The 71,497-nt window shown below is 44.0% G+C and overlaps 1 protein-coding gene across 2 annotated transcripts; it reads left to right on the forward strand.

Moving 5' to 3' along the window:
• The first annotated feature begins 19,156 nt into the window (after positions 1 to 19,156).
• Positions 19,157 to 36,740, forward strand: SUCLG1 (succinate-CoA ligase GDP/ADP-forming subunit alpha). 2 transcript variants are annotated; one of them, XM_075708975.1, is made up of 9 exons: positions 19,157 to 19,208; positions 27,626 to 27,729; positions 28,634 to 28,750; positions 29,274 to 29,486; positions 29,575 to 29,632; positions 31,958 to 32,041; positions 32,687 to 32,838; positions 33,350 to 33,538; positions 34,538 to 36,740. In XM_075708975.1, exons 1-9 carry the CDS (start codon positions 19,157 to 19,159, stop codon positions 34,562 to 34,564), a joined length of 996 nt encoding a protein of 331 aa, XP_075565090.1. In that variant the 3' UTR covers positions 34,565 to 36,740. The 2 variants fall into 2 exon arrangements, with proteins under 2 accessions (XP_075565090.1, XP_075565091.1); XM_075708976.1 differs by having other exon boundaries at positions 19,157 to 19,193.
• The last annotated feature ends 34,757 nt before the right edge of the window (positions 36,741 to 71,497 follow it).

Genomic DNA, 71,497 nt, shown 5'->3' on the forward strand with positions numbered 1-71,497 from the left:
CCAAGGTTTGGGAGGGATACCTGGGCCGGAAGGATTCACCCCTGAACTACCCCTCCTTCTGTGCTCTCCTGCAATGACCTGGACAAATGTCCACCAGGGAACTGGTGGCATGAGCCTCTCCAGTGGCTTCTGTTGTATAGCCCATAGTTAACAGTGTTTCGCTATATGTGGTAGTGAAGTCAAAATGGCACAGGCTTCCCCATAAACAGCCTGAGGTCCCCAAGGATGGGGGTTTTGTATTTGGGTTGGTCTTCTGTAACCCAGCCCATCATGCCTTCAGCACGGTGATGAGCAGTAGCTGGAGGAAAACAAGCATGGCTGTGGCCAGCTGAGCCTACAATTGTATCTTTGGATGCAGGGGCTCATCCTAGGAGCCCAGGGCAGGATCTTCAACAAAATCATTGCCCTGATCCAGGATTTTGGCCGTGTTGCTTGTATACATCCGGATGCCATGCATATGTCCAGCTCTATGCGCTACGTTTGGAATAAGGCATTGGTCATTTTGCTAGGGACGGACCCCGTTCCTATTGGAGGGCAATGGATGGATTAAAGGAAGTGTAACATTGGTAGGTACCTGCAGAGAATCCATCTGAGTTTTACTTCACTGGAATATTTGAAACTCAAGGTGGCATTTGGGCATTTGCACTAGCTGGGAAAGCAGAGCAGTGCAGTCAGTGCAAAAGATGCTTCACAAATTATTTTCTTTTGAATGTCGTGTTATAAAACTGATTAATCCCTTCTTTACTTAGCCATATCTCTTGGGTATCGGAAGTGGAAAGGTATCAGACAGTTTTATGTGGGGCTGAAGAGATGACTTTTTACTAAAGAAGTTGCTTTTCAGCTTGAATAGAAATGAGTGTTTCAGAGGGACTAGATCCCTCTTATTATTGTGTTTCTTTGTAATAGCCATTGCTGTAATTCATACTCCATGAGGCTTTGGCTGCAGCAGTATTTTCTGCATGCATCCCTGGTAACTACAGAACCAGGATCCCAAAAAGGGTCTCCTCCCTCCTCCACCCCCTCGCAGTACCCCTTTCCTCCAGGATGGAAAAATTGCTGAAGACCATTAAAAAATTGACTTTTAATCCATAGGTTTGTCGTACGGGGTTGTGTGTTTTCCATCACAGATCTCCCCCATCCTGGTTATCCCGGGAGGGCAGGGAGCTGCACGCCCCCCAGCCCGGCTCCTTCCCCCTGTCAGCTCATGGGACAGGTTGGGTTGATGTGTTGGTACCTCCGATGCCCACAGGTGCCCATCGGGCTTCATCTCCAGTTCCTCGGATGCTCTGCCCGACAAACACCACTGCCTCAGCAGCTGCTAGGCTGGCCAAGGGCTGTCCCCTTTTTATCACTTTTAAAGCAAGTCAGCACAAAACTTTTAGCAGATTGAACACCCTCAGTTGTAGAAGAATCGTTCGAAAAATCTCTGCTCGCAGGATTGTACAACTGGAGGTGCCAGCAATGTTTTGCCACATGTGTTAGTCAAAATCACATCAAAACATTATTCACAGGTTTGGTATTTTTTAATCTATCCTGCCTGGGATATTTCTTCCCTTTACTGTTTTTCAACTAAATTAGTTATGGGTTCTGTAAAAAAGACAGAGAAGATACGATGTTTCTTTTCTGGAAGTCAGATGGACATGTTTTTAAGTTTCCAGGCAGGCAGCATTTCACGTGGGGGATCATATGCCATCTATATGCGTTTTGTGTTTTAACACAGCTCTCCTACTCAGCTTCATAAAAGTAGTGCAGTCACTAAGTGCTTAACTGTGAGTTCTTGTAGCTTATTTCAATCATTCAGATTGGGAACATTTTGGTTATAAAGGAACAAATAAGCTTTGTTCGGTCAATGCCCACTTAGAAAACTTGAACATTTCTGGATTAAATAATACTTGACAATCCAAACTGAATATTCAGTAAATGAGAGGGAAAAGAACCTGATATCTTTCTAGTCTTCATCTGACTATTTTAAGAGAAATATATAAGATACAACCACTGTGAGAGAGAGTCCACATTAGGCAGTTACTGTGCGGTGGATGGCTGCCTTTCCCAAGAAAAAATCAGTGGATAAGTTCATGCCCTAAAGCCTGTATTTACTGCTTGAGGAGTAAGTTAGATATTTTAGGGATGTGATTATTTACAGGATCAATATTGCTATTTAGCCAGACGACTGGCCAAGCACAGACAAATATTGTCTGCTATAATACATTTATCTGTCTATTGATCTCTCTCTGCACCCGTTTTGCTGATCAAACAGACAGCTATAGCAGGACCAGGAGCAACTTATTTCTAGTTTTACCACATCAGTAATAGGATTTGTCTCACATAACCTCCCCCTCAAAAGCTACGTAAGCAGTTAGCTTGAGCAAATGTGGAGCCCTATGGAAAGAGCCAAATGGATTCACCCCCTCTATTTCAGGCAGCACCCATCACCTCCTGGGAGTGCCTACCCCAGCAAAATGCCAGCCACGTCCCCTCCCGCCTCCCAGTCTCTCAACATCAGAGAACCACGATAACACTTTAGCAAAGTATTGCATTATTTAAAGCAGAAAAGGTAATTTCAGTAGAGATGGGTCAAAGTGAAAAGGGTAGACAAAAAATGTTCCTGAATTCAGAATACTCAGAATACTGCATCTGGAGGATGCAGAGAGACTTTTTCAGATCTGCTCCAGAAAATATACAGAGTACTTCATGCCAGTCCAAGCTGTTGCTTACTTGCTAGGAAAGTGCGATCTAGCAAAAGGCTTTTACTGACCAGAGGGTGATGACCCACAGCCTCCACACAAAGCAGGAGCAACTCCAGTGGGATGGGTGAAGCTAATGAACAAGAAATCAGTGTTAGCTGCAGATGGATCCAGAGACAGAGAAGGAAGAGGTTTTGAAATTTTGAGTGAGATGTGGTTTTAAAAATGTAGGTGATTCATAGAAACCCCCCTGACGTGACCCATTTACTGGACTTGTTCTACACTGAGGTGTGCTCAGGGGGAGGATATGGAGATTCACGAGCTGAAAGGTCTCATGAAACCTGGGTGGGAGCAGGGAATGCTTTCTGGGAACCTGCCAGGGCATGGCAGAAACGTGACAGCTGATTTTTGCGGAGTAAGACAGAGAGCAACACACTGAAATTTATGTTGTTTACCTCCCCATCAGATGGATGGTGAAACGTGGCTGCGCTGGGGATGGGGCTGCTTGCCAGGCAGCCAGTCACTTCCTGCATCCAGTGCGTGCCACCGTATCAGTCCTGCCATCGCCTTCACCACCCATGAAGATCTATCTGATTTAATGCACTCAGATGCCAGCAGCCAGGTGGATAAGGAGCATTGCTGGGTTGTGACCAAACCTGACCAGCCATGGGGTTGTTTTTTTGCAAGACAGTTCCAAGAAGACAAAAGATACAAGAGCTCTCAGTTTTCACCTGGCAATACTAGTTGTCACCCCTGTTGATAAACAGATGGTTTGAAACCATCCTGTTTTTTCTGAAAATGGGCAAAGACCCTCCAGACAAATATATGCAATGCTTGGGGAGTTCAGTCCTTGCACTGGAGGCAAAATACACAATGAACCTTTGGTGTCTTGAAGATGATCACCTAGGGCATCTCTGATACAGCTCCACCCCTCCATGCCCTGAGGACGGGCTGGTCCAAGTGGCACGGCTTGGGCCATACGCAGAAGGGAGGAAGCCTCCCTGGGTCTCACATGGTGCTTCTCCAGGCTGACGTGGGGCAGGAGATGGGCTATATCTATAGCTATGATTATGAATGTTTTAATCTAGGAATTGCTAGATTGACTTAGGGAAAGCTGGGCTACATATTGTACATACATGTACATATGTACACATACATACAACAAACACAAAAAAGTTTGGGTTTGGTTTTGGTTTTGCTTTTGTTTTTGTTTTTGGTTTTTTGTTTGTTTGTTTTCTTTTCTTTTCTTTTCTTTTCTTTTCTTTTCTTTTCTTTTCTTTTCTTTTCTTTTCTTTTCTTTTCTTTTCTATTCTTTTCTTTTCTATTCTATTCTATTCTATATATCCTACCTGGGCTAAATTACGGGCTGAGTTTCTTTTCCCTCCAGATGTGAAGGGCAGTTGGCACCAGGCTTGGGTGAGCTGTGATTTGGTATCTCAAAAGAAAGCATCACTGAGCCTAACAAAAATGCTCATTTACCAAAGCTTGTAAGCAAGGGTAGACCTATTGGCCACAGTTGGTTTTAGTCTGTGTCTGAAGTCAGACAGACAAAAAACCCATTGCTTTAAATTGCAGAAGAGGAATTTGACTAAAGCCGCTGTAATAAATAATCCTGTGACAGGCAAGTCATGCAAATTAGGGGAATGTAGACAAACAGGGTGGGAACCATGAGGCCAAGCTTCGAGATGGATGAGGCAGTTCAGACACCTTCGTGCCACTCTGGGTTCACGTTACAGTCCATCAGTAGAGAGCCATGGGCCACCTCCTCCTCTGCAGTCCACCCTAATGTGGAGGAAGCAGAGCCAGCATGGCAGAAGGGCAGTGTGGATGAGAGGGGGACACTGGGCTGACCTTGAAGGCAACAGGCAAGTGCACAGGAGATGGACATGGGAAACTAGAGACAAGGGGTATATAAGGGCACTGCTCCAGCTTGTGGGGATAAAGGTGTTGGATGGATATCCAGTGAGCAGACGACTTGGTCCCTGCAGCCGGCACCCTTGGTGGCTTTGCCCTCCTGCACTCTCAGATGATGCACTCAAGGTCTCCTGCATGGCTACCTGCGCCTTTTCACATGTTATAATTTCTTTGTCATCTTGGACTCATTAGGACTTTTAAGATGATGGCTATCTGAGATCAGATTACAACACTAGCTCTCCATTATACATTTCCTTAATTTGTCTGGTCATAAGGATGTTGTAAATAACTGGGAAACTGTCTGTTTTAAAACTTATCTTCTGAAAGTCTTTATGTGTATCACCGCAGAAGGTGCAATTTTTGTATTACTGCACAAAGTATATCCAACCAAAATCCTATTTTATCACCTGAAGATGTACGATGAGCAGCATTTCACTGTGGCCTTCTTTGGGACTTGGGCTCTTGTAATCCTAAACCTGTGAATAATCCCAGTGATTTTCAAGTGAATTCAGTATTGCAAATATTTCCGTTTGACGGTAAACATCTCCGGGTGTTTCAGTGAAGTGTGAGAGCAGGCAGCTAATAATCCTCTGCGGTACTCACTGAAGTGGTGTAACCAAGCGGAAACCCCACTGAGCCGAAAAATGCCTCTTGCTCAGGAAAAGGGCTCTGCGCCTGCGTGCTTCCGATGCCCTGTGGTGGGACATCTCCCAGAGAGGTGGGCTGTGGGTGGGAGAGCCTCCAGTGGGTTTCCTCTTACCCACTGGAGGTCTGATCCAAAGCTCATTCAAGGTAAAAGTGCCATTTATTTTTGTGGGATTTTTAATCCTTTTCCCATTAAAGGCACTCAGCTTTTAGAAAAGGACACTCAGGATATGAATGAAGTTAGCTGAAGAATTTAAGTGGCGGGACACAAAGTTCCTGGACTTTTCCATTTTATCTCCATTTTAGGGATGAAATTAAATCAGGTTTTTCCTTGGTTTAGTTCTTGCCTTGGATGCAGAGTAGCAGCAGCTGGATGAATCGAGCCCGAAAGACCATCCTGGTGTGTGTGCTAGGCTGGATGCTGATAGACGGTGTGTGAGAAGCAAAGTGGAAAGCTTACAGCGGGTCTGTATGGGTGGCAGCGTGGTGGCACTGCGCAGGTGTGAGCTGTGCACGTCTGGTTTGCACGAAAATTCATCAGCACTGGGCTGGAGAGGAGATGCCTGCAAATTATCCCGGTGGGTACTTGGGAGTTTCCCTGCTGTGTGTGGAAACAGCAAGGGGAACCAGCACTCCTCAGCACAGGGCTGCCTAAAATGAACTCAATAAAAAGCAGCCGGTTGGTGCTGGAAGCAACACATGCAGTGGTGCTGGGCAGGGATGCGAGGCTCCGGTCGGCTCCAGTTTGTCGAGAATGCAGATGTGATGCTGTGGAAACGACGGAAAGTTGAAGCTGTGCAAGGCTGGTGTATATTGTACAAATTCAGCACAGCGAGAACAACCCTACCCAGCACGTCCACTGCTTTTTGTAATGTGCAGTTCGTTCTGATGGTAACTTTTGTCTTCTTTTTTTCCTTTTTTTTTAAATTGTTTTTAGTCTTTATTTTTTAGCTTCAGGGAATGCTTTAATAGCAGTTTCACAGGAATTCAGTTTTGGTTTCATTAGTAATAAATGTTGTCATTGGAGTGAAAAAGGAATCCACAGGAGCAATTACTGGTCACAACAGAATGAATAAATGAATTAATTATCTTCAACTTTGTTATTATTTTCATGTGCATAATGATGACACAGGCCGGTGCACTGACTACAGTGTGTTTAGAGGAGGAAGAAAAATTCTCTGAAGGCCTGTGGGAGATAATTAGCTTGACCCTCCCTCCAAAAAAGGTGTATTTTTCTTTTGTGGTAACCTCAGTGCTAAGTCCTGAGGATGAACAGGTTCCTATGGATGACACCAGAGGAGACAGAAATCAGACTACCCTGGGAAGGGGGGAAGAACATTCTTCACTTGACCTTCTCGTGGGCTAAAGCAACTGTGCTTGCTCCTTCACGTTGCAACCATTTGTCTCTCTGCCACAAGCTGCTAAAATAGCACAGAGATACAGCCAACCTCTGTAGCAGTTTTGCACTGTCATTAGCTCCCTTCAAGAGAAAATGCCCTGAGTTTGGCCTAATTATGGTCAGTTAATGTTTTTGCTATTTCTTTACTATTTTAGGAGGAGGAGGAGGCAGGTGTTCATGAGTTCCAGGACCAGCAAGCATCAATAACCACAGCAACAACACAAATGCCATACGCTAACTCTAGGGAAAGTACAGAAAAGATACTTCCAACACCAAAATTATCAGAAAAAAGGAGAAAATAATATCCTTGTGGTCACTTTGCTTTCCTGCCTTCAGCAAAGTTTTTTGTGTCCCTCTTCAAACCTCTTGTCCTCCCTGAGTTTCTGCTGTAGCTTCAAAGAGCCAAGGAGGTCCTGCCAGTTTGGTAGTTTCCTTCAGACCGAACAAGCTGCAGTCTTTTTGCGCCTGCCTGGTCCAGCTGGAGGATTTTAGAAGTGTATGAATTCTTTGCTCAAGAAAGGGCTGTCCTAAAGCATCTTGCACTTCCTGAGGACAAAAGCCTGGTTTTGCTCAGTTGCGTGGTCCTTGGTTTTCACTCCCCAGCTAAACCTGCAAAAGTCCTTCTCCAGCCAAGGCTGTGCAGCAGCACAGACCTGGGAGAGAAGTCAAACAGTGAAGCAGCCGTGACATCTAGTGGTGCCTGTGGTTATTTCAGTACAGAGGAAAATACTATAAACATAACCATATATATGTATTTGACCACCCCGTGATCAAAAGGATAAGCCTTCATGACCAACCTGCACTTTTCCTCTACGATGGGGCTGCAGGAAAAAAACGTTCGTCGTTTTAGTCATGTGGTGACCATACTTCCCATGGAGGAGCAGGGATGGTCAGCCATCCATTGCTTTTCTCCACTGCAACAGAGTTTGAAAGGTTTCCCAGAATATAACAATAGAAGAAATTGCTTTAAAAATAGAGACTCGAATGTTATTATTTCTGTGGGTTTTCACCAGTGCCAAGGCAACTTTAGGGACGAATAGAAAAATACACTAAAAAACGTTAAAAAATGTAAAAGTAGGTATATATAGTGAAAGCTGATTCTGCGTGTATGTCTTTGTATGTGTGATATAATAGATGAAGATGTGACTGCAGCTTTTAAGGATATAGAGCCAGAGGGATCTCAGAGAGACCACAAGGTCTCAAGTGCTGCAACTGGAGTGACTTTGCTGGCGGTGCTCCAAATTTAACTGCAAGTATGTGAAACGAGGATTAGCCCCTGTGTACTTAGCTTAGACACTTGTCTACATTTTGCAGACATTCAATTTTAAGAACTGATCCTGAAGCCAAGAATTTCAGTAGAACATTAGCTTGGTCCTGCAGAGCTTTGCACAGTGAAATTGCTGGGTCAGCAAGATTTCAGTGAAAGGAAAAACCTCAAAGAAAAGTTTCCACTTTGCAAAGAAGCTGGGTACTTTTTATGTTGTCAGTTATTTTTGCAAGGACAAAGGTGACTTCAGCAGAAAATAACTCCAATTTGAGCAAAATACTTTTTTTTTACGTGCAAGATGAATTCTGCTATGGGATAAATCTATATTTATATTTTATTCTGGGGCTGTTAAGCCTCCAGAAAAATGGTGGACAGAACTTCTACTCTTCATCAATTCCACAACGCCTGAAAACAAAAGCAATTTTAGTACAAAGAAGTTGAACAGATGCATTTGTGAAGCTGCTGTAGCCAACACTGGGATTTCCAGACTCTGCAGATGACCTGTCCAACTACTGCAATGATCTGATGGCATCCAATAAAAGATAGTAAAAAGGCCTAATTTGTCAGCTCAGCATTTCTTAAGGCTTCAGCATATATTCAGAATTAAGTAAGAGTTGCAACTGAGCTTTGCCTTGTGCTTTTACACTGAAAGTGTGTCTCCAGGGGAGGCAGGTGAACATCACTGAAACTAAAGGATGTCCTGGTTTCGGCTGGGATAGAGTTAATTTTCTTCCTAGCAGCAGGCATAGTGCTGTGTTTTGGATTTAGTAGGAGAAGAATGTTGATAACACACTGATGTTTTTAGTTGTTGCTCAGTACTGCTTATGCCAGTCAAGGACTTCTCAGCTTCCCATGCTCTGCCAGGCGCACAAGAAACTGGGAGGGGGCACAGCCAGAATAGTTGATCCAAACTGGCCCAAGGGCTATTCCATACCATATGACGTCATGGGCAGTATAGAAACTGGGGGGGGTTGGCTGGGGAGCAGCGATCGCTGCTCGGGAACTGTCTGGGTATCAGTCGGCGGGTGGTGAGCAATTGCATTGGGCATCACTTGCTTTGTATATTCTTATTATCATTATTATATTGTTATTATTATCATTACCATTTAACTTTATTTCAATTATTAAACTGTTCTTATCTCAACCCAGGAGCCCATCCCACCGGGGCAGGGGGAGTGAGCGAGCGGCTGCGTGGTGCTGAGTTGCTGCCTGGGGCTAAACCACAACAAGGATTATTTCCTAGAGGGAGAGGTTTATCAGCTGGGGCTAATAAAAGCCACCAGTTCCTGCTCCGGGACCACACAGCCTAGCCCAGCCAAGTGGTCATCCTGGAGTTGTCCTAGTGATTTCCTCATGAAATAGCAGACGATGAAAATGGTGGGGGAATACAGGAAGATGGAAGTAGCTGATCTGCTGCTTTGCATAGTGAAGGAGATGTTTATGTGTCTTGCAACCTCTGGGGATGCAGGACCAGACCTGATCTGCTGTAGGCTGTGCTAGATTTAACTAGGTCGAGACCTTCTTCTTTGATGTGTCTTTTGGGTGCACCGAAGGAGGTTGTTCCCCCTCCTTACCACTCTCATTTACTGATGCTGATTTTCAAAAGTATGGCTTTCTTAAACCCCACAGGGATAAAAAAATAAAGTTGCTCCATGCCTAATTATGCAGAGACAGAGGAACCAAAGTGTTTCAGGGCTGCTGAGGTCAAAGAAGAGGTGCTGATTTCTGCAGCTCTGGCCCTTAGACATCAGGGTTGCATCAGCTTTCAGCTTAGCTCATGCTGAGCTGCACCCCACAATCTTGAAGCCTTAAAAACCAGCATGGCCTCCAGGGAAGGAGACTTCAGGTCATTACACAGGGATTCGTTGTTATTCAGTGGAAGTCTCTTTCTGGGCAACGAATTAACAGCCAAACCCAATTCCTTACAAGAGGTGGACAAGCCATGAGGAGAGGCTTTTCTAGTGTATGCATTTTGAGGAACCTACATCCCATTTTGCTCCTGCTGCTTCCTGGGTGGCAGAGGCTCCGCAGGATCCTATATCTTGCTCCAACACCAGAAGAACCCCATGCAAGGTCATTGAGAGCAGAATTTGCCCCAAACTGCTGTTTTCCTTTTGTGAACCCCTCCCATCTTCAGATCTGCTCCATTCCTCATGACCAGCAGCGCAACCTGATCATCTGGAAGAGCAGGTCTCCAAGACGTGAACATTTCCCAGCATCGTGGGGCAGCCCCAGGTCTGACACCTGTGTTTTTAATAAACTGGATCGTTGTGCTCGGCTGCTCTGTCTCCAGGAGGGAGAAAGGCAGCGGGATGTGTACGACTGCTCCGGCTGCAGCCCAGTGAACTGCTACAAAAGTCCATCAAATGTCAAGCTTTTCTTTAAGACCTGGAGCTGCTGAAGCATTTCTGGCGAAATTTACTGAATAAAATGAGTAAGCTCCGATAAGCCCCTGATACGTGACAGAGCTAGACTTGCTTCAGGTCACATAGCAAAGGGGGAAAAAAAGTATTTAGATGAAGCTGACCACAGCTCATCAGCAACATCTTCCTTCCTGGAGAAATCCAAGCCATGATGGACCTGAAAGGGTCAGTCTGGGCTTGGCAGGCTGTGGGTACCGGTTCGGTGTCCGTCCTTGGGGACTTCCCCCCAAAGTGCTTCTGGTGTTGATGTTGTGGCCCCGACTGGTGCCAAGCTGAAATTTGACCACCTGTTTGTGAAGCACCATAGAAAAGTCAGGCTCTTTTGCACTGGGTTTGCGTGGCAAGGGTTTGGTAACGGGGGGGCTACAGGGGTGGCTTCTGTGAGAAGCTGCTAGAAGCTTCCCCTGTGTCCAACAGAGCCAATGCCAGCTGGCTCCAAGATGGACCTGCTGCTGGCCAAGGCTGAGCCCATCAGTGATGGTGGTAGCCCCTCTGGGATAACATATTTAAGAAGGGAAAAAAACAAAACAAAACAAAACACTGGGACACAAACTGCAGCTGGAGTGAGGAGTTGGAATATGTGAGAGGAATGGCTCTGCAGCCCCCAGGTCAGTGCAGGAGGGCAGGAGGGGCTCCAGGCACGGAGCAGAGATTCCCCTGCAGCCCTGGTGCAGCCCATGGCGAGGCAGCTGTGCCCTGCACCCATGGGGGCCCCCGGGGAGCAGAGATCCCCCTGCACCCGGGGAGGAGCCCAACCGGAGCAGGGGATGTGCCCCAAGGAGGCTGGGACCCCGCGGGAAGCCCGTGCTGGAGCAGGCTCCTGGCAGGAGCTGTGGCCCCGTGGGGAGAGGAGCCCAGGCTGGGGCGGGTTTGGTGGCAGGGCTGGGGACCCCGCGGGGGACCCACGCTGGAGCAGGCTGCTCCTGAGGGGCTGCACCCGTGGGAGGGACCCACGCTGGAGCAGTTGGTGAAGAGCTGCAGCCCCTGGGAAGGACCCACGCTGGAGAAGTCCATGGAGGACTGTCTGCCGTGGGAGGGACCCCACGCTGGAGCAGGGGAGGAGTGTGAGGAGTCCTCCCCTGAGGAGGAAGGAGCGGCAGAGACAGCGTGTGATGGACTGACCGCAACCCCCATTCCCTGTCCCCCTGTGCCGCTCAGGGGGAGGAGGGAGAGAAATCAGGAGTGGAGTTGAGCCCAGGAAGAAGGGAGGGATGGGGGGAAGGTGTTTTAAGATTTGGGTTTATTTCTCATTACCCTACTCTGATTTGACTGGTAATAAATTAAAGTGATTTTTCCCCAAGTCGAGTCTGTTTTGCCCGAAACAGCAGTTGCTGAGTGATCTCTCCCTGTCCTTATCTCGACCCAGGAGCCTTTCATTGTATTTTCTCTCCCCTGTCCAGCTGAGGAGGGCAGTGATAGAGCAGCTTTGGTGGGCAGCTGGCGTCCAGCCAGGGTCAACCCACCACGCTTTAGAAATACCAAGCCGCGGCACTGCTTAGGGAAGAAGGGGTTAATGTTTGTGTGCTTATTTATTTTCATTTGGCACTACTAATAGTGAGAAAAAAAATTAAAATAACTATACTAATAGCAATACCACAAAAGTTTGCATGTTGTTTCAGAAGCAGAGAACAGAATATAAAATCTCTTTGCTGAAAGCAGTGTGGGGACTGCACAGAAAAGGAGCAAGCGAGATGACACCACCAACACCCGCCCTTCCCTCCCCAATGTAAACTCTCAAGTGGTCCTTATCCCTGCTATCTGGAGTTACACCAGAAGTCCCAGAAAGCCCATTTGTAACTAATTCCTTAGCAGATGCTCTCAGCTGTAGCTCTGACTGCAAAATCACGGGCTGTAGGGAAAACATAAAGCAGGTTAAAGCACAAGTATGGCTAATCCCTCCAGAGGGAACCCTCACCTCTGATTTTCTCTGTGATCCACCTCCTCCTGGTGACTCTCTCAGGGCTGAGATGCTGGGACTATTTGTGCCTACAACCTGTAAATTGAGCTATAGAAAACCGCAAACTAGCCTGTTTGTAGAAGGGTCAGCACTCTCAGCTGCTGGAACCTGGATACAGGTGAGGCCAGGGTTTAGCATCACGCTTGGGTCCCTGCCTTGATCCCAGGGAGATGGGGGGGAACGACCGATTCTTTTGCACATTCTTAACTTCCAGTGACAGGAGGTGACGATGCCACTAAAGCTGACAATGATGCATGAGGATTTCAAGCTGCAGGGTTGTTTCAGTGAGGGTAAGAACGGGAGACAGTGCTCAAACATCAGCTGGTGCCAGGAGCGTAGCTACGGAGCCATCGCTGATGTGAGGACTAAGCCAGCTGAAGAGCTTGTCCCTGCTTTAGCAGTCCCCTAAACACAGGCTTTCCCTTGAAGGATGGCCTTCCAGCTAAACCATCCCTATTCATCAAAGGGATGTCTTTTAGCTCTGGCCAGCACCAAGAGACAAACCTGTTCCGACTCTGAGTAGGAAGTCTATGCTGTTAAATATCTGCCCACAAAGTCCATTTTGTGGCTCTACCAACCGTGTTGTTTGTACAGCTGCTGGGCTGAATACAACCATAAGTTTATTAATATGTCTGAGTTTACCGTACGGATCAAGTGTGTGACTCCCGCTGTCATCCCACAAGGTTTCTGCCTGGCGTGAAGTTCACCACAAAGTTTGTGGCACAAGGGGCTGCAGTCCTAGGGCAGTGAGCAGCTGGGAAGGAAATGATGGAGCAGGTCTCTTGCTGGCACCAAAACACCCTTGAACAGAGCTCCAAGCAGACCTTTTATCCTTGCTACACAGAAGGGAAATGCCACTTCTTATTTTCCATTTAATATGCAATCACAATTTGGAAGACTTTGAGGTTTGCTGTCTTTATGCCACAAGCAGGGCGCGTGTCCTGTTACGGAGAGGTCTGCAGAAGCGTGACGCTCCCGAGCAGCCTTTACTTCAGCTCAGAGGTAAGTGCTGACGTCCAGGCACTTCATGTTCCCAGGAAGTTGTGCTGTAGTGAACGCTGAAGACCTTGGGGCGAAAGAAGCTTGTTTCAGTTTTGAGCTTCCTTTTCTGGAAGTGGCAAGAGGTTGACGCACCCACACCAATCAATGTTACAGAAAAAGATGGTGGGAGGAACTACTGGACTGGAGAAAAGAAGGTGGCATCCCGCTTCCTACCGCTGTCTTACAATAACATTTAACAGACGTGAATGTATTTACGTGAAACAGCGTCTACTGGAGCTGTCAGTCAAAGGCAAGGCTCAAATCCCGAAGAAACTGGTGGCAGCATTCAACCTCTGGCTGTGCAAAGGTACATGTGAGCAGCAAGCGCCCTGTGATACATGCTGGCAGCGGGGTTCCCCTGGTGATCATTTTACATCGTCGCTTGCTGGCAAAGCAGTAACAGGGCTCCAAGTCATTTGTCATGACTGCGGGGTAGAAAAAAGTCTTAAAGGCTTTATTCAAGAAAAGCAACCGCACTTCCAGTTTCGTGCTATAACAGACCACGCCGCGTAGTCTGCAGGTCCCGTTATTTCACAAGCTCGGAACTGAACCTTTCCCCGACCACCGCATTAGCCTGCCTGTCCCTGCCTCTCTTGTTTAGCAACATGTGTCACTGCGTTCAAAATACTTTTGGGTGGGAGTCAGCTCCGAACACCTCCTACAGACATACCCACCGTGGGCTGTCTCTGTGAGGCTGCAGCTCCGGTGTTGGAACCAGCGGAGATTGTCCAGCACTGCGAGGGCTCCAGGAGAGCAAGTCAACCCTCTCCTTGCAGCAGACGCCTAGAGAGAGCACGGGAACTGCTCTCTGGTCTCCGCCGACTGCATGGGCTAGGTTTCCACCTTGCTCCTGGCACAGCGGGAGCTGGGGTGGCACACACGTACGCGCCCGCCACGCAGACACCTTCAGGTGGTTGGATCTGGGCCTGAATTTCAGCCTCAGCTGCATACTGTTCAGCCAGCAAAGACTCATATTAGGTGTCTAAATACAGGTGTCTAGTGCCATGTGGGGTGCCCGAGGGTATCCGAGACCTCTGCGGAAGACTGGCTAATGGGATACGGGACTTACGGGAAACCCACGCTTTCCTAAGAGGCAGAAGGAAGCAGGACAGGGCGCTGCAGGGCGGCTCAGGCTGCGCTAGATGCCAGTCCACAAGCAAGTCCACGGTTCAAACACGTCCCCTATGTTATCTGCAGCAAGACCAAGGTCAGTATGAAACCCAGAAGTAGAGATACACGGATTCATACATGGAAATGTGCATACGGAAGAGAGGATGCTGTGTGAGTTAATGGGCGAGTTCCTCGTGTGGATGACGAAGACTGAGACCAGCAGGTGCTTGCTGTATCCATCAAGGCCTTGTGGAGAAGAGAGACGTGGGGTGTTGGTGCAGGTGACAACTATATCTTGGTGTTTCTAAGTGCCAGTGCCTGGAGCACAGTCAGTTTTTACTCTGCGGTATAATATCAAACCTGGACTCAGGGGTGTAAACAGGACACCCTGAGAAACCTGGATGTCTAAAGTAGTTTTGCTGCTCGTAGTGCTAGTAAATCCAGACATTTAAGGGGTTGGTGATTTATTTGCATTGCGCATTTTTGGCAGATGATGCAAGTAAACAAAGCATTAGCAATGACTTCTCTTATGGAGAAGAAACCAGGGCTGGGAGAAGTGGAGTGATTTCAGCGATGACCCAGAGGAAGCGTGCAGCCGGCCAAGCACCACACCCAGGTCCCTCAACTGCCCAGCCAGTATCTAAAAGAAGAAAAGAGAAACATTTTACCACTAGTTTTAAGGAAGTGCCAAAAGAAGTTGCATTTTGTGCATGCAGTGAATCTCCCTTTCATCTAACATCTACAAAAGGGAAAATGTTAGCAGACACTGTGTTTTTGTCTTCTGCTAGAGCTGGAACTCCTGGAGTAGGTAAACATTAAAAATGATGTTCCTTTGGGCTTTTTACTAGCAGAAGGTCAAGTCCTCTGCAGAGGGATACTAATCAGAATATCACAAAGATCTGCTTTCAAACAGGATTAAAGCCCAACTATGAGTAAAAAAAGCAAGAAAAAATGTTTTCACTAGAATTCAGTTTGTCCCTGGGTTAGTGATTTTTGTAAGGTTCAGCTCCAGGACCTGCGTTGCTCTTAAAATGAAGTCACTTACTTACAAATGCATTAAGGAGAGACTCCACCCCTTATCTGACCTTTGGGCTTTCTGCAATGGTTGAAAAGTATTGTTCCTAGATTAAATCCCAAAATCTTTCTTAACCTTTTGGCTACCCCACTCTGAGCCAGCACTGGGTCTGTCCTGAACTTTGTAAGGCAGCCCCTGTCATTGATACCTGAGTGTTGCTAATTGCTGTATTGTTTCTCCCTGGGCTGAATGGTTTCTTTCTAGGCAGCTAATTAAATCATCTAAATTAATGTTGGTGGGACACAGTGTTCTCTGACAGGAACCAAACCACTGCATTAAAACAAATGAAAATAGGTTTATTTTTTCTCAATTCCATGTTTGTCTGGCCAATTATATATTGTACAGCTGGTTTCCATACCCTGAAACTTTTACGGTTAGGGTGATAATGACTTGCCTCTATATTAAGATTCAAAAGACTCTATATGCATTCAGGTTTTGAATGCAAATGACTAAAGAGATGTTTCTGCTACTGAGATTTAAGAAAACCTCAAATACTCTCTTACACAATCCCACTAAAAACACTAAAAAATTGCAATTGTCCTTATTTTGTCATATCGTTTGACTTCATACCTGAGTTATTTTAAGTGCATTTGATATCCAACAGATGGACTTCTGACACTACATAGCTTAACATAAAAAGGAGAGAAAGAATAACCCACCGTATAATTTAGCTGGGGTCAAAAGCTCCAGATCTTCCCGTTGACAGGACTGGGACTCTTCCCTGACCCCTGGCAGCAGGACAGTCCTGCCTGTCACTGCCACCTATGAGCCAAGGTGAGGGGTATCACTCAGAAACAGTTGGGGTTCTTACTGTTCCCTTTGGGTTCCTGCTGTCCGGTCTCACTCATTTCTTTTGTGTGTTATTTTCTAGACCAGCTTCCCTCTCTCCCCTTCCTGAAAATAGAGTTTTGTTGAGAAACTGCTAAAAGCAAAATCTTCCTGTATACAGAATGATAATACAGTGGTATCTAACTCAAATACTGTAATCCCCACAAGAATCTTAGTGAAAGCCTCCAGTCAAGGAAAAATTGATTTGGAAATGGGTTTGGGTATAAATCTTTCAGTAGTGAGTGGGTTCCTTATAAATTCAGTGTGTATGTCCTCCTAAGGGGATCATATATACCTCATAAGAAGCTGAACATTTGGTTGCTTCATTTATTTATTACAGTCTCATTCTGGCCTCAGTTTTATGGACATGAAGTGAATGAAATAATCAGGATGAAATCAGAGTACGACTTTGTATGTTTACTTTTGTCCTAAGGGAATACTTTGTCTCTTCTTGCCCCGCTCCCGCGCGCCTCTGCCCGCAGACGCACAAGTATACGCACACGCTGTTTCTGCAGGCGGCTGATGGCACAGGTGATGAGCTGACCTGTGGCTGAAGCTCACGTGTAGAAGTTAAAGCATTTTAAAACCCCTTGTGGGAAGCCTCACTGTAGAGTTCAGTGGTTTCTTGTGACACCGATCTAAGGTCTGGTGAAGGGTCTAGAGCACAAGTATCGGTGAAGGGTCTGGAGCACAGGTCTTATGAGGAGCGGCTCAGGGAACTGGGGGTGTTTAGCCTGGAGAAGAGGAGGCTGAGGGGACACCTTATCGCTCTCTACAGCTGCCTGAAAGGAGGTTGTAGTGAGGTGGGTGTTGGTCTCTTTTCCCAAGTAGTTAGCAATAGGATGAGAGGAAATGGGCTCAAGCTGCGCCAGGGGAGGTTTAGGTTGGATATTAGGAAAAATTTCTTCATGGAAAGTGTAGTCAAGCACTGGAAGAGGCTGCCCAGAGAGGTGGTGGAGTCCCCATCCCTGGAAGTGTTAAAAAAACGGGTAGATGTGGCACTTGGGGACATGGTTTAGTGGGCATGGGGGTGTTGGGTTGATGGTTGGACTGATGATCTTAGAGGGCCTTTCCAATCCTGATGATTCCTAATTTTTACTTTCATTATAATCATTATAAATGATCCAGCCACCAAGCCAGGAGGTGTGGGGTTGCTACTCTACCCTTAATTGGTTTAGTGGTGGACTTGGTAGTGTAGGTTAATGGTTGGACTGGATGATCTTAAAGGTCTTTTCCAACCTAAACGATTCTATGATTCTAAGGTCGATTTACTCATGGCTGCAAGAACTGCACATTTTTTAATAATTGAGCTGAATTCACAGCCTTCCCTGATTTTTCTAACTTTCCTACAAGTCCCAGGTACAGACATATCCTCTGTTTGCTCTGGAGATGCCTCTCCTATAATCACTGTCCCTGACACATGCTCTTTTTGTGAATGTTTGCCTCAACTCCCTCATCAAAAAATAGGAGCTGAGCCTTTCTTGTGGTTCATTAACCGTTTTCTCTTCCACAGCAAATGCCCCCTGAAGTTTAGCAGAAAGAAAATGCTGCTGTTAAGAATCTCAGTAGGGAGGAAAGAAAACACTAATTATTGTTTCAGAATGGCATTGTTTGATTTATTCAAATACACTCTTTCTCCTGCCCCAGGATCAGCCAGGTGAGTAAACTATCCATGGTGAATGAGAAAGAGGATTTTCATTTTTCCTCAATTTTTTAAAATTATTTAATCTCAAACCATTTACCCCCAATAAAGCAGCGGGTGCTCAGGACTGATGCTTATCAGGCTGAGTATTACAGCCGAGTCGCTCTTCCCGGGACCATCACCTGTGTCCTCCTTGGGTCGTCCTCGTGTCTCGCAGCATTTACAAACACCCCTTCGGGACGGGGGTTTTGCTCTCTTTCTACAGCAGTTCACACAAATTCGTAACAAACAAGGTCAGGTTTGCAGAGAGGGGTTACATATTTCATTTGATTCACCAATTAGTTTATAGGTGGGTTTATATAGAATCGTGGAATCGTTTAGGTTGGAAAAGACCTTCAAGATCATCCAGTCCAACCATTAACCTACACTACCAAGTCCACCACTAAACCAATTAAGGGTAGAGTAATAATTTCATGTTTCCTGGCTTGGTGGCTGGATTATTTTTTAATGAAAGCAGAACTAGGAATCACTAAGGTTGGAAAGGCCCTCTAAGATCACCAGTCCAACCACCAACCCAGCACCTCCGTGCCCACTAAACCATGTCCCAAAGTGCCACATCTGCATATTTTTTGAACACCTCCAGGGATATATCAGTTACTTAATTGGAAGATACCACTTTTCCCTGAAATATGTGACTTTTTGGGAATTTGCATGCCACCACAGCCCGCAGGGACCCCTCCCCGCCTGCAAACCCCCTTGGCTCGTTTGCAAGCGCTTCCCCTCACCTTTACTGAGCAACTATCGCTGTGCCACGCTGCCTTTTAAGGGGCAGCCGCAGCAGGCACCCGTCCCAGGCTGGCTTTGGCCCGAATTTAGCACAAGTCCGGAGCTATCGGGGGGCTGTCACAGCGCGGCCCTGGCCCGCCGCCCGCCCCTCCGCGGACTACGGCACCCACAATGCCCCGCGGCGCTCCCGCCGGCCCCGCCCCGCAGGCTCCCCTTTGATTGGCTGCCGCCGCCGGGAAAAGGGGCGGGCCCTCCGGGCTGAGCCAATCCGCGCGCCGAACTGCCGGGCGCCGCGCCGGGGTGGGCGGTGCTCAGGCGCCGCGCAGGGCCCCCCGCCCGCCCGCCGCCGCCATCCGCCGGGCCGCTGTCATTGCCGAAGGGGACGATGTCTCACTGCAGCCGCGCCGCCGCCCGCCTCCTGGGCCGCTTCCTCCGCCGTGAGTACCGGCCTGCCGCCGCCGCCCCCCGCGCCGGGCGCTCCCCGCGGCCTGGCGACCGCTCTCCGCCGCGGCCTGCTCCGCCCCTCGCCGCCCGCGGCGCCCCTCCGCAGTAGGCCGCGGGGCCTGAGGGGGGGCCCGCCGCCCGCCACGGGAGGGGCCGGGGCCGGGCCTGCGGCGGGGCAAGGTCACCCGGGGGAGGGGGAGCGTCCCCCCTGTCGCCGGGGGTATCGCCAGGCCTCTGGGCGCGGGGGTGCGGCGAGCAGACCCCCTGTCCCGGGCCTCGGGCTGCTGGCGGAGCTGGGTCTCGGCCTCAGCGCGGAGGGCCCGAGGCGGGAGCGGAGCGGCGTTCCCCAGCGCCGGCGGCCCCTCTGCCGGGGCGCTGCGGGAGGGAGGGCGGCGGCAGGCTCTTCCCGGAGGGGCACGGCGGGGTAGGGCGCGGGGCACGCCTGGCTGCGAGGAAAACTGGTTTTAAAAGTTAGGAGAAGTTTTCGCATTGAGGGTGGTCAGCCGCAGGTACGGGGGACCTAGAAAAGTTGTTCTCTCCGTTATATCCCCGGAACTATTAAAAACTCGACCAGAGGAGGCTGATGAGGATTGGATCTAGGCACCTCGAGTGGTGGTTTGGACTTGAGACCTCTTGACGTCTCTGTTATCCTGCCCTTTCAACACAAGCCGGTAAAGTTGGTTTTGTTGTCGAGAATAAGAATACTAGCCGTTAATTATGGAGAACACGAGCAGTCTGAGGCTAATACTTGAAAGTTTTAACATGTGTTGTTCTGAAGATCACAGTAAAAAAGAAAGTGCCTTTTTTTTCTTTTTCTTTTCAGTGTGCTCTTGGTGCAGTTAATGCTGCATCCTCTACTGAAATCAGTATGGGTATGCCTAGGCATAAGAGCAGTTTCTTGGAATCTAAGCTGAGGAATTGGTGCATTAATCTTGGTTCTTGTAGCTGAGAATAAATGGGCAAACATTAACCTACCTTATTTCACTGCACGCAGAGTTTTTGTCCCGGTGTGGTGGTAGCTTGCAGATCAGGGCCTAGTAACATGATCCCACAAGATTTTAAGCTGGTCTGAGTTGTTCCTGTGGCACACCTACCATCACCTCAGGTACCTGTCCATTCCTGCCTCTTGTCTTCCATGAGCAGGAGCAGAAAACTGTATTTACTTACTGTGCTCTTAATTTCTGTCAGTTCAGCTCTTTGAATTGGCTCCCCTGAGTCTGATGAGAATTGGTTCTGATGGAGGAGAACAGATGGGAACGTAGCACCTCCAATTTACGTTAATTTATACTCCCAGCAAAGCTACTCTTGGGTGCAGTTTTACGTGTTACAAACTGGCATCGTTCCCTTTACAAATAGCAGTAAGAGATTCAGGGAAAAGTGATTAAGATGATTTTGGGGGGCTGGAGGAGAAAAAGTGGTCTAAGTGGCTCGGTAAGTGTTCTGTTTGCAACAGTTTATGAAGTCTTTTAAAGAAACTCCTGCAAGATGTAGTCCTTCATTGGAAACCTTTCTTTTTGTTTGGTTTGATACTCTTTACAAAATGTCAAAAGGCAGCTGAAACCTTAAATTTGGACTTTGTACATATGTTTTCAGCAACAAATAATTAACATCTCTCAGTGGTGATTTAAAATCACGAGTTTCTAGTGTGTTCTCTTTGCAAAAGCGATGCACACGGGTGTGTATTCATAAGGTTCAGTTCAGGAAGTTGTGAAAACAGCATGAAATATGCCAATGAATGGTAAATGCTTGCTCAAAGGTCAGCTCAAAGCACTGTTTCTATATGGACAGAGTCAAGAACCTATGCTGGTCTATACCACACGTTGAAGAGGGTCTCTGCAGGCACCTTAACTGTGATTGGAGAGTCAGGGTTAGGGATCTTACACTCTGGGCACGTTAGAAGGCTTTGTAGAGCTCTTAGATTTAAAAGATTACAGTAAATCATGTGAATAACCCTGGCAAAGAATTGCTGCAGAAATAACTATCTGAATTGAAGAATTTGTTAGTTATTTTTTATGTAAATAGTGCGGGGGGAGGAAAGCTCCCAAACCTTTAGCTGCACGTGTTCTTAGGGGAGTATAGATGGGGAAAAACAGTGTGTTGCCTTACAAGAAATAGTTGATTTGTACTGATTCTCCCCCTGTGTTTTGAGGCCAGTCTGTTCGCAAAAGACCTCTAAAATATCAATATTCCTTTGCATTCCATCCCATGATCCACTTAGTAATACCAAATCATCTGCGAAGGCCATAGTTGTTATTTTTCGTGAACAGTGTTGGAACCCATAACCCTCCTCCTCTAGCTTACACGGTAGAGGGTCCACAGATAAGTTAAATAATAACGGGGATAGAAATAACTCTAAATTGAAGAATTTGTTAGTTGTTTTTTATGTAAACAATGCAGGGGGAGGAAAGCTGCCAAACCTTTAGCTGCACGTGTTCTTAGTGGAGTATACACGGGGAAAAACAGTTTGTTGCCTTACAAGAAATAGTTGATTTTTACTGAGAAGGACGTGCTTGTTTCCTCAAGGGCCTGCAGTTTCACTGAGATGCTTCGCTTTGTTTCAGCTTCATAAAGTCACGAGAAAGCTTTTCTTTCAAATGCCACCGTGTCTCCCATGACCCCATGTAGCTGGTAATGTCCGTCGCAATGAGCGGGGATTTTTGATTAGGAAAGAGAGGTGTGTTGAAAGGACTGAAATTTTCCTGAATGTCATTTGCCTATTAGTCCTAGCTTTGTTTATTATGGTAGGTGTAGCATAGTCATTGCATCGGTCTTTTACAGACTGATTAATTTGCTCAATTTCTCAACTCCGATGCCATGTTCATAAATTGCATTTTGCATAATAGCAGGAATTTGGCAAGGGAAGGGTGAGAGAAGAGAGACTGGGAAGCAATACCTAGAAATCCTTCTCTGAGCACATAAAAATCTTTAAAACCAGGAGTAAGATATTTTGAGAAATCCCTCAATAGCATGAAAACTTCCTTGTCGATAAGGATCATCTTCTACTAATGCAACTGATACCTTCAAGGGTGAATTCTGTAGATGGGTTTGGGGAGGGGGGAGAATTATCCAGATGTAATTGTGTGTGTGAATATAGCCTGATAATGAAGACTAAAACCTAATAAAGAACTGGGATGGGAAACTGTGTGTGGAATATTCTTGTTAATATTGAGCTTCTAGTCAGTAAACTCTGAAATTTGCTGCAGCGCTTTGCTCTCTGCCAAACCTTTTTTTAATATCTATACTCTTCTGTAATGTAAGAAGCTGTCCAGAACTGTTTTTGTTCTGTCCTCTTCAGGCCATGCATTTGTAGGCAGAGGAAGGAGAAAGGGGATGGTCATAAAAATGCAAATTAAACATGTACAAAATATTGAAAGCATTTCTTGGAAACAAACTGGAGGTCTGTAACTGATAGAAAATAAGGGGGTGATGTGTGAAAAACCCCACTTCTTAGCATCTTGACTAGTGTTCTTTGTACCCCAGTCCTTCCCTGAGTTTCCCCTGCACTGACCTCTCTTTTCCCCATTTGTACTGCAGCCCATATGATTTCTAAGGCTTTCTTCTTTCCTTACATAGGTAATAGAAAGGAAAAGGAATATCTTCCTTCATCTCCAAGTTCTCTGGCTGTTTCAAGGAGTAATAGAGGAAGAATTTCACTTATTACTTTTCGGTCTTCTGGCAATGTAGGTATCTGCTCAGGTCCTTCTAGAAAGGAATCTCTGCTGTTTTGCCATGCTTTTTGTATTGTGCTCATTTTGTGAGCACCCTTGGATGCTACCTCAGCTTCCAAACTTAATTTTCTTTTTGTCTGGGATAAACATGGGCAAGAGGGAAGCACACTGACTTGGATTCATGTCTGTAGCTCTAGATAATCTTGTAAGAAGTCCTGAAAATAACGAGTTTTCAGCTTTGTAAAGTTTGAGTGAGGAAGAGGTTTAGCCCTTAGTGTCTGTCCTGTCAGCTGGCTCACACAACACAAATAAGCTGGGCAAATGTAGCTTGGGTTGTATCATTTTAAATGAGATTTGTGCTTGGGAGATGTTGCTGCTCAATGAGTGCCTGAAAACTCAGTGTAAACAGTATTTGCATTTGATGTGTGCTTTAAAATACCTTGCAAATGGGTCAGTTTTCTTTTTAACATGTAAATTCATGTTTGGACTTCATGATAAATAATAGTGTATTTTTCTAGAAAGGCTTTTTAGTTGTAATACACAAGGCAGCTTAAAGCCCTGCTCAAGGCTACAAATTGTGGGTTTTCTTTTAAGAAGTAAAAGTAGCTTTGTTTTCCTGTTACTTGGGCTACAGTGAGTTCTGGGCTCGGCTGCAGCCTTGTTCCCTGGAAATGCAAGAGTAACTACCAGCAGCGTGTGTGTTGGAGGTAATTCTGTCTCTTAGTTTCTAGTAAAGTTACTTTACTGTAAAACAACTGATGTTTTATATACAGGCTTACATCCCTCTTCAAATCTATCCTGAGACAGCAGGGTTTCGGTATTGGAGCATTTTTCATAGCTACTTGGTTGTCCTGTACAATGGACTAAAATAGGTTCTTGCCACAGTACATCTCTTTAGCTGTGTAGAAGCTGAAGTACTGGAAAGCCAAAATAAATGCATCTTGTTATTTGCACAACTTTTTTTTAACCACAAGCTATGCAAAGCAGAACAGGGGCTGAAGTGAAAGGGATTGCCTGGGAAAGATTGTCCAGTTTCTTATTTCAGTTTTAATACTCTTCAAAAGGTCTATTAGGGACCTTTGTTGAACACAGTAATGTTATGTTAGACCTCTGATTATACAAAATACAGCAGTTCAGTGTGCTTTTGGTAAGATTTGGATTTGATGAGACTTGTCCTTATGCTGTAGGGCTTCATCTGGAGCCTGCACCTTTGTAATGTGGCCTGTAATCTAGACGTGTGCATTAAAATAGCATCACCAATGAGTTTGGCTTTTACTGGTTCATGGCTGAATCCTGGTAACCAGAAGAGCAAATAATTTTTTTTTTTTTTTGTCCTGTCATCTTGAGGGAACATGCATTTACACTCGGGCACTCTAATTTGTTGTAGTAAAAGCAATTGCCTGAATGGGTGTTGGAAGTTGTGAAGCAGTGCGAGCTAGTGAATGAAGGTCCTGGGTGGAAATTTGAGACTTGGAGTCTATTTCTGACTCTTATCTGCTGTGAACTTAGGCGCAGCATTTTGATTTTCCACCTGTTTCCTTCTTATCTTATCTCTGTCTTAACTGTTTAAATTGCCAGCTGTTTGCACCCAGGAGCTGCTGTTTGTGCCATGTGTAGCAGAACCTCATCTTGACCGATGCCCCCGCTGCTCCTACTGTGCTGATAACTGGGGCAAACTTTTCTGCTTCAGACAAAGCCATGGAGAGAAACACAGAGCTGTATCATGACAGCTTAAAAACCCCCAAAACCTCAGACTTATCCAGCCCAGAAAGTGCAAGGTTTTTTTTTTTTTTTTTTAATTTCTTCAAAAATGTATTGCTCCCTAGACATGTGCCCATGCTAAGCTGCCTCTCTCTGAAGACAGCAAACGGCTCAAGCCTATGGCCAGGCTTTTTTGAACCAGCCATATTTTCTCTGAACCAGGGCTTTTCAGTCATGTAAGAAGCACATACAGTTTTCAAGAGTAAATCCATACAAAGCTTGGAATTTAAGCTTTAAGTTATCAGTGCCTAAATTTTTTTTTGTACTTTGATAGCTTGGAAAATGCTCAAAAGCTTCTTATCCTTGAGAAATATATCTATATAGACTTCTTAAAACTGAGAGTTGACAAACTTAAGCTTTCAAAACCATTTTTGTGCAAGGCTATAAATACCTGAAAATAGATATGGAACAGACAGCTGAACTGGGACTGTAGGATTGCTTTTATGGTATAGAGAAAGGCGTGACTATTTGTCAAAAGTTGGATTTTTTTTTTCTTCCCCCCAAGTACTGAAATTACTGAGTGCGTGCTATGTGCCTGGCAAGCTGCCCTCTCTTGTTTTGCAGGTGGATTTGTCAGTGTTGTAACACAGACAGTATGTGTAAAACTTAGATTTGAATTAGTGTTGCCTGTTTATTCTTTACCCTTGCAGGCCCATCAGAGGGCTTTCAAAACATGCACTCCCATACTTCTGGAAGCCCAGACTGTTCTCCGCAAGGCATTGCTGGTGGTAGGTCTTGACTGTGACAGCTTCTTCACGAAGCAATTGTCCTCTGCTTTTCTCAAGTTTGGGTTTCACCCAGTTGTATCCCGTGCCCGTGAGGGATTGCCTGAATGGCTGGGATCAGGTAGACCAATGCCCTGTTCTCCTAACCAGCAGGTCAGTTGTTTCTCTGCTGCTTGTCTTGTCTCTCCTTTGCTGGAGGCCGGCTGCTATTTGCCAGTTGTGCAGTTGAGTGACTTGGTGTTGCAGCTCCGGTGCAGGCTGCAGGGCGTCGCAGCCTTGTCTAGGAAGGCTAAGCCGTTGGCCAAGCACGAAGACCATGTGCTGTCTCCTGTAGCTGTGGCAATTGATCAACAAGACTTTCCTCTACCCTTCCGCAGACAAACTCACAACCCTAGTCGTTAAATCTTAGCTTCAGACATATTTTGTCCATTCCTGCTTTGTATTTCTCCTTGGCGTAAAACGTTTTCTAACAGTATTTGTGGATAAAGATGTGATTTAGGTTAAAACCCTAATGGTCAATATGCTGATGTGCACTTATACCACCTTTCTTGCAAGTTTATTGCATGCTAGTCTGTACATATTTCTCTTTGAAATCTAGCTGAATTTTACTTCAGGTTGGTCTGAAGATGATGTGCTGCCACGGCTCCTTGGAGAATGGCAGGAGGTGGTTGAAGTCCTGTGTTTCTGTCAGCTCTTTTTAAGAACAGAGTAAGGACTTCCAATTTAGCAATAGCACTGATGTCCGTAATCTTCTTCTGGCATGTTGTTTTTTTTTTTTTCTTCTCACTTTTTTTTGAATAGAAGTAAAGCATAAAAGCAATGTATCGCTGAAATTTAGTTGGCAAAAGTACTTGTGGAAGAGTCCTGCATAGCTCTGTGATAGAAATGTGTATATACTCGGATCTTAAATATTCTGCGCTTTTTTACTACCCCATAGAAATTGTGTTATTTCAAGATGTTAATAATGCATCTCAATAAATTCTGTGCATTAGCAGTTTATATTAAAGAATACCTTTTTCCTTTCTTCCTCTTAATAGTTTTTGCTTCTTTTCTGAAAATAGAAAAAGAAAAAAAACCTCCTCTCTTGTTCAGGCATGCCTGAGCAAGTATGTGGAACAGTCCAGGGACCATGATTCAGAATCTCTTATTTTTATTTCAACTTCACTTTTTACTTCCTCAAATCTTAAGTGGTAAAGCATTAAAAGAGCTAAAGAGGTACATAGTTGCAACATGCTGGTGTTAGTTTCTGTATTAGGATTGTACCCTCCCATGTTCACTCTAAGCACAAAGTATGTTTTTTATGTAAAACACCTGCAGGGAGTATATCGGTTCTGATCCCCTCAAAACTCTGGTATTTGAAAAAGCATATAGCAATGAATATAGGGAATACGTGCATCCTTTTTATACCAGAAGACCTCTTTTTTCCCCCTCATCTCAAGCTTTCTTGCATGGTAGCATTCTGTGCATTTCTTTTTTCATCATTTGATCTCAACATACCTTTCCCTTTAGCAGAGATGCAGTCATTCTCCTTGTCTTTTTGATGCCAGCATGCACAGTACTGTTCTTCTGTAGTTGTGTTGTTTTGTTTTTTCAGTACCACAGTTGTGAGAACTAAATTGAAAGTGGTTGTAGTGGAGTATCTGGAGAACCATGTTTCTTACGAGCCCAAGTGCATTTCAAGCAGTGATGCCTGGGCTCCCATAGCTAGGCATCTGTTGGAAAAAGGTCTCTTGCTGTATGTCTTGCTTGGCATTAGGTTTCACCTGGGCTGAGAGACCCTTGACATCTTCAGTATCTCTCATTGTCTAGCATGGACTGTGCTATCTTCACAGAAGGTAAACATAGTACCTACGTTATAACAGCCTGTGGGATATCAGGGTTTTAGTTCTGCTTTGTCACTTTGCAGAATTTCTTAGAGGACAGAAACATGTTCATTTACAAATGAAAATAGTGGTTAAAAGGATGTTTCTGTCTGTTTTTTGTTGTGACTGGAGTTCTGATGATAAGTACCCAGTATGAGAAATACCTAGCCTGATTCCTAGCAAACTGAGTAGGTGGAGTGAACTACAGGTGTCTAATATCTTAGAATAACAAGCCCTAAATAGTTAGAACTTTCGGAACTGCTTTTTGAGAGCATGAACTACTGGATCAATTCATCTTTTGATACAAGCATTAATATATGTGCACTTGAAGTTTTTTGACTTAGTCTAACAAAGTGGATTAATGGTTTGTCCTCTCTTTTCTTTTTTTCTCTAGTGCAACAGAATGGAGTACGACACTGCTCCTACTCGGCGTCAAGGAAAAATCTGTATATTAACAAAAATACAAAGGTTATCTGTCAGGGTTTTACAGGCAAACAGGTATGTATATGAACTATTTCTTCTATCACCCTTTCAGTTCAGAAAGTTATCTGGCCAAAAACCGTAATAATGTATAAAAAGGATTATATACTGGGTTTGCCTGTGTTGATAGGAAGCTGGCCTTCATGATCAGGAAGGTCCCTTCAGCACTGGTGTTTCCTTTCTTTGGTCCAAATAGACTTTTTTTTTTCTTAAATTCAATAGACTAGATTTCTTTTTTTTCCCTCAACTTGTGCACAAGCTTAAAACTTGGTTTCGGGTCATCTCTATTATATTACTTTTGATTTTTGTTGTTGGTTTTGGTCTTAAGCCTTTTTATTGTATACAACTGAAAGGGTTTCTTTGTAAAGGGAGATTTGCAAAAAACTACAAAAACCTTACCATTTTAGAAGTGCCTCTTTCACAAATGCCTTTGAAAGTCAATGCCTATGAGTTAAATTTCTGTTTTTATTTCAGGTTATTTAATAATTTTCTCACATTCACCCTTTCACATGTTTGCAAGGGGAGAAGACTGCTCATGCTAAAACTATCAGCTAGTCATGGATGAGAATGCTAATTTCTTCTATTTCGTTATAGTGTTTGTCATCTGCCAGACTTGATGTGGAAAATAAAATGTGGCTGCTATGTCTGCAGGTGTATTAGCAATACATAACAAAATACCCTTTAGCGTGCAACCATAGTGCTCTGATTTAAAAGAAAAAGCAGAGCATATTCTGAATCCATTTAAAACATGTTGATGCACTCTTCAAAATAGCTGGGTGTATATATGTAGTGAAAACTTCCCTTCTCATTGCAAATTTAAGTGCCGTGAATTGCCTTCAGAATTATAGACAACATCAACTTTTTTGGTTCATTTTATTTGCTATTACATGCCTTTAACTTCACTTATTTTCTCTCTTAATAGGGCACCTTTCACAGCCAGCAGGCATTGGACTATGGCACCAATCTAGTTGGAGGAATTTCTCCAGGGAAAGGGGGAAAAACTCACCTGGGTCTGCCTGTGTTTAATTCTGTGAAGGAGGTAATTTGCAGCAATGACTGGAGGACAGACACTTTAATGCTGCTGAAGGTCTCCTTATTTCATTGCTCACACTGAAGAGACAAATATTTGAGCCATGGATGTCACTGTGCAAGGCGTGAAATGGAAGCCTTGTAAAAGAGGGAGTATTCAGTGTGGTCAAGCATGAGTTTGGCTTCCACTGTGATGTTCACTGAGTCTGGATACACTTACTTTATGCATGCAACAGGTTTCTGATTGATTCTGGTGTGTATGATGAATTTTTAGCAAACTGTTATCTAAGGGTATTTATGATGGTGTTCACGGGGCAGATCCTTTCCTGACAGTGGTTAGTTCTCAGTTCCCTAGTTGCACTGTGTGTGTCCCATCTTCAGTGAATTTAACACTTACTTTGATTATAATAAATTAATACATATCCAATTCACTTAATTTATGCCTGTGAATGGATGTGTTTTAAATGACTAGTTGTCAAATGTTCTCTTCCACCCCACTAAATGCTTCATATCTTTTGTTATGTTCATTGTAGGCCAAAGAACAAACGGGTGCTTCTGCCACTGTTATATATGTACCTCCTCCGTTTGCTGCTGCTGCGATCAATGAAGCAATCGATGCAGAAATGCCCCTAGTTGTGTGCATTACTGAAGGTATTCCCCAGCAGGACATGGTTCGGGTTAAACACAGACTGCTTCGGCAGGATAAGACTCGACTAGTGGGCCCGAACTGCCCTGGAGTCATCAATGTAAGTGACTTCTGGATTTGCTCCAAGGCTGAACCATTCTTAGTGATGGTTTGAATGTTCCATCTGACTTCTCCCACTCTTTCCTTAGCCTGGAGAATGTAAAATTGGTATCATGCCTGGTCACATTCACAAGAAGGGAAGAATTGGTGAGTTTTTGAATATTTGTGCATCATCTAAAACTAAAGTTTGGTACTCTAGTGCTCTTGTTCATGAGGCTAGTCACATCCTGCCCTGAAGACAGTTGACATGCTGTATAACAGCTTGTCTGTCGTTCAGTTTGTAAGTGAACTTTGGCCGTATCAGTCCTTGAAGGCCCAAAATCAGTCAGTCTACCGTAGCAGGCACTGAGAACTGATGGCAGAGGCAAAGCAATTGGAAGTTTCCGTAGGTAACGTGATTGACTTACTTTCCTTAACACCCTCCTTTGAAGATACCTCCATTTATCTGGGGATTTGAGAACACTAAGCTCTCCAACACTGTTCCTTCCAACAGCCTGGCTCCTGAGGACTAGGTTCCTACACCTTTAGTGAGCTCAGTATTATAGCAAAGAGAAGAGATTACGGGTGGGTTTATAGCATGACAAGTTAGACAACTATACCATGGTGAGCAAAAGTGACAAATACATCCACTTCTCAGCGGAATTAAGGTCAGAAAGGCAGTGGCTTGTTCATGATCGTATGTTAGTTACACACCCTGTTGCGTGCAAGTCTCTTGTCCTGACTTCTGTTGGTTCCTTGTTCTAAACTATAGAAATAAGAACTTGATTATTTTTAAAATAATTCTGTTCAGGAGCTATAAAGAAAATTCTTCCAAAATATGCATTTGTACTTAAATAGAGCTTCAGAAACATTGCTGCAGACAGCGTATGCTGCTGTTACCTGCCAGCAGGGTAACCAGTTTAACTTGAGCATAGTACCCTTTGCAACATTACCACTTTTTTTGATGAAAAGTGTGTTTACTATGGGAAGACCTGTTCAGTGCTCTTGACTACGTGGACTCAGCGCAGTTTCTCTAACATGAGAAATTATCTCTGCTACTTAACGTCTTCTGACTAGTGCCTAGTGAATGCTAGAGCATGTGTTAATGCTCATGTCACACCTCCAGCTTTCAGAAATACCTATAAACCTGGAATTGAAAAATCAGATGACTGCAATTATGCCCTTTGTAGATACCATCAAGACATTGCTCTATGACTGTAAAAGGTAGCATCAACCGATGTTGCCCTGAGCTCTCTTCTGAATCAAAGTTCTGTTAAGATTTTCTAAATATCTACAATAAATGTCTTGTAGCCACAAGATATTAGAATCTGAATGCAGGGCACAGCAAGTGCAAAAGAATATTTTAAATCCTAAATCCAGTTGTCCCACCATTGCTGGAAACGTTTTCAGCGGTGATCCAAAGATCGGGGAATAGAAATGTAACCTTGCCATCCTCCCAGTTTCGTCTAACACTACGACCTTTAGTGATAAGCTCTCCAGCTTTCTGTTGCTGTGAAGCGTCCAAGAATCATATGATAATTTTGGGATGCAGGCTATAAAAATAGGCACAGTCTTTGGACCTTTATGTGTAGCTTCTCTGAGGCAATCTGATCTTAATAGTAAACAGGAAGCCCTTTGCAAACATAGCAAGAAAAAAAACCTTTGCTAGTAGACATCTGTGCTGTCCAACAGTATAAAGAGTTGATAAAACTGAAGTTTAGTCTAGTGGTCTATTTTTTTTCTTCTGTTCATGCAATATATTTATTATATTCCTTGTTAGACAGCTTGAAGTAGATGGAAGATGATGTCTGTCATGGAAACCTTCCCTTTTGTAGTATTAACAGAAATCTTGACTTGGAAAAAAGAACAAAAAAACCATGCAAATATCTTGCCCCTGATCTAGGGTCTGTATTACCTTCCATCCTGAATTTAAAACTAGGGCTGTGGTCTCTTGTAATATTGTAATGTAAATGCTGAATGTGTATGGTAGAGCAGTGAGCTGCAGCAGCAAATACCTTAATAGCGATAACTTGCATTTGTGCAGCATGTTTCTGTTCTGGAGGATCTCTCATGTGCCTGGCCATCCCAGAGATGTGATTAATATGGAATTCTTACATTAACTGTTGAGCTTCAACTCTGTTCCAAGTTCAGTGCATCAGTTACTCGCATACAAGACAAGAAGTATATTCTTCTATTTTGTTTTCAGTTTTCTTTCCTTGTAAAGCTGTAGCATCCGGAATGCTGTCTCAGCCAATATTACTGACTTTCTGGGCAGGTTTAGTCTGTTGACAATTAAGTGTCAAAAAATGCTAACGAAGAAATAGTACAGATGGAGTCTTACATACAGTTTTCATGTTTTGGCAAGGATAGCTGGAAAACCTGGCATCTCATGTTTGGTTTATTAAGGTGATTTTCATGAATATAAGAACAGCTGCCTCTAGTCTTGTGCTTAGCTATGTTAGTGTTAAGTTTCTCTCCTTTTCTTTCCTACAGGTATTGTGTCAAGATCTGGAACCCTGACATATGAAGCTGTTCATCAGACTACGCAAGTTGGATTGGGGCAGTCTTTCTGCATTGGTAGGTTTCCTCAGAAACAGCCTATTGCACTTATACTAATCTGTTTTTTTTTTTACAAGAAGATGTCCAAAGTAATTTCTTTTTGTAAGCATAGAAATTGCTGAATGGCAATTATGTAGAGAAATGAGATCCCTATCTGCTGTGACAAGTATAACCCTTCTTTATTATCATTTCCACATAAAAGCCTAAAAAACAGCTTTGAATGGAGAGCTGCCAGCAAATATGACATCGATTTGGAAACAGATTTTTCCAGGAAGTTTAATATTATAAAGGGATAGGGCATTGTTATACGTTTAGTTGGGTATGTTAAGTAAATTCAGTTTTCTGACAGTAAAATTCTAGAGTTGGGGTCTTTGTCCTGCTGTGTCTTATACGGAGCTTCTGTATAAGGCAGAATATTTTGCTTATGGTTTGAAAGGTGATTATTCAGATATCAAAGCTTTCTGTAAATTGTGGGGGAGATATTTGGAGCAGGAATTTGGCACGCTCTGACTTGGGAAGAGCCTTCAGAGCTGCCCCTCTTATGAGCCTTTGGGAATACCCTTCATGCTGAAATTTACTTTGAAACTTTTATTGTAAATACAGTATCATCATCTTGAGTTAGGCTTTTTTTTGTGGTTTTAATTTTTTTTTTTTTTTTTCCAGGGATTGGAGGTGATCCCTTCAATGGAACTAATTTTATTGACTGCCTTGATGTATTCCTGAAGGATCCTCATACTGAGGGGATCATATTGATTGGGGAAATTGGAGGAAATGCTGAAGAAGATGCAGCAGCATTCTTGAAAGAAAATAATTCCGTAAGTCTTAAACAGCTTGCTTCCAGACACCTTGGTAGTTAGCCCCATCTTCTTTTGCCATGTCAAGGAAAACTCAGTTCAATCTCTAATCTCTAGTTACAAAAAAACCCAAACAGTCATACTTTTATTAAAGAGAAAGAGTTGAAATTAGGAGCTTTATCCAGATTAAATCTAACTGGAGAGCAGTGTCAACTTTAGATTTTCAGTCCTGTAATGATATTTGTAGTGAACATTCTGGTTTTTTGTAATATACATGGCTCTGTAGAGAGGTGTTTTAAAGTTTCTGATTGCTTCTGGTTTATGCTGCTTATCAGGAGAGAAAGTATTGCATGCTCTTCAGACTCTTGGTTCCATGTTGTCTAAGGTTACTAGCTGTCTCTTTTCTGTATCTTTGCCTGGCTAGTTGAAATTTAAAAAAAAAAAACACCACCAAACCCCAAAAACTGCCATCTGGAATTACTTTTCATCTCGCTGTCCTCCATGTAAAAAAGTATCTTTTCTTTCTTTGCAGGGTCCAAATGCCAAGCCAGTAGTGTCATTCATAGCTGGTCTGACTGCTCCTCCAGGCAGGCGGATGGGTCATGCTGGAGCAATCATTGCTGGGGGAAAGGGTGGAGCTAAAGAGAAGATAGCCGCTCTTCAGGGCGCTGGCGTTGTTGTCAGCATGTCTCCTGCTCAGCTAGGTAGCACCATCTACAAGGTTCGTTGTTTGGAAATTCGTATACATACTCATCCAGAGCAAGAAGCTACTTTCGAGCGACTAAGAGTTGGGAGGACATCTCTTACCCAAATATTCTGTTGCTCTGAACTTGGTTAAACTCAAGAACTCTATTGACTGAACAAGCTGCAGTTATTACTTAGATAATATGTGCACATAGGTTTATGTAATGTTGCCTTTATAGAAAAGTAAACAGAGCAAAGTAGGGAAGAGGTTACATTTTGCTTTCAAGTGTACCAACTTGTTGAGTTGTGTTTTCTGGATGCAAAGAACCTGAATTAATTTAAAATGTGAAAACATTCTTTGGAAGTAGGCTATTTGAGGAAGGAAAGCCTTGGCATATAGGTCTGTCTATTTTAAGTACTAATTCAGAATGATGGTTGAATGCATGCTGCTGAAAAACTTATGTATGGAATAGGATTATTTGCACTTTTCTTAATTCATATCCAAAAAAGTCATTGCTTCACAGCTAGAGGAAATGCATAATTCAGCTGTGCTAGTACAGTAAAGGGTTCAAGCCAGGGAAGCAACGAAGTAAAGATTTTCATTTTAGTAAAAGAAAAAACACAACAGAAGGGAAGAATCCCACAGAAGCCTGTGACGATGCTATACTATACGGCCACCACAGGAAAAAAAAAAAATAGTGTAAAGATTCTGCTGCAGTTCTTGTGCAGAATTAGTGTTTTTCAAGCCTGTTATGGTATGCCTGGGAGCAAATGGTTCCTTGAGAGCATTGCAATCTGAGTGCAGTGCCTTGACTGCAGTCTAGCACTACTGGTTTTTCCTATCTGGTTTGTTAATGGGAGGTGGGAGAATACTTATTCTCCTTTCCCCTAACTTGCACACATTATGCATTTTATATTTTAATTTTTAATTCCTAACATCAGATTTGCTAAGATAAATACTAAGTAATTTATCATAAAATAGTAATAGGAACATTTTTGTTTTTCCCCGCTGGTAATGTCTGTGTGCTATTTGCAGGAGTTTGAGAAAAAGAAATTGCTGTAAGAGAAGACACTTTGGAATACTGTCTCCAAAACATCAGTGCAGCACCTGACCTCTGCTTATCTTTGTCTCCGAATCTTCAGTTACCCAAATGACTGACACTGGTCTATGAATTTGACTTGGAAGCCATAAACCTCCTGGCTAAACCTGTTTTGATGTCTCCTTGGTTCAGACATTGTCACCTCACTGTAAATCACGGCAAATTAATAAATCTACTACTAAATCTGATTCATCTTTTGAATTCCTGAAGCAGAGCCGTTTCTTCAATCATCGTAAACAAAATAATCTTTTGTAACTTAAGCACTGCCCATTTTTAAGGTGAAGTTGCTTATAGAGGTGCTTTTAAGGATCAAGGCACTGACTTTATGCACATATCACACCGCTTTATTTTTAAAAAGTCCAGTCTTACTTGGTCATTGCTGGCAAGTATGTTTGTTTGAACAATAGGCCAAAGTTTCCGTCCATTAAACCAAAGCTGCTGGATCTGAAGGGGTTGCTTGTTGATCCACGTAGCTGGATATGCCTGAAGTCCAGACTTTCTTTTCCAGGCTGATGAGCCATGCACAGTGTAGTCCTCTACTGTCAAGGAATTCTCTTTGTTGTGCAGAGAGATGGAATTTTTATTCACAAAAATGAATCTAATTTCCCATGCAAATATGTATTCAAAATTGTCTGTAACTATGAAAATGATTTGGTCTGTAGCTTCCATTACCTTTTAATTTCCTCTCTGTCTTAACTAGGATTGCATTGCTTGTGTGTTCTGAAATCCTAATAACATCGAGACATAATGGAGGAGAATTATTATTCTCTGGAAAATAATGTAATAAGGTAACTTTCTTGTTAACCACTCCCAGCACTGTAATAGAAAGCCCTTTTATTTACTTTGGAAATAGCCCAAGCACTGTGCCTGTAAATGAGTGTTACAAGTTTTATCAGGATGGACTAAAACCAAGACTGCTCTCTTTATATAGAGGACTGAAAGCTCATGTAACCTGGCACTTGTCTAAAGCTAATGTTGTGTTCCATAAAGGTGCTGTTACGAAAACTGGTGGTGGTGTTTGTTTAAAACTGTTCCTAGTTTTCTTAGTCAAATGCCTGTGGAATTTCTCTTCCTAATGCAGGCAGTAGGCAGGTATCTTGATACTGACCTTTACAGTTCCTAGAGGTAAGCCCTGATGAAATGCATAAAAGGACAGGTCATATCTCTGCTGCACTGAATGTGTATTAATATACTTCATATATGGTCAGGCATCAGTCAGATGATAGAGGCCTTAGGACACAGAGACCAGAAGCTGTATTACTCGCCTTGGTATGATTTACTAAAATGAACCTGACATCCTGTCACTAGATGGCTGAAAGCAGTATTGAGTGGTAAATCATTTGATAAAGCCTATGACAACAGATAGGAATTTTCTTACTAGGTCTGCTCAGGTGGTGCCTGATTTAATCTGGAGCAAAAAGATGGAATGGTGCCCTTTAACTAGAGAAAAACGAGTGCTAACATGTCTCAGTCTGTGTAAGAGTGCAGTTCTTCACCAATGAACGTCAGGATATTGCAGCCTGTTTTCTTATGAGCCTGCTAACCGCAGTAGCTGATCGTAGTGGTGAGCTTCTCCACAACACGCCTTTTGGGATGGGCAGTGCTTGTTGATGAACTGCCTGAATTTCGTCATTGCCACCAGTGTGACAACAGATGACCTTCCAGGACATTTGAGGTGTAGTAAGTGTCCTGCCAGGGATTGCTCCATGGAAGCTCTTTTGGAGGCACCAGCTGTTTTAGAGGACAGCCATAAACAAAGCCAATGACCGTTGGTCCCCGAGAAAGCCTTTCCTCGTATCTTGAAATTTGAGGATGGGTTTAAAAATGCGACCTTGATTCTAATGTTTGCGGCAGTCACCCGGTGCTGCTGCATCTTAGCAGCTGCCTGGTTCTGTTCAAGCCTGGGGAAGCAGCCTGGTCTAGCCTGGAACTGCGCGCCGCCTAAGGACGGGGAAGAAACCTGACCTTGTCTGACAGAAAGGCTTAGTTTTTGCAGTTTTCTCTTGCTGCCTAAAAATGTGCACTTGACAAATATCATCAGAGCCTCTTACAATGCTAATGACAGTGTCTCTTTGGAAAACATAGTCACATCTGTTTAATACCCTATGTATTTGTGAATAAATATTTTGAGTAATCTGATGTGGAAAATTGTTCATTTTTTTTTTTAAAGGCAAAAGTTAAGTTAGTGTTGAGCCTTAAACCTGTTGCCACTTTGTAACTTAGTGAGTAGTTTTTATGTGCAAGAGAAACATTGCTAATGTTACTGTTTGAGCTCTCATTAAGGTTTATTAAATAGTCCTTTTTTTCCTTGATCTAGACTTGGCAATGGTGTCTGTGCATGACTCGCACTTCTGAGGGATAAATTCTAGATGTTCGTTTTGGTCAGGGGGAGTTCATTGCCACTCTGATTCTCTTGAACAAAGAGAAGAGGATGTAGATCCACTTTGTGTGTTTTTTTTCTCTTGCTGGGCAACTTTGAATGATACCCAATACTCTCACTAGTAGGTGCTCCTTGAGTTCGATGTTAATTTTTTTTGAGTTTGATTAGAGGTCTGTCCCACCTAATGAATACTCTGCCTTTTGTGTTTTTCAGAAGGTATTTATGCCTGTTTTTTTTCTTCTGTGTTTATGCTGTTTTCCAGGATTAATGTTTTCTTATGGAATATTTTGGGGGAAGGCAGTGGTAAATTACACTCTGTACCTTTGTATTTAAAATGACGTGAGATTCTAGCAATGGGATTTCTTAAGATTCACTTTATTGAAGCTAACCAATGGGAAAAAAAAAACCAACCCAAAACATTGATGCCAATTCATTTGGTCGAATAAGGTCTCCTTTGTGCATGGGAGGCAGAGAGGGAAGGAGAGGCTGGTGAAAGATGGTTGGCTCTATACTCCAGTGTCAAGATGTTCTTAAAACTGTATGGGATTATCGAGGTGATGAGTGGTGGATTTCTCAGTCGCTGTTGTTGTAGTTTCTGAGGTTCACCACAGTTCTTCAAGCTGTCCTGTTTTTCAGATGTGCTACTTTTTATCCTCTTGCTTACCTGCTTCCTTTTGTGGTGGACTGAAATGCCACAGGGCCCTAGCACGGTGCTAATTAAAATGGGTCGGCTGCTGTATCGAGATCTTCTAGGTGGGTTGAGTTGAATCAAAGATGCAACTTAATTCTTTGCAGATCAGACAATAGATTTCAAGCTTTAAGGTGAGGAGAGAAGCACTCACTAATGGGCCTCACCGGTGGCAAGTGGATTAGAGGCTGCATCTGGCAGAAGGCTGCTAATTAGGTAGACTTGAAAGCGCCTGCAAAGTCACGTTGTCCTTCAGCCTGGGGCGGTGACTGACCCCTGCTCAGATCCGGGCACTGGTCCCCGGCAGGTTTGGTGATTGGATCCCCTGGTAGCAGCCAAATGGGGGGGCGGCCAGAGCAAGCTGGGCCAGAAAATGCCAGGATCTGAGCCCTGCGAGACATAATAGTGGTTTTGGGGAGAACCTCAGGGGCTGGCTTCTGTGCTGACAGCTCCAAAGGCGTAGCCGACTTGTGATGCCCGAAGAATAAGCTCTTAATTGTGTTGAAACTCTGGAATTAAATATTACCTGCACTAACATAATAATTTGCTCGGTTTACCATCACCTTTGCCCTCCGTTTCCCGCTGCCTGTCACTGGTCAGGATTAAGTTAAAGCTTTTCGTAAGAGGGTCTGTGGGCGACGCTGGCCACGCGGGCAGGAGCCCGCTGGTCATCTCTCGAGGCGGCGATAGGAGCTGTGCTGCTGCGGACGCCTGGCAGGCAGCAGATTCCGGGTGCTTTACCCCGCGGGCTGATCCTCCCAGAGCATCTGCACGGGGTCGGGAGTGCTGAGGCAGCCCCTGGCTTCGTGGTGAGTAGAAATAGCTGGCGGAGAGGGGAGAGTCCAGGTTTGACGTTTTCCACAGAAATTGTGACACCAAAACAAGAATGTGTCTTGGTTATCAACTTGCAGTACCCCACTAGCAATTAAGCAGATTAATATTAATAATAACAAATAAATATTAATATAGCATTAATAATATGATATTATTAATATATAATAAATATTAATAATAAATAATAAAATTAATACTACATACCTTTGGCCATATTATTAAATAATTAGTTCTTCTGACTGACTTAATGAGGGATTAGACTATATTTCTCTGTTGGAGGTACGTGCCAGCGCTGGGTGGTTCAGTGGGCTGCCGCAGCGACGGCGGGTGAGCTGCTGTAGGCAGCAGCGCCTGCGGGCATTGGTGTTTCACCCGCGTCTAACCTTCGCCCTGCGCAGCCCAGGGCGCCGAGGACCCTTCGCAGGGGGTTGGCTGAGGTGGGTGGTAATGGAAGCTGAGTAAGGCAATTCACGATTAAAAGTGGTTCGCTATTCCGAATTTATAGCAATGTCTCGCCTTCCTCTCTTCTTTCCCCCTTCCGCCACCTTCTGCATGGTCGGTACGTCGAAGCATGGGAGCCCTGAGACTGGATGTGTTATGGAGATGATTTCGTGCAGGCATTAAAACCTGATTGGCAGCATTTTTTGGGGGGGTTACTTCAATATATCCCCTTTCCTCTTACCTGTAGGAATATGTTTAGTGTTGAGTTGACTTGGAATCAAAATTTACAGTTCTGGAAATGTTTCTTCACTCAGAAATGCTGAAATACTTTTCATTTTAAAGAGGACATTGTCATCTTCTTCCCATTTGAATTTGAGATTCAAACAGGATATTTCCCTAGAAGTGGAAGACTGAAAGTTTTGCTGCAGTTCAAAACCTCAGGAAACTTTCTCAGAGGTGCACTGTGATTTTTTTTTTTTTTTTTTTTTTTAATTTTTAATTTTATTTTATTGGTGGTTCCAGTCTAGGCTTTCTAGCCCATGGTGTCTTCAGCCTGATATTTGTCAGACCTGCTGAGCATCCGTAGCTCCCTAGCAGACTGAGACCCAGACAGCTCACTGCCACTCAAAGCACCCAAAACTTCTCATTAAAAACTGGCTTGCTTTCTGCAATAGTTCCGTGATCTCAAAAGAAAGAGATTGGTCTTTGTTTACACAAACCACATAAGTTTATAGAACTGGGAGAAAGAATGTTTTTCTCTCCTATAATCACTAAACCACACACAGCAGTGTTTGTGTTGCGAGTAGGCGCAATAGCCTATAACGATGTCTGTGCTGTGCAGATACATAATTAAGGGTCTCTTAAAATCTGTTTTGTTGCTGTAAAAGCACGGCAAATTTATAGTTTTCAGCACATCTGTAATGTTACGAGATAGTTGGTTTAAAAAAAAAAATAACAGCCTCCAAACCTATTTCTTTTCATTTGTGATTTTGCTCTCTAGGTGGCAGGTTTTGTCACTAAAAAGTGGTTTTCGTTCCTGCTCTGAACTCAGGGCCTCAAAATGTGCTGGAGAAATAGAAGATGAAAACAAAACACTGCTGCTTTATTCTTTCTGGATGTTATATCGATTTATGATCATATCCTTTCGTGTGAGTTGGAGAGAGGTGGTAAAGAACCTAGCTGGTTTTCCTCCCTGTGTTCCCAGTACGCCCGTGATGTTGAAATTTCTTCCTGTTTTTCAAGCTGGTATGAGTAATGTTGTCTGAACTGTGTGGCTTTGGCAGCCAAATGGGACCTGCCTTAGAGAAATACCCATCTTCATTTAGAAACGGACAAGAAATGGCTTAGACTGTTTCTGCAAGGGCTTAGCAATTCTGACTTTTCTTTTTTTGCTTTTATTCGGTTGCCCAAGGCTGAAGGGCAGAAGACGGGGAGAAGAAGTAGGGCTGTTAGGGAGGAGAGAAATAAATTGTCAGACCTAAAAGGAATTTTTTTTTATTCACAACAGCAAAAAGGGGGGGGGGGAACCCAACCAAACCCAACCAGTGCATAATAAAAGAAACTCTGAAATAGTTACTAACTGCTGACTCCCTAGAGAGAAGCCGGAGGAGACTGAGCTCCTAGGAAGAAAAGCGTCTTCCACGCCGCGATGTCCGCCGGGCTCTATAGGTGCCCGGGGCGCTGGGCGAGCAGTGCCTTTAGGGGTTGGACCAGTCCCGCTTCTCGGAGCGCGAGCTGTAGGATGAGACCCATTTGGTTCGGGGTCTTTGGTGTCGGGCCTTGCGCGGAAGAGGCTGCAAGGGGTCTTGCGGGCCAGGGGCTGCGTTTGAAAACAGCTGCTGCGTACGTGGAGACGCAAGCGTGCAGGCACCTGCGTGTGAAAGTGTCTCTGAAGGATTCACAGCCTGGGGGACTGTGTCTTGCTCAAGGTCGTCCTCTCCTTTCTTCTGCTTTCAGACTGCAAGCCTTGCTGTTAACTAGCTCTAGCTGCAAGGAGGAGAGGCAATAGGCGGGAGATTTAGTCTCCAATCATTTCAGTCATTTAACTGGATATATTTTATTTATCTTTCTGCAGGCAACTGTTATGTTTGTTCAAGACAAGCACTAAATTTTTTTTTCTTTCCTACAGCATAGACGAATTGGGAGTAAATCCAGCCAAAGCTTCAGCCTAGACTCTGATTCAGCCCTGCCCTGAAACGTGGAATCTGGGGCAAGATCCATATCCACCTCCCAAAGTTTAGACCCATGGTGGAATTGGGTGCTTGCGGAACACACGTAAGTAACAAGGCAAGGACGGCAGAACCTCTGCAACAGTCACGCAGACATGTTTGATCGCTGATCCACATTTGATCATTGATCTCTACTGATTAGATTAGCCAGGCAAGGCGCACACATTCGCACCTACGTGGAGACGGCTACACCGGGAGGACAACTAGGTTGGCTTTACCTGGAGACGCGCTGCTCCTCCCCTTGGCCAAGTGACTTACCCAAAGTCATGCTGAAGGTTTCTGCCAGACGCCAAGCCAACTCTCCTGAAGCCCCGTCCCACATTTCAAGTGTCGCCCGAGTTTTCCTTCCAATTTCAAGTTTATACCGTTTATACTCAGCATGCGCTGTGTGATCCTCATTTCTGATGCATTGCAACACAGCAGCAAATCTGTATTTTTCAATTTGTCCTGTTTATGGTACAGCCCATTTCTGTTGCAAAAAGACTGTTAATAGTTTATTTAACGTGTCTTTTATAAATCATTTGAGAACGCTGAGATCCGATTCTTGTACAGGGAGTGAAATCATACAGCATTAATCCACTCTTTCTTGCAATGATTCTAGCAATGATGGAAAACAGTATAATTAGAAGCCATTCTTTCAGACTGGAAATTGTAATTGGATTGTGAATTTTATAGCAGCAGCCTTCAAAAAATAAACAAGAATTAGTCAACTAAAGAAAATATGCTCAGCTTGTTTCCAGCAGGGGCTGTGTTCTGTGGTTAACTTTAGGGTTTGTTGTTGTTGGTTTTGTGTGATCTTTTTTTTTTTTTTTTTTTCTCCTGGCAAATAAGGCATCCTTAGAGGCTGCAAACATAGATTTTTCCCTAGGGAGACCTGCTGCACTGCCAGTCACTCAGCCTGAAGTGGGCACCTGCAGTCCTCCTGTCCTCTTTGCTTTCCACCTTGAAGTCTACTTGGAGCATCTCTGGATGTATTAGTGCTCCTGTGGGCCAGATTTACTTTGAGATTTGGTGGAGAAGCCAGTGTACCCAAATGGGTGTGATATAACAGTGTGCAAAAATTGGAAAGAAACCCCCAAACCCTCGTGAAATGGGGGTGGAGAGCCTCAGAGACAGAATAGGGAACGGCAACAGGGCAGCGGTGGAGGGGAAGGGGAGTTGTCTGTGTTTACTGCTCACCTATTTAACGCAGTCTATATTGGAGCACAGAAAAAAAAATGCTTGTCAAGGTATTTCTTAGCTCTGCTTGTGCTAAATAGGTAGAGATTCTCTTGTGTGAGGCACTTAACGAGGACGGGGTAGAAAACAGGCCTCTCATGCAGCGGGAGCTTCTTTACAACCCTGCCAGCCCAAGAGTGAAGGTGGTGGCTGGATCTGCAAAGCTGTGTGTGTGTATCTCAAGGCATCTCCTGCTCAACTTTTTGTGTCTCAGCAGCCTGTGAACATGGGTGTTCTTCCTTAAGGCGCTTAAGTCATGCTGTTGCCTTACCCTTATCCCTTTGGCTCTGTTTCCCTGGCAAGATCCTCTCTAGCAGACCCTCCTGAGGAGCTGCTGTGGACAGCCTTTCCAGAACCAGCCCCATGAAGCACTTTGGCAACGCTGGTGCCCCACCTCTGCTGTCACCCATGAAGCAAGGGGCCCCCAGGCTTTGTGTGTCAGCCACCTCCACCCAAGTACCCGAGTCCCTCCTGCTGAGGTAGTTCTGCGTTGGGTGACACAGGGTGGCAGCTCGGTACGATGTAAGTGCTGTTTCTTTCTCCATCAGTTTTTGGGAGCCCCCAGATCCTCTCCAGGCAAAAATGCTCAGAGAAACCTTGTAAAGCATTTCAGGCTGGAAGAGATAGTGTTTTCCCAAGGACTTCAGTATTTGTTATTAGATTTTTTTGCTCAGCTTTAGCTAAAACCAGAATGTTTCATGTGAAGAAGGAAAAGAAGTGGACAGGAACTTTCCTTCTACCTTCCTCTTCTCTCCTTAAACTTCACCTCAGGATTCCCAGAGGGAAAGCTGTTTCCCAGCTATCTCCAGACAACTAAATACTGCATTGTCAACTTACACAGTAAGGCCCCATTTGAGTTTTATTTTCAGACAGTGAAAAGTGAGGTTTGGTAAACACTGCGTATTCTTATGGAGACTTTGTTACCTTTGGTTTATGGTTTAAAATAAAACCAGTAACAACACAGTCTCTTGAAAATGCTCATATCCATAAATTTGAGATCCCCCCGTTCTCCCCCCACTCCATGAGGTTTTGCAGTCCTCCTCGCTACATCACTGTCCCACAGACAGCGCTGGAGACCCTCCCCTGACAGCTTTATGGCTGATGGCTGAAGAACGAACTGTTACTTCTTGCAAATTATTTTCTAGATTGCCACAAAAATATACATCATTGTGTCATGGGATGGCAACTATATTAAATCTGGTTAGATAGTTAAGGTGGGTTGCGGTCATAAATCAGCCACCGCCTGCCTTGTTGTGGTGGAAATGCAATCAATATTTGTTGCAACGGTTTATATAGTTAAAAACATTTCCTTTTGCAAAACAAACTTTTAATACTTCTTCAATTCATTAACATCCTGTCTATTTACTGCTTTGAAAAAAATCAAGCACATCATTCTCTCGGAAAACTGCATTGTCACTTCAATAATGCATCAGTACGAACATTTGGAAGTTGTTAAAAAGGGGAATTATTTCATCACGATAAAAAAAGAAGAATGAGAACAGCTCAGCTGAAAAGATTGCGTTGTCAGTTCTGATTTAATGTGTGAATAATGCTAGCAGAATGGGGGGAACATCTTCTCCTGGATAGATTGTTTTTATGTTGTTAGAGTCTGTGTGCTGGGATTTACAGCTTGAAACTATTTTTTTTTCAGAGGATAGTTGTAATGAACTGGGCTTGGTTTCACTTCTCTTGACTATAAGGATCACCTGAATGTCACTCATGCAGAAGCTTGAAGATGGTTTGGATTAGAGGAAGTCAGCCTAAAGTTTGGAACAGTAGCCGTACTGCAGTCTCTCAAGTTCTTTTTGCATGCCTTGTCATTGAACTCTGCTCCTTAGACACCCAGCTGCAGGAGGCAAGTGTCCCTGTGAGGTTGCCAGCCTGTTGCAATGACCATATCTTAATTGGGAGCGGCACTCTGGTAGCTCTTACCCCAGGGCTGTGGAGAAAAGCTTGAAAACCTGACTTGCCTGCAACCTAAGAGCTCAGAAACTTAAATTAGGTGAACTACATTGCATACTCTGGAGATGGGTTTAGCCATAAAATCCTTTTGAAGAGTTCCTTTTGGCAAGGGCAGGAGCAAGGAAACAATTTTTTATAGCGTTAAAGAGCTGGAGGTTTGAGGACCCTTCTAACCCTTGCAGCAGTTTCCTGTCTTTGAAGCCATTAAGCAACCTGGGCAAAGTTTCCAGAGAGGATCTGAACATGGAAGAAATGGAAAAGTTACTTTCCTGACCAAACCTCTTCAGTCGACTCCAAACCCTCAGGTTGGAGGGTTACCTGGTGGCAAGAGATGGTTTCCATGTGGAGAGCTGCACTTTACTGCTTTTTAACCTGCTTCTGTGCCTGCACTCTAACAGGAGAAAGTGCTAGCCCACATGCATCCTTCTGCACAAAGAAAGCATTGCAAGTTTAAAAGATTTTCTCCTCTCCCAGTAATTACCCCAAATCAACCTGTCACAGATGAAGAGGATGGTTAGCCAGAAGCTTCCTGGGAAGGGAAAGGTGATGCAGGGCAGGCTTTTCTTGGCCATGAGCCCATGTGAAAAGCACACCCAAGTTTCTGGCTCCTTTCAGGCCTATAAAACACCCTGTTCCCATGTGGCTGCAGAAATAGCCGACACTATGTACCCTGAGAGTTCAGGTTTGTAGAGATTTTGCAAAGAACATGCAGCCTGGACCCTTTCCAGTGAGAGCATTGTTTGACTTCGCTGAATGAACCAGGTGACTGAAGAGCGGGTGAGATTAGCAGCTTGTTGGCATTTGATTTGTGAATATTTTTATCCTGTTCACTTATTTGGTTTATGTGTCTTTTTTTCTGATTCGAGAAGTGAATCCAGCCTTAGGATTTGAAAATTGTGTTCTCCACAGATGCAGCACTAAAGAACAGCTAATAAATGCCAATTATCCCAGGTAGCAAAAGGCCCCTCAAGGGCAGAAGGCTACAAAATCTGATGACTCATTTGAGCCATCGATGACCTCTGGTTCACCTACTATTTGCATCAAACCGTTCCTTTTCTCTTTTTCTTATGGCCTGGCAAAGCCCTCTCATGCAAAATATTGAAGCAGCAGACCTAGATTTGAACCACTACTTCCACAGATGGGACAGCTTAAATCCTGCTCATCAGGAATAAGGATATTTGGTATCCTGGTTATTACCAATTTATCTAGTAATTTTTTCCCCCCTAAAGAGCCTGAAAACTTTTTAGAAACATTACAAACTAGCAAATGATTCCTTAGATGGGATTTCAGGAGGTGGTAAGATGGAGCAGAAGGGGAAGAGATATCTGATGGTGTCAACAGTTGTTGGCACAGAAGGCGAAGAGAATGGCTTTGCTCAGCTCCAGATTCAGGCATCTAAATCCAGCTTTTGCCAAATGTAGGAGTGGGATTCAACTTCCCACATGGAGATGCCAAGTAGCCAAAAATTCCACATGGGGCTTGTGAATATGATACAGCGTCTATGGAAGACTCATGGGCTAAAGGAGAGCAGATGGAGGCCAGGGAGGGCAGCCTGGGACATCCAAACTGGCATCAGCTGGTTGTTAACTTGGCCCTCAGGTCTCCATTGAGACTTAGCTTAAACAACCAGCTAACTCCTGTGCCTGGATGACAAAATGTATGTGTATCTGGAGCTGAGTCCCATTTTTAATGTTACTGAATTAAAAATAAAAGGTGTGTGTGTGAATTTTGACAGAGAAGGATATGTCCATCAACTAGCTTCCTCCTTTGTAAGTCTGTCTGTCTGTCTGTCAAGCTGCCTGTCTGACCAAAGTGACCAGCATCTGCATTTCTGTGCTCTACTGCTGTTGAGGAGGTCTGTGCTGCCAGACCAGTGTGATCAGTCTGTCTGTTTGTGTTCAGCTATTAATATATTTATTCGACTGGCAAAACATTAGAAGTGTTTTCAAATTCCTCCTGAGCCTGTGACATAAAGGGTATGTTGTGTCACTTTTCATCACCAAGAGATTTAAGAAGTTATTTCAGTCTGGGTCAGTCTTACAGCCCTTTTCAGTTTGATGTGAACTCCAGACCCAGCCTTAATCGCAGGTTGTGAGCCCTGTGGAGAGAACAGGGATGGCTGGGGAAGAAAGGCTTTTCTTTGAGGTCCTAAATCATAGTTGGGACCTCCTTTTTCCTTTTGTGGTTAATAAGCAAGCACCTGGGTCTGCAAAAGGCTTTCAGTGCCTCTTTCCCACACTGGCATCCTCTTAAGGGATTAAGATCTTAAAGTATCTCAACTTCTGAAGGTGTTTGCAATGCTTCTGTATTTATAAGCAAAGTGATCATTGCAAAGAAGTGTTTGCTAAAATGCTTTGGCCCATGGTTCAGGAGGTCACACTCAATGGCCATGATGGTTCTTTTTGGCTTTTAACACCCACACATCTATTAAATAATTTCTGTTCTTCAGACTTCGTTATATCATCCCAGGGCTCACCCCTAATGTGTGCTGTGCTTTGTTTGAGCCTGCAAAGCATGTGAAATAGTGGTCTGGATTTGTAAGATGGATAGCTGTTCTTGGAGGGCTTTAACCAAAGTCTGCCAACACTTTATCCCAGGGAAACTTGAGCTAAGTACGCAACCCAGATGGCAGGAGGTGAGTGGCTGGGGGATCACAGGATAATACAAGTTGGGAAGAGACCTCAGGAGGCCTCTAGCTCAGTCTCCTGCTCAAAGCAGGGTCAGCTACGAGGTCACTGCTGCAAACCCAGGCTGGCAGCAGCATTTGTTTCAGAAAGTTGCTGTTTGAAAGCGTAGCCGCTCTTCTCCGCTCTCTGTTCCCACCGCAACCCTGCACTTCAGTTTTGTGTTTGCAGCCTGATTGTGGAGCACACCCAGTAGAGTTTAGGTATTTTAAGATCTTTGTCTATAGGGACACTTGAATTGTCTCTTTTGGTAAAGCCTGATTGTTCTTCAGTACTCATTGCCTGGTCTAGAAGTGGAGTGACTCATCTTCAAGCTGTGTCAAAAGAAAAGAAAAAAAATCCTACCACTCTTGCCCATCACAGTTAATATGAAAGTTGTGCTTCTGCTTCAGACTTGGTTTTACTCCCTAGACCCATCCTCTCTGAAAGTGGCACTTGCAAAAACATGTTCAGTAAATTTCTTGGCTTGTCTTTCATTTGGTTATCTCCACACCTCTGGAAGATATAAATGAGATATTAAAAGGCTTGTCCCTTTCTCTGGGTGTTTTACACATTGCAGTGCTTCATTATGATCAGTTTTACAGACTTCAGGGCCTTCATGCTGCTCACTGCAGGGGCGTGGGGCTAGACGATCTCTAAAGGTCCCTTCCAACCCAAAGCATTCTATGATTAAATAAGCTCTCCATACAGGGACCAAAGGAGACCAAAGAATTGATGTTATAGAAAATGTTTCCTTTGACTTCAGTGGTTTGGGGGATGAGTCCACCACTAGACTGGACCAGAACTAGACAAACGGGGCCCTTTTTCCTCTCTTTGATGAAGGCAGCGCGTTCAGCAAACCCATCAGACAATCCCACTTTGCCGAGGCCCAGATAACATTAGGGCTTCGTGTTCTGTTCATTCCTGATGTGTTCTGCACATGTCCTGGCCTCACAGTGAAATCACATTGGTGACCAGAAAAGCTGTTTCCCACAGTTAGCTAGTAAGGATTGTGGTCACATCCTTGCAGGTTATCTCACCTGAAGTAATCCATCCCTCCAGGGCCCGTTGGCTGAAGTACTGCAAATCTGCCTGTGCCAAGCTCCCGAGAAAACATGAGTTCCAGGAGCTCCTCTATTTCAGCTCATTTCCTGAGTGTGAGGGACTGGGAAGAGCCTACCACATTCTTTGCCAAAGCACCCTGAACCAGCGCAGGGGACTTGGTAATGTTCCAAACACCAAGTTCGTGAGGGCATGGCTATCTTTGTGCAAACCTACAAGTCTAGCACAGCAAGAAGGAACCTTGCAGCAAATGGCACATAGAAGCAGGCACTGTAGGATAACTGGATGGCCACTGTTTGTGGTGGATTTTCACACATTTTTGGAAGAGTTCACCTTTCTCTTCTCTGCAAGAGTCTGCATCAGTGGTCTCCCTCCTGTCTTGGATAAGGACTTTGCATTCCTCTGTAATTCATGCTGGCTTCAGACCAGTTTGGCATTAAAATTTCTGTTCCTCATCAATCCCGTGCTGCCATCTTGCCTTCTAGGTAGGTGCTTGTTCCTGCCAGGACAGCTGCACGAAGACAGTCAGATTTAGGCAGGGCTGGATCTGTCCATACCGTCAATTTTCAGGGACTGTCCAGGTGTGCAATCATGTCATGGGATATGAAGTACATCTGTCACAACAGGTCATGCTAGCAAGGAGCCACAACGCTCTTCACCTCCCTTCACTCTGGTACTTGTGCACCTGATTTATTTGTTGCTACACCTCTTTGTTCTTGAAAAGTTTACCTGGGCACCTCACTGAGAAGCATGGAAGATTGCCCATGTGCCAATACGTAAGAAACTTGTACAGCGAGTGTGTTCTGATACCTATTGTTTAAATCACAGCTACGTTGTGAAGACAAGTCTTTGGTATTAGATAAGGGGATCAAAGAGCACAGGTGGGATAAAGATTTGTTCAGCAGTTCTCTCCATGGACAAGGACCAGCCTTCTCAAAACCCAAATTCTATGGCGCAGAAAGAGGTACGGGAGTGTCTAGGTTAATGGCAGTATCTGGCCAGGCCATTGGTATGATGCAGCCATAAAAAGGACACTGGTGTTCCCATGCTGTACTTCCAGGAGAGGGAGCATAAATGCCCTTGTAAATGGTATGGTGAGTCCTTATCATGACTAAAGTACTGATGCTCAGAAGGAGATGACATTAAACTGAACATATGTAGAGCATGTCAGCTAGGAAGGCTGCAGGAAAGGAGAATGGATTGTCTGCAAAGTGGCCAAAAAAGTTTGCTTTGGAATGGCAAGCGTTTGAGAGAGGGTGTGATGTTTGAGTGCTGTTGTCTAGGGAAAAGCTTTCAAAATGCTGGTCCACAGAGCATGACCAGCCTGCTAGTGCGGAGCACGAAACCTGCACAATCATTGACGCAGCAACATCCACAGTGTTTTCTACTCCAGGTGTGAGGATGGAGGTGAGTGGTTGTCTGTAAGAAGAGCCCTGGTCTTAACTATGGACTGTTGGTCCAAGTGGTTTAGAGATAGAATCATAGAATCATAGAATCGTTTAGGTTGGAAAAGACCTTTAAGATCATCCAGTCCAACCATTAACCTACACTACCAAGTCCACACTAAACCAGTCAAGGGTAGACGAGACTAAACCATGTCCCAGAGTGCCACATCTACCCGTTTTTTTAACACTTCCAGGGATGGTGACTCCACCACGTCTCTGGGCAGCCTGTTCCAATGCTTGACCACCCTTTCCATAAAGAAATTTTTCCTAATTTCCAACCTAAACCTCCCCTGGTGCAGCTTGAGCCCATTTCCTCTCGTCCTACCACTAACTACATGGGAGAAGAGACCAACACCCACCTCACTACAACCTCCTTTCAGGTAGTTTCAGGTAGTTGTAGAGATCATTGACAGGGATGGAAAAAGAAGGAAAAGAGCTTCTGAAGTGACAATAGTGATGCAAGGACAGGTGGGTAGAGGCTGGACATGGCTATACTGAAACTAGAAATATGAAGAAATCATTCATATTCAATCATCACTCTACAGTGGGAAATGAGAAAGGGGGAGCAAGAAGCCAAACCAGTGTGATGTGGAAGGTAGCATGAAACATAGCTCGTTGGCCCTGAAGGGTCCTTCACTCCTATGCTCCACCTTCCTGGGACCCATTCATCACCTTTGCTGTTGCAAACTATTTCAGCATTTTCTGTAAACAACTTGCATGTTTTGGGCCATATTTATAATCCTGAGAGGAAAAATAAGGGAGCAGGAAGACAAAGATGATGATGCAGAAGTTCCTTTGTATTCTCTTTCCTTTTAGTTATCTCTCTCTTCTTTTATCCCTCCTTTTTTCCCTCCTTTGATGTGTTCCTGGCAGTCCCTGCACAAGATTAATCATTTCAATGGGAGAAGTGCCACTCTGAGGTAATTGTGAAAGATTACATTCATGATCATTGCAAAAGAGCTGGGGTGTTAAATTTAAAAATACTGTGTTTGTGGAGCTGGGTGCTGATCTGCTGGGCTACCTGCTCCAGAGGGAGCCATTTGAGCTACCCACAGAGAGCGATGGGCTTTACAGCAGCAGCCACAACGTAGGGGAAAAGCCTCTGTTGTCATTTTTGGCATCTCTGTGAGAAAGCTCTGCTTAGTGGGCAACAAAGGGCCCCGGAGCGAACAAGATGGTAGATTATATAAAGAACAGATATGCAAATATCACAGTTAGCATTGTGTCAATTTGAAACCTGTACCATGATGCCAGTGTAACTCTGATCACCTTGTTGGAGAAAGCACAGGGTAACAATAAGAAGAGCTCAGGGAAGGGGAATGAAAATAACCAGCCCTATGAAAAAGCCTCTGCTGAAAGAAATGAATACAAGATGATGCTGTGAAAGGTGAGTCTATCACTCAGGCTTTCCTAGTCATACCAGAGCAAGGACCCTCCTAATGAAACACATTTTAAAGTGATGAAAGCAAACACCTCTGAACAAATACAGAAGCACCTGGAAAAACTTCTGCCAGGAGATATTCTTGAGAAAAGCACTGTGAATTAAAGGAACTGATACGTTTAAGAGCACCAAAATATCAATGGTTTCTCTGGCCTGAAAATATAAGTAGGGAGCATGTTTCCAAATGCATAGTCATCACAGCAGGAGGGCTGGTAGAAACGCCTGGGTTGGGGACAGCTGGAGGGGAAGGAGCCAGCTGCAAAGGTGGACACAGTGGAGACCTCCTCTTTGGGGTGAGGAAGGTCTTAGTGAGCCCAAGAATATTTTTTAACAGGCTAGAAGCCACTGGTGGTTTTAACACCTTGTTATTGTAAATTGGACTGAACTACCTGCAGCTGAGCTCTGCCCAAGAGGCAGATGAACCTTTGTGCCTTGGCTTCTAAGTTAGCAAGCTTTGGTCTGTCCTGGAAAGAAATCTTTCCTTCTGTGAGTGACAGTGTGTGGCTGCTGACTGTGAAGGTTGCCTGCCTTCATCCTTGACACTCTTAGGACTGTGTATCGGACAGATTGCCTGGCTCTGATTTGACAACCCCTGTAGAGCAGTTCCTCCCCTGACTGCATGGACACTGATGTAGCCTAGCTCAGATTTAGCTCACACAAAGCTAAGGCCTCCACACTTTTCTAGCCAAACATCAGGCAGGAGTGCTAGGTGGGTTAGGAAAGGCTGACATTGCTGCGTGCAGGAGTAATTTTTGTTCTTAAGGATCAAAATCTTGTTATGGACAGTCCGGCATGAAAACAAAAATATTCCTGACTGCTTTCCCTAGCATATGTACTTTGAATGCTCCTACCTGGATCCTTGGTCTCTCCAACGGTACTAGGCTGGTGCACTGAACTTCACATGGAAACCTGCCTCATCTGCCATGCAGTCTGCTCCAAGCCAAGTCCTTTCTAGAAAATAACATCCTGACTTGGTGAGTTTACCCTACGCGTGGATCAGTATGTCTACAGGACCTGTTTGCCTTTGAGGATCCCCACACCACCTCTTCTGCACCTGGCCATTCAGTCTCTGAAGCAAGCTCAGTGGGGAGAGAGGTGAAAAGTAGTTTTATAAACTGGATTATTTTCTCTCATTCTGAAGCTCTGGAGCTTTTGAAGAACTTCATAAGAACAATTCCTTATACAATTCCATTTGAAGCTCTTTCCACCTGTGTATTTTGCTTTCTCTGTTTCTCTTAAGATTCTCTTGTATTTCCATTCCCTTAATTCCATTTCATCTTTTTCTCGATGCTCTACCATGTGCAGTCATCTTGCTGACATGGTAAGTTTTTTGTTTTCCACTGAGAAATGACTCATTTATTACAGTAGGGGTTCCAGCTCTTCACCAACTGCTTACAGATGCCCCTTGAATTGAGCTTTGAATGGGCTTCATTAATAATAATACAAAAATAACCCAGTGATATGATTTGACTTTGGCTCTTGGAAACCCATAAATCATCTTAAGCTCCATCGGTTAAGAAAGTCCACTGTGGAGAAGACCATGCATTTGCCAAGCCAAAAATAGGCTCTCTGCAACCTGTTTACAAGACTTTTAGATCCAGACAAGTGGGGCAAGTAGGTAATTTTGGTCACATGTAGAGACTTGGACAGGGCATCCATAGCTTTGAGAGCTCGGAGACATTTGTATCAGCACTGTGAAGATGTCACAGTCCAGATGGCTCGTGCCTAGCAGGGAATGGCACAGCTCAGAGGCAGACAGTGTTGATGGATACTGGGCAGTCTGGGTTCAGGCTGCAGACATCTTCTCACCCAGCGTGGAAGAGGGTCAGTGCAGGCTCGCACGAGAGGCAAACATCTAGAGCACCGTTAGGGAGGATGAACGGCTTGGCTTCAAGATCTCTTTTCCATTTCAGGAGGTGGGTGCAGGTGGATGGAGAATGACAGTAGTGGTTGCAGCCAGCCCCAATGGGGTAACCAAGCAGGGGGCAATGATGTGCTGCCTCTTTGGGCTGAATCATAGGGGCCCAAGAGGAAGAGAGACCTGGCAGTCTTGGCTTTGCCTCTTGTCCATGACCTTGCTCAGACCTCGTGGACAGAGGAGTGGGAAGACTCAGCAGGTGTGTAGAGGCCCATGAGGATGGGGGATAAATTTGCTTCACAGGATCTGCTCCATGCAACGCAGCTATGTACCTTTACATGCAGCTTATTTGTAAGCAACATTTTAACCTCACGGGGCACATCCTCCTGAATGCTTTGGGATTAATTTTTCCTCTCCTTCTTCTACCCTGTTGCTCATCAGTGACTGCCAGACAATGAACCAGTCCTAGTATTTTTTTTATGTTTTTTCTTTCATTTCCCTTTCTGTTTCTCTCCTTTCAACCATGTAGTTGTTGTTGTAGTTGTTTTTTTTTCTTTTTTTCCTCCAGGGAGAGGAGGAAATGCTTCTTTTCATGAGATGCTATTTTGTGAGAGTATTCTGTTTATAGCTCTCTTTTTGTGGGTGCCATGCCAAGAGTATAACATCTATAATTCTGGTAGTACCTTTCAGACTGGAAGAGTCCAGTGGTAGTGTGGGCTAATATAGACATGGTCACACCAGTGCTATAGCAAGATGTGCCAGATTGCTTTTATTCCTCTCTGATGACTTGATCCGAAATGCACGTGAAGTTGGTGGCGATGCTGAATAAAACCCACAGAAGTGGATGGGGAGGGGAGTTTCATGCCTCGGCCAGCTGTGAGGTGCAATGAGGAGGACTCAGAAGGGCTGTGTAGCTCAGAGGTGAGGACCCCCTTGCACCCCTGTTAGTGGAGACAGGTGCAATTGCAGCCCAAGCAGGAGGTGCACCTCAATAGGCAGTTTCAGCCCCATCTGCTTCACCTGTGCTTGTCTTTCAGCTGCACCTGAAGCTGATTCTGAAGGAGCTCTGATTTGCTGGTGAGCTGATTTAGGAGTCTGAGCCCTTAACAGCTACTCTATCATCCAGTAACATCTTCCAAATATCATCTCTGTCCTCTAGTAGCCCCTCTCTGAAATGCTGCGTCGGTCTTGCAGGGACAGAGGTGAAAGGAGAAAGAGTGGTTCCTGACAGTTAAAGGTATTTTTTTTCTCCTCTTTTTGGTGTTTAGTGGCTGTTTGCTCTGCTAGTGAGGAATGGTGTAAATAGCAGAGCAGTGTCTCACCTGTAAGCAAGCTGTGGGTGAGCCCTACCTTGCTCCAGAGCTGGTTGCTATTGCTTTGGCAGCATCTTTAGGAGCTGAATGTACAGCTGGTCTGGCACTACTGGAGCCTGTTACTGCAAAACTTGATTTTTTTTGGCCCTAAGCTGCTTATTCTTAGGAACTTTACTGGCTGTGCATGTGTGAAACAGGACAGTAAAATTTGTTAGGCAAACCAGGCTTGAACCATCATCACTGCAGATTCAAGGATCACTTATAGTCCTTTCCTTCATGGCCTGGTGAACACAGCAGTGTTTGATGGAGACTAGATAAATTATGATGAATACAGCTGTACAATAATGGGCTGGTTGCATCTCTGCCAATGTCATAGATCAAATTTGGTTCAGCGTTTCAATGTTTCGACTAAACTGATATCCTGAAATATTGTGTCTGCTAATTGTGACTTAAATGCTTGAACTCAGGGGCAACTTGGCGGCTGACTGTGATTAATTGTCATATTTTAGTACCGTTGATGCTATGGACCATAAAGTTTGTTTCAACAAAATGCCAGCTAAAGGGAAAGTTAAATGTATTAAAAGGCAGGAATGGTAAAATTATCTGGGCAGAACACCAAGCTTGGGACTGGCATTTTTTTTTTTTTTCCTTGTTCTGCTGCTGAGTAACTATAATAGATTTCTTGGGTGGTCTTTCTTTGCCTACTCCATCGATACCCAGCTCAGGAAAAGGATTGTCTCTTCAAACGCATCTGTATGGTGCCTCGAGAAATGGGGCTGTAAACACTGCAGTGTGTCTACACCTGCCTGTAGTAGAAGTAATGGTAATTCGGTCTCCCCACAAACACATCTAAAATATGGTTGTATCTTAGAGCACGCATCAACTGGGAAAAGCCAGTGGAGGAAGGTCATGGATGAGACTGGGAGAGGTAGGGGGGATTTCAATGGTGACATGAGAGCCAAGCAGGATGGTGAGGGTGGTGGGACTGGTTGCTATCTGAAGCACTAGCGGAAGGAGGAGGGACACTGACAGAGTGGGACCTGTCCCGGGCAGTGACACTGGGGGTCTCCCATATACTGAAATGGTCACCGATTGTTTTCTTGTATCTGAACCAACACAGAGACATGGCTGTTTCATGGTGAGCTTGGTGCAGCCTCTCAGGAGACCCAGACCCTGCCCCTGACTTCTGCTCTCTGATGTCTTGTTTTGGTTGCCCAGCCTGCCTCTGCTGGCAACCAGCCAATAACCAGAGCCCATTCCCTCTGCTTCTTCACATATTAAGCTGAAAATCACTTTCTTGTGAGCTGTGTCATCTTCTTTCAAGACATGGTTTTCTTGGCAGCGAGACCACCTACTCCAGGTGTTTGTTCCCCTGTGCTACTGCAGTTCCCTGCTCCATCATTGAGATGGATCAAATTAAACACAACCCCATTTCCATGGTGTCTTTAGGGAAACAAGGGTCTTAATCGCTCCTTTTGTTAAGATGAGAACATTTGGAGAACTCATCAGTTTTACTGAATTTTGGGACTGTGCGTGGACTCCAGACCTATTCAAAGACACCTCTCAGCATAATGCTTTAAAAGAGATTATTTCTAGGTGATATAACTTCTTGTGTTTGTGTAGTGATAAAAACAGCAGGGACAAATATGGGAGATGGCTTGACCCCTGTTAATGTTCTGTGTTGTCTTATTTACTTGTGTTGAGCATGGGGATTAAAGATACTGACCTTGTCCCACTAGAGAGTTAGGGCAAAATCTGTAGAAACTGTGTAAGTAGTCAACAAGCTTTAGTACCTACACAAAATAACACTGAATCACAGTTTATAGTGGAAAGCGAGGCAGGCTATGAGGAAGGCGTGGCTGAAAACTAGCAAATTTACTAACTGTTAGTATTCTTTAAATACTTCCAGCCTAGGTGCTGGTGGGAAGTGGAGAAGGTGTAGGAGAGAGCATGGGCAGCCCTGCCCAGGTGGGGGCAAGAGCCATGACTTCTCAGGGCAGAGATGGGTCAGGGTAGCGTGCCATGGTCCAACTCCAGGAGACATCAGGTTACCAACAAGAGCTTGGGTAGGGCCTACGGCCAAAATAACATTTTAAGCATTGGGAGAACTGAACTTTGAATATGGTAGAAGGTATTCTGTTTTCTAGACCCACCTTCACAGGAGAGGGATGGGCCTGGCTGTGGCATGGATTGAGGAGACACTGGTCAAGGAAAACTCCCTGGAGGGTCCAGTGACTTTAAATGAGAGACCAGGTGCTATCTGAGATGCTCCAAATGACATAGAAGGGCATGGGGCTCCTGTAGGTCCTGTGTGGTTTGTGCCCACTCTAGCAGGCTGTCTGATACCCCAGTGCATCCCAGATGGTCCAAGGTACCAATTTTGGGCATTGAATTGTGCCTGTATGTCTCTTCATCTTCTGTACCTCAGATGGGGAAATCTACACTGTGCTTCCCCTTAAGCCGTTTGGGAGCTGGAGAGACCTGCCAAAATCCGTGTCCAATGATCATTAAGTCAGCTTCTGTTTCATTACAACCAAGTCTTCTCTTCCCTACTGTCACAATCCAAACTGGGCTGGCCAGGGAGAATCATGGCGGTTCTGTGATTCCCTTGGGCTAAATTAAGGTAAAATGATACCAAACAATTGACTAAATGCTTTATTGATGGTAGAAACAACCTGAACTTGGCAAGTGTAATGGTAGGCAATGTGGGTTCTAATTGAAATACTTATAAGAAGAAAGGAAAAAGAGGGAAGGAGGAGGGATGTGGAGAGAGAGGGAGAGCGAGCAGGGGGAGAGAGGGAAAGAGAGTTATCACCACCCTTGGATCCTGCAGTGATGATGACAGATGTGGTGATCCTCCAGTGGTGGGTGCGCACCTGGCCACAATGTTTGAGACATCAACATACATTAACCCTTTCAGTCTCTCACACCTACTGGAGCAGTTTTAAGAGGTTTTCAAGGCAATTGAACAATTTCTCTCTGTATGTGCTTTTTTAAAAAAAGGACACAAGTTCCTAATTTGAATGTAATCTCATCACTTCAGTGCTGAGTAAAATTCCATTAAGCATGTCAGAGACATATTTTAGCTGCAGGAAGTCCTTAGCACAAGACCTTAGGAAGTATGACCACTTAAGCAATTTCTAAATGCCCCCTATATCTGTTTCTGTGGTTATTGTATCTTTCTCCTGGTTGTTTTTATAGAAGATTTTTAGGAGGAAATTGGCAATTAATTACAATAACAACAATTATTATTAGCTGTAATAAGAATAATAATAGAACAGAGTTTACCATCCACATAAAATGCCACCAAACCCAAATGAATGAAATCAGTACAGAAAATATATGGATATTAAATTCATAAAGTAATTTCCTTTGGTGTTGTTATCATATCTTTTAGTGTAATCCAAGAAAATAGATGCTCACAATGCAGCTATAAATATTCATCTGTGCAACAAGCTTTCAGTCTCTCATCTCCTGCTATTGGTTTTTCATCGTCAGTAATGGCGTTACGTTATTTCCTTCAAAGCCAAGTGTGAGAAGGCATCAGGTGCACAATAGCAAAGTTAGAGATAACACTTACTGAAATTAAATTCACTCCTGTTGAATCCCGATAAACATTTCTTATCTCCAGAGCCACTCCTGTGAAGAAATGTTTTTATAATCTATTTGGCCATTAAGAGGAATAAAAGGGCTCTTGGGCCTTTTTCATCCCAGAATAAAAGATGTGGGTATGTGCAGTGCCCTGTGCGACGTGCCCCAGATCCTGCCTACTGGCTCCTCGCTCCTGAGTTAATGCAAACAATATTATGTTCCCTAAAGGAGTTTTATAGTTATAAAGAGTTATATGGTAATAAGAGTTATATAGGTGCAATGCACCTGGGGTATATAAAATGCTCAAATTGCAACCCTTTCAAAGAAGTTATCATCCTTGGAAGCAGCTATAAACATATGTGAACAGGAACTGAGGACTGAAAGGGAAAAAAGTCAGCTGAAGTTTTCTATTTGAGTTTCCCCTTCCCTCTCCTATGAAATTCAAAGTTATATCAAAACCTATTGAAGTAACCCAGAGCCCTGTATGATGGAGCAATACCATCTTATGAGAAACCATAATCCTGGTAAGAAGCCATAACCTAACAAATAACCCTCCTCTCTCTCAAAATAAATGACCGTAACAAAAAAAAAAAATCTATAAATGCAGCTCTACACACACAACTATATTTTATTTTTCTTTTTAAGAAACATGTCAGGAATCCTACTGAAGTTGTTTGAGTTCATTTTATTATATAGCTATTTATTTTCTAACCCCCTGAGGAAAATATTAAAGTAAAACAACATGTACTTGTATTTTTAATTTAAGTTTAAAAAAAAAAAAAATTGTTTCCGTTCCAATTCTGCTTTCAATCTGCAATCTGCTCTTTGAAAACCGAAGCAGAATCAAATATTTGCTTTATTTGGAAATTTTCTTCTGAAAAAGGACTTAAAGGTTACTACAAAAAAGATTTCATTGTAGAATATAAATTACTTTTGACAAAAACCTGTTTTCCAGCAGAAACAAACCAATGCATAATCTAGTCACCCCCAAACATTGCAGTGAAATTGCATAATCTTTCATATAAAGTTGATTTTGGAGGTTAATTTTTCTCAACTATTCCAGAAGAATTAACATGGTAAGACCTTCACAAAAATCCTAGCAAGATTTTCATGGATACTATCAGGCAAGCACTAACTTCTTTTTTTTTAACATCCAGGTGTGCACAAGTCTCACTGATCTACACAAACAAGAGCTGGAAAATCTCCCTTCCAAAAGGCATAGAGATAGTAGTTGTGAAAATGTAGATTTGCCCTCCCCCACCCCGTGTAACTCATCTAGGTTAAGTTTCAAATTAGCTTTGATTTAAAAAAAAAAAAAAATTAAAAGAACATAGCACAACTATCTCCCTTTAAGATAGGTTTTATATCATACTTCTAACACTTTAAAGGCACGTGGCATTGGTGAGCTAATATGGTATCTGACATCCTACCTCTTCTCATCTTCCTTAACACAGTAACATATATGGAAGATGGTTTCTAAAGATTTAGGGACCTATGGGAGGTATTTTTAACAAGAAACAAGAGGGAAGAAAGCTGCAGATACAAGGCATACTGCTTGCAAAACTGGTTGCATACATATGAATGCTAATTAATTTGAGTGTCTTTTGTATAAACAGTAATAAAAAGTTAAAAAATAAAGTGAGCTACTTTTTGGGAAGCAAGAAGTTTCCATTTCTTTCATGAAGTTAAAACCAAGTTTGCTAAGCTGATAGGTTTACAAGGCTCATGCCTTTAAACTGAAACACATGAAATTATTCTAGGGGAGTTGTGCTTGCACAGCAACAAAGCAAGCAAAATTTGAGCTACCTATTTGTATTGCTAAAATCAGAGTCTCTTTCAACATACTCAAAAGCCTGGCAGGCTGGATGGAAGATAAATGACAGCCGTCGCAATACAGCCTTGGGAAACAGCTCCAGAGTGTTGTTCTTAAAAACCCTTTTACCTCTAAACCAGGTAAAACAATATCCATGAATTAACTATTTATGCTGTGACTCTGCAGTAAATTTGGGCTACCATTTTCTGTTGATTTAGCATAACTACGGTCACATTTATGGCACAAAAACATTGAGTTATAACGTCATATTTAACCTTGCACATTGATTTCTGACAATATCAAGTAGAAACAGGTTGTCTTATGAACCAGCTACGAGTTGTAGGTGTCAAATTGTTTCCTTGATAAAAACTTATTCCAAACTTAATGAATAAACACATCTCAAGGCTTTTTACCCTATTGCCTTATCAAGAAAACCCCAAATAACAGTTCTTGAACGCAAGTCATTGCTATCCATACTTATCATCAAAGCTTGCTTCTCAAATGACTTCTAATAAAACTCCTCAAACGAAAGCCCTTCCAGGCGGGCAGGGCTGTTGACAGCAGTTGTGGGGTTGTGAAATGCTGCTCAAATTATAAGACTATCAGTAATGTGATGCCAGTGTGAGTATTTCAGGGGGAATTATCTGGGGGAAAGCAAGTTGGCTGTCTGTAAGGTCAAGGTGGGAGCATCCTGGGAATGGTCCTTGGGGCTCCCAAGCTGTACCAAACTCTTCCTTTGCTTCCTGAGCCTAAGCTTTTTCATTTGAACTTCTCAGGGGTCTTGGTGGGAGACTGAGGGGAGGTGGTGTTTTTTTTTTTTTTGGGGGGGGCTTTGGGGGAGCGGGGTCTTGCCCTCTCTTGCTCCTTGTAGCCAGCGCACTTGGGTTTTTTAGTTCTGTAACCTGGTACCTTGCTATCCCATCACCGAGTACTTTGTGCATTAGCCACGGGCATCATTACAGAACTACCAAGAACATAAATAAAGCTGCCTGGATGGGGGCAAGGGAAACTGCTCTTCCTTGCGGTTATGTAGCTTCTCATCTCAAGAAGCTGAGGTGGTTTGCAGAAGCTTCTTTCAGCACTTTGGAAAAATCCATCCTGCTTGCTCTTACAGCCAGGAGAGGATTAGTGAGCTTGTGTTGTAGTGGTGCTTAAAGACACAAACTGATGGCCAGATCCCCTTGCAGTGGCCAAGGCTCAGACATCTAGTGCTGGTGCTGGCCCTGCTCCAAAGGCCTGGGGTACAAAGGCACAGAGCCTTTGTACAAAGGACAAGAAACAGAAGAACTGCCCTTAGTCACACAGCCTGTCTTAGCAGACTACAAACAGGAACATGCTCTCCGGCCTCCCTGGCTCGCATTTCTCAAGGAGAAAGTTGTCTGTGTCATGACTTTCTCGGGCTCAGCTGCAGGGCTAGCCCCAGGGCTTTCCTCCCCTCTGCATCCACTGCCAGGGCTTCCCAGCAGCGTGTCTCTAGCTCCATGCCAGCTGCAGTAACTCCATCCAAGAAGCAGTGAGGGGAGGAGGTACCTGGGAAGATGTAGGGCGCATCTCTGTAGATAGAGAAAGCTTCCAAGGGGGAACTTGAACTGCTTCCCCGCCAAGGAGATCACCACCACGGTTGAGCTGGGAGGAAGACCCACCTTACAACAAGTTCAGTGTGGCAAAGAGGCTAAAGGTCTCAGCCTCCTGTTTCTCTAATGCAGAGCAAAACTAAAAAAGATTGGCAGGGAAATGTGAAAGGGAAGTTCCTGTTTTACGGTTGCTTGTATGCAAGTTTCTATTCTGTTTCTAAATTGCACCTGATATATTTTTATTGGAGCAAGATGTAAAATCTAAATTCGATTGCAGTCATGATTTTTGACCCACTAAGTGTTACTGAGAATTATCTCTTGCAGCAGAGTAACTACTTAATACTGCATATCCCTTGTGTTCTGTCACAAAAGCTGCCTACAGGGTCTAGCATTTCTAAACTGAGTAATTATCTGTTGCTAATTGCACTCTCTAGACAGACATGGGAATAGACATATGGTTAGAGGAATGGCTCCATTTTTTTCTCCTTCCTTTGCTTTAGCTGCTTACTGCTAACAACAGCACTTCGGCTATTTCCAGGCCCTGAAAAATGTTGTAAAATCCGGAGGAGTCAGGGAAAAAAAAAATTGCAAACAGCAGCTTCCCTCTGCAGAAACATTGTTACCCCTGTCTTTTCAAGGTGCTTTTATGCCACACCACCAAGTTTAGTAGTGAGGAAGTCATTAAAATCAGCCTGGACAAAACACTGGAGAGGATACGTTAGGGAAAATCTTGCATTGGCCCTGAGATAGGCTTAATGACCTAATCGGTCTTTTAATGCAGTGGGGATAGCTGCAGAGAGCGCATTTATCTTGCAGCAAGGAGATCAATCTCTGCAGGAGTGCTGGGCAGGAGCAGGGAATTTTTAAAAATGCTGTAGCAACCTGCTCATGGGAAGTGTTTGAATGTTGTAGCTGCTTGTGGGCATGTGGTGTGGGAAGGGATTGCCCGAGCTGTGAACTCAGCTCTCTGCTTTCATAACCATCTAAACCAATTAATCCCTTCAGAAACCCACCAAGGTCTAAATTCAACCTGGTTTTTGCCTCCACTGGCCCTAGTAGGTAGGTGCTCTGTTGTTTGGCTGCACCTTATTTCCAGCATAAATCTACACACGAAGCAAGGTATATGGCTTGGCCTTTGCACCTCTGACTGAAATAAGTCCATTTGCTGAGTCTTGCCTCTTGTCACCTTGTCAACAGGGATTAAATACAGCCTTTACACCCTGAGGAATCCCAGTGGGTTTATAACAACTCTGATTTCAGCAAAACTCCGAGCATTTCTCATGTAGGACAGGTGTCCCTTAAGGTGCCAATGCATGGGGTTTGAAAGCAGATTAATAACACTGTGGACAGTTTAAGCGTGCAGTCATAGAAAGCAGGGCTGGGAAAATGCTTGAGAGATAGTCATATTCATCTTTACTGCCTCAAGGTTGGGTTAACAGCATCTCAGCCTTTGCAGAGCTGTCACTTTTAGGAATTTGGACAGGCAACACGCTTAGGCTAGGATTGCATTCTCATCTAGATGGGAACACAAAGTCTGCAGTGGGGATGTTTGCTGAGCTACCCCTGCCCAAGACTGTGGTTATAGTCAGTGGAGAGAAATAGGAGTATTTAAATGGTGGGTAATTCACCAGATCTATTTGGGAGGTCAATGTTAGGATGAGAAGAGCCATACCTGAAGTGTTTTCTCTCCACTGCTGATGAAGGGCCTGGGGAGATGGGCTGAGATGAAGATGCCTTTGGTGTAAACATCTGTGTTGAGTCAGATGAATCCTGTGTGAGGCAAATAACTGAAGGACCTCTTGCACCTGAGACCCTGGAGATTGCAGGTGTAATTCATGTCCCTCAGGAAGGCCAAATCATCAGCTGGAGATGCCCAACACACTGTTGGGTGAGCAGGCTTCCTAGTTGCTGCAGTTATCTTCCTGAAGTTTGGTGGAATTCAGGAAGACCTTTCTCAATATCTCTGTCCCACACCAAGCCTTTCTTTACTTTTTTGGGGGCTGAACAATCTCAGGGCAGTATGTGTGTATGTACATTATCTAGTAATGTGGGGTCCTGAGGCACGATAAAAATATGTACGGTATCAGCACGTCCGATCCCAGCCATGTTTATTACAGAGTGTGAACTGGGACAGCATGGCTCATGTGGTAGCTGCTGACCACAGTGAAGAGTGAAGGCAAAAGCTGTTGTATGAAAGCGTAAATCTGCAAGTCTGTGTTCCTTATATGTGGAATGCTCCAGACTACAGACAGGTCCTGTAGACTTGCCCAAGACTTCAGCTACCAGGGGATTTGCAAATTCCCTGCTAATTGTCAATGCTCAGGTACTTTTCAGTGTCTATGGTGATTTTACTTTGAGGTCTAAGTACTTTCATGGCCTAATGCATAGAATATCTGGAACTAATATTCGTATGAGTCTACAAAGCCAGTGCCTAAAGCCTTATACCCATAGAGTGTGTTGTAGCTGTGACAACTTTGTAGCTACTGCTAGAGCAAGTATTCTGAAGCATCATCAACTCTGTTCCCTGTGGGCAAGATTATGGCTGTCCCTTGAAGTTTAAGTCATCTTCTGAAGTTGTCACTGGAGCAATGCAGTAAAGGATGAAAGAACAGAAAGGGGTTAATGAGGGTGGATAAGGATGTTGCAGTTAGTCCCTCAGCAAGGGAAAGATATTTTTCTCCCAAATATAGTTAGTTTGGCTGGAGATGTACACAACTATGTATATGTACAAAGCAGCAGAACCTGAATAAAGATCTGTGAACTGCTGGTTTTCCATGGAACCTTGGAAAACTGCATGCTGCTGGTCAGTGTGTGCACATGGCTTCATGCTCAAAAGGGATCTTAACGGGGAATGAAGAACCACTCTAAGGAACCACTTAAACTCTCATTGCAGTGGCCTTTCTCTGCCACCAGATCTTGCAGACCAGCTGCTTCTCCCTACATGACCTATGTCAGGGCTTATTTCTCCAAGGTGGCCTTTGAGAAAGCAAGCTGCTTTTATAGAAGGATCAATGAAGAGGTGGTTGTGTAATGCTGTACTTCAGTACAACAGTGTTTGGCATGTAGATACAAATTAAAGGATTAGAAATAGGTGTTTGGATTAGGAAAAGGCTTTTAATTATGAAGAATATACTTGCTGACTGGCAGTTCTGCAGTTAAATAGGTTTTGTTATCATTGTCTTGAACTCTATAAATAAACAACACCCAAACATTTAATATTAATTAGAAATGTTACAAAGACTTATGCTAATTGAAGCGCAATGACATGTTCACAGACTGCACAGCTGGAAAGAATTGTGGATTTTTGAGAAATCCCATCCCAGATAGAATTACTTCTTTGGGAAAAGAAAACCCCAAGGTGACAAATTTCCATGGATAGCAACTGATCTGCAAAAATTGGTCAGACTTTCCAATTGTTACTTGGCCTGTTGACAGAGTGGGTGGGTTAGGTGCAAAACTGAACCATGAGGGTCCAACAAGCGAGCTCTGCATCTTAAAGCAGATGATCTAAACCAATACTGATTCTGTCTGTCCACCCCATCCCTTTGGCAGAGGAACAGAGAGCTGTGGAGCAATACCTTCTGAAACCACCACAGATGGCTACCTGGTACATCTAAGCCCTTTGTTCACAGTCATTCCCTGCCCTGCAAAAAGCCTTAGCAGCTGCTTGTTCCTCCAGCCCATCAGGCATCTGAGACACATTTGGTCTCCCTCCCTGTGACTCTGCATAATCTTGGCAGTGCTGGTGCCTTTGATGCTCCTTTCCCAGTTGTTCCTCTTCCAAAGGATGAAGTGGTTTTTGCTCCTGGGTTGTTCTGGCAGCTGCCCTGACTCCAGAATCAGCATTTTGCTCGCTGCCTGGCCAAGCTGCCATCCGTCAGTGTGTGGCTTACAAGGTTGTGCATGGGAACTGAAGGAAGAAAGAACGAGAAAAGACAGCTAAAGATAAGATGAGGATGTGGGCTTGAGTAGGAAGGGTAGAATCAGCATCCAATAAACCATGGGTGATCTACTGCTGCTGTGGCCAGCAGAACTACCCTGTGCAGAACTGAGCTGACCTTTCCTTCTGGTCCATTTGTCAGACTTCATGTGTCTTTGAAGGGTTTCTCTGCATATCTTGTAAGTTCTCACCCTCTGTGCTGAGACTTGGTGGCCTTGATATGCCTGGGTCTTCCCTTAGTGTCTCCAACCTTGTTCATTCTAGCCCTGCTCTTTGGATAGCTCACATGCCTCAGTCCTGAGACATGCTCTACCATGATGGGAAGGAAATGATCATCTAAGTTTTGAGATCCATGAGGGTTCAGAAATGGTGGTGGAAAGAAAGGGGGGAATACACGCAGATGTGCCTCTGGAATTAAGACTCCAATTGAAATTCAGTCACTGAATTCAGAAAAAAAAATCCTGGGAGCTGAAGTGCAAATGACTAATGATTTACCTTTTAATCACTCTAAAGTGTACTTTGCTCCAAAGAGCTTTGCTGGGGTGGATTTAGCAACAGAAAGGCAGCCACAGCCCCTCCTCTGGAGTCTGCTCGGATGGCTGAATAACAGAATCAGTCAGCAGTGACTCACAGCTCGCCTGTAAGGAAAAGCAGCAGCACCTGAATTACAGGGACTTAAAGAAGGACTTGGATAATCACACTCTGGGACCGAGTCAAAGGGTTTCATGGGGAGTGGGAAGGCTAGGAAGGGTTGTGAACCTTCCAGGACTCTCACCAGGGTAAATGGTTGCAATAGTTTGAGTTTTTCCTTAAACAGGAGGTTATTAGAGGGGCAACCATTGCTATAGCAGGCTTATTCACTGGACCTTTGCAGGGCAGTCTGCTGAGAGCTTGCATCTTTTTTCTCCCTTTACAGATGGATTTTCTAAGGCAGGAGCCTGTGGCTTGGATGGCTGAGGGTGGCAGAGCTGGCGCAGCTAAATCTGAATTTCTTCTCAGGCAGTGCAGCTGCAAGACACAATCAATACAACATCACCAGTGAATCTGAGCAGCCTGATTTATGTTGTGGCTTGTCCCTGGGTTAGGTGGGCTGATGGCTTTCTTTATGGTATCATCTTAGTCCTACGCATGTATCTGGCTGTTGTGATCTAGCAGAGTTGACCTGATTCAGCCCCTTTGTCTCTGCGTCTAAACCAAGCACTTTTATGTTGTCTGAGTCTCCTTCCAATTCCTTCCCATGACACATCGTTCTCCTCCCTGGCAGCTTTGTGCAGTTAAGTTAAGGACCGAAAGGAAACAAAAACCTATCTAGCAAAGACAAATAAATGAACAACACACATGAAAACGGCTTGCCTTGAAACTTAAATTGCTTGTTAACTTTATTCTGGTTTTGGCAGGGAAACAGATTATTTCCAGTGCCCCAGCCTTAGGAGCTTGGCTGCTTTTCAATATCTGACTAGGGCTTCAGTGTTGGGAATTTTATTGTCTTCAGCACCTGCAAAGGCAAAGCTAATAAGTAACTAAAGTTTCAAGGTAGATTTTGATGCTGCTAGGTTTATTAATTGGATTTTTAGCCTAGTTTCCTAAGGAAACAAAGCTTGCTAGCTGTATGCATGTATCTTGCCATTAAATTTTAAACCAAAAATTGACTAGGAATGGTAACCAGACAGACATAAGAGGTGGCCAGTTAGAGATGAGAACTTATTTCTAGTCTCCAAAAGGGAAGAAAAACAGCAACGTGAGGACTTCTTTGAGTATCCCCAGGCAAATCCACACAGAGTCATATCACCCAAGTGCACCAACCCACCAAGGAACCTCCACCCCGATCTTGCACCACATCCTGCTGTATTTTAAGCCTTTTCCTGAGCAATTTCAGTTGTGAGCTGAATACTGTTGATCCTTGTCATGGCAAACATCTCATGCCTCCTGTGGGGGGCATGGATCATCCTGCTTCACTTCATGTTCATTGCACCTAAACCCTGGCCTCTACTACATCTGGGGTCAAAAATCTTTGGCAGCATGTTAGGAAGATTCTGAGTGATCCAGGTTCTCCCCAGAAGATAGACTAGGTGACCTGGGGAAGTCCTTTCCAGTGGTTTTCTGTAGGTTTCCTCAGTTCCAGTTTCCTCTACATGATGCTGCTCTTCCTCAGAGAAGCTTAGGTGCCTCCAGTGAAGGTTGAGAGCTAAGATCTACTTGAAAACTCTCCTCCTGCTTCTGTAGGTCATAATTTCTGATCAGTGTATTGTGTTTGACACCTACTGAGTAATTAAAAGAAATATTCTTGCCTGCTTTGTTACATGCATTAAGCAATTTTATGTTGTAAAAGGAAGAGATAGTTATGTAAAAGAATGACACGATAACCAATTAGACACCAATTTGCAATATTTCCTACCTCTTGCAACAAAAAAATACTCATAAAACCATCAATATTGCACTAAGAAGAAATCAGTTCCCACAAGTAATACATACCAGACACTCAGTTCACCAGGGATCTATTTTGCAGTTTCACCAGGGATCTATATATGCAGTTTCTATTCACATTATATACAAGGTGTTGGGCTGTTATGCAGAAATTAGGATAAAACAGTTGGATAGAATGAAAGTTGATTGCAGCCAATTCAAGACATTTAGAAGGAAATATCTCGTAAGTTCTTCTGAGCAGGGTCAGACAAAGAGTAGTTGTTCAGTTGCTTTTATTCTTGTGAACATGATCCTGAATCAACAAAGACTTATGCATGTAGCTGGCTTTGCAAACAGAATAAGTTTCCACTGCCTGTGCATTTAAAGCACATTTACCTTCAAGGGGACTTTGCCCAGAGCATAAAGTTAATCACATGCCACTGAAGCTTTGCAAAAATAGGTCTAACTAAGGGTGGCTGCGATAGCCAAGAAGAATTGAAATTGGAGAGATGTTATCTCTGATCCTGTTGAGCTGAAATCCCCCTTCCTTCAGCTTCTTCTTCTGGGTCACCTCTTCTGTGCTTCTGGGGAAACTTCTGAGGAGCAGAATTATATATCTTATCTTCTGGCATAGCTGTCCAGTCCAGCAAAAGTTATCTTTCTCCTTCCAGTAAATAGATACCAGTAAAATACTTTGCTGGGAATTGATTCTGGGTCTGTGGTGGGAGGTAAAACAGTAAGAAATAAGGTTTTTAAGTTTTTATGGGTCTGAAAAAATACAAACATCTACTAAAGAACTGTTTAATGTACTGTACCAAGCAAGTTCCCTCAGTCTGTTTGTATGATCTGTACTGGTGTAGTTGGGAGCAATGACTGTAGAGGGACTTAGCAATCAAAAGATGTTGATACATTGATTTCATCCTCTGTATTATCAGTAGCAGCCTTGCAGGTAGACTGGTGGGCTAGACTCAGCTTTGGGGTTTATTTTTATTCCTTCCCATCCATGCCAAAATCTTGCGGACAGTTCCTGAGAGGCAGGAGGATTTGGTGCCGCTTGGTTTAGTGGCAGCATTAGGGAAGATGGAAAAACAATTCCAGCAATTGATTTCCACAGAAAGATCCATTTGTTTACAGCTGCTCTGACTGGATCATTTTTAAGTGAGAGGAGGTTTACGTGGAATGCCCTGCAGGTTCCTAACACAGAGGAGATGTGTGAGTGAGCTGTCATTCATCCTTGAGAAAGAGCAATGATCCCATCTTTTGCTTTTCTCTGCCCTCACCCTGGTGCATGGGTGCAGGCAGCAGTGCTTCCAGCCTGCCCAAAGTGTGCAGGACACAGAGGGAGCAGGAAGGGACCAAGGATAAATGAGTCTGCGTGCCTCTTGGACAAATTAAATCAAATAAATCTATGAGGGTGTGATCCAGACCTGCCAATTGCCAGTGGTCTTTAAACTATCATGGCTTTGCTATTTGCTGGAATAAAGCTGCTTTTCTTGTAGTTGATGTGATGAGCTTCAATTCCTGTACTGCAGCAAAAGCAGTGGACTGACTGAACAACCACTTTGGAAACACATTTTACAAGTATTGCTGTTTGTGACTCCATTAGCCTCCCAGTAAAGCTCTGCTGCAGAAAGTCTTCAGCCTTAATATCTGTGTAGAACAAATTCTGGTTCAATGTATGTGTAGGAAAAAAAAAAAAAATCTTAAAGTTCAGACAGGATCCAAATATGCCTTTTGAATAAATCCAGTTATCATGAACAGACAAGCCACCACTTCCTTTAGATTGCAGCAATTAATAAATCACATCCTTTGAGTTTAATGCCAGGATTAACACCAAACACCAGATCTCTCCTGTAGAGCTCAAAAGCACAGGAATATTGACACTGCATTGTAATTAGCATGTACGAGCAGCAGAGGGTAGTGTATTACACAGAAAAATCTTCCATCAGGGTAGCAGAAGCTATTTTTGAGAGTGTTTTTTGGAAAACCAGATTGATAGCAAGCATTTACATTGAAAGCAGGCTTGGCCTCTCCCTGCTGCAATCCGTGTGTGGCAGGGCTTTGCTGTGTGCAAGGATTAGCTGCCGCGTCGTTTAAAGGTGATTTAACAGAGATATTTGTTCGGGTGCAGAACAATGTTTGTCTGCGATTAAATGCTCCGAACTTCTGCGCTGCACCAAGGTGTGATGCTGCACTTGAAGTTTGATTTCCAGGTGTGCAGGTAAAGCAAATGCTTATCAGACCAAGCTTTTCCAGGGTCCTGCCTCTTGTGCATCTCAGCTGTGTCCCCTTCATACTCAGGAGAGATGTGAATATGCCCCACCCTCCTCTCATACGTACTACACTACTTACCTTGGAAGGGTGCCACAGCCCCACTTGGGGGGTCCCCAGCCTGGGTCACCAGAGACCAAAAAGTTCACCCAAAAGTGCAGCTGCTGCTCAGTGTAGAAGTAGCTCTGAACAGGTCAGTGGTGGTAGGGGGTTGTCAGAAAACCTGTCTGGCTGGATATAGTCTGGGTTACATACTGTGAGGACTATCAATGTACCCTCCTCTTCCCTCCTTACATACCTGCTGAGATGACTCGCTCTGGCATTGCAGAGCAAATCTGTACCTTCCCAAGCTGCTCTTGCTTTGTCAAGAGTGGTTGAAGAATTAAAGAGGTGTATAAGCCTCCTTTGTGCTGATATTTCACCTATATACTTTTCACAGATCAGGATAAGTAGTAGCAGTCCCAGTGGAGAACATCTCACCTTGTCATCTCAATGGCTCTGGAAAGGAGAGCTCTAATGTCCTGGTTTCAGCTGGGATGGAGTTAATTTTCTTTCTAGTAGCTGGCATAGTGCTGTGTTTTGGATTTAGAATGAGAATAATGTTGATAACACACTGATTGTTTAGTTGTTGCTAAGCAGTCAAGGACTTTTCAGCTTCTCATAGCGGCTGGCCAACGAGAAGGCTGGAGGTGCACAAGAAGCTGGGAGGGGGCACAGCCAGGACAGCTGACCCAAACTGTTATTTTCCTTTTCATTGCAATTTATTATTATTATCTTTTATTTCAATTATTAAACTGTTCTTATCTCAACCCACAAGTGTTCTCACTTTTACTCTTCTGATTCTCTCCCCTGTCCCACCAAGGGGGGTGGTGGTGTGTGAGCGAGTGGCTGTATGGTGCTGGGGCACGTACAGTATGCCGGCTGGGGCTAAACCACGACATCTGAATGGCTCATTTGGTGATTACAAAATTTCTCTGCCTTTCTTATAACTCAAGAGAATGAAATTTGGTAACTGGTGCTGAGGGAAGCTGTTAGAGAACAGCTGTGCTGTTTGAGATAATACATGTATATTTGCACATTAATATTTACAGATATTCTTAAATGTGAGGATACTTTTACTTTTTTGCAAGGAAGTCCTTGTATAACAAACACCAAATGAACTGTAATAATACAGGCAAGAGCACACCGGGCTTCTTAAGGATGCTGGGGAGAGCCCTCATCTCATGCTTTCTCCCTTTGATTGGCGCATCACGCTAAATCTGACACTGGGACATGTGCCTAGGTGGGATGGTCTTTCTTGCATCTGCTTTTGGATGAACGAGGTCAACGAACAAGCTATTCTTGAGCTTTCTGGCTACTTTGCTTTCACCTTGTGCTGACCCATCATCCACTGTGTCTCCTACTGAATGTGCCTGTAGATAATTGCACCACCATTTATCTGAACCATAAATTCCTGTATGAAGCGGGCAAGCTCCACCTGGTAGGCACCTAAAACATAGCCCAGAGATGGGCAGAGAGGCAGCCGTGCTTCTCTGTGTTTGGTCTATGGTGATTTCAATTGCGAACCCGTAGGGGAGAGGTGCCTGCCTTTCGTACCGTAGATGGCTTTTACAGCGCTTTCCTGGAGACTGGAGGAGAGTCTGGACTCCTCGTGGGCTGAAGGAGTGCCTTGTGCTACTTCCATTACCAGATCACTTTACAAGTGGGTATGTTTCCTGTGGAGCTGTGTCACTGGGTAGAAAAGTGTCATAAAATAACTAGGAGCACAGAA

Source organism: Pelecanus crispus, chromosome 4 (assembly GCF_030463565.1).
Source record: "Pelecanus crispus isolate bPelCri1 chromosome 4, bPelCri1.pri, whole genome shotgun sequence".
In the NCBI taxonomy this organism is placed as follows: Eukaryota; Metazoa; Chordata; class Aves; order Pelecaniformes; family Pelecanidae; genus Pelecanus; species Pelecanus crispus.

Excerpts from the sequence above, each read along its gene's own strand:
- SUCLG1 (XM_075708975.1), top strand. The coding sequence starts at position 19,157 with ATGTCTCACTGCAGCCGCGCCGCCGCCCGCCTCCTGGGCCGCTTCCTC. Across the intron at positions 27,730-28,633 it reads AGGGTTTTACAGGCAAACAG|GGCACCTTTCACAGCCAGCA; the intron begins GTATGTATATGA and ends CTCTCTTAATAG. Across the intron at positions 32,839-33,349 it reads TCTTGAAAGAAAATAATTCC|GGTCCAAATGCCAAGCCAGT; the intron begins GTAAGTCTTAAA and ends CTTTCTTTGCAG.